Source organism: Solanum dulcamara, chromosome 10 (genome assembly GCF_947179165.1).
Source record: "Solanum dulcamara chromosome 10, daSolDulc1.2, whole genome shotgun sequence".
NCBI classification, from domain to species: Eukaryota; Viridiplantae; Streptophyta; class Magnoliopsida; order Solanales; family Solanaceae; genus Solanum; species Solanum dulcamara.
In genome coordinates, this window is record NC_077246.1 from 46,698,106 (window position 1) to 46,770,194 (window position 72,089).

Here is a 72,089-nt window from a genome sequence, read left to right on the forward strand (position 1 = left end):
CCTCTTTTATAATCCATCAAATAATTTCAAGAAATAAGTTAGTAAAAAGACTTTTACTCTTTTTTCAAACTTTTGCCAAATAAGTCTTAAAGTAGCCACCAATTTCAAAAGGGATCCTTTTTTTTGAAAAATTTGTCAACAAAATCAAATTCTATCAAATTTCCAAGTTTTGCTCCTAAAATTACTCAAAAGATGTTTCAAAAAGTCAAAAAGGTATACCAAAGGGACCCATCATAAATAATGTAGAAGAAACTAATTGATTATAAGTAGTAATCAATTATTGGTTACTATAACATGAATAATTGAGAACATCAATTGCATATACTATGAAAAAAAGGAAAATTGATTAAGGAATATCACATCTTACTGTAATTATTTTTTGAAATCAAGTAATCATAACTATGCCATAATTAAGCTACTTTTGCTAATTTAAACATACTACGGAATAAATTAAGATATTAAGAATATGCTAAAATTGTTTACATAATCGAAATTAAGCAAAATAACAAAGTACTAACCTTCTTGGTATAGTTCAAAGAAAAAATCAACATAAGGACTTTGAATAGACAATAATACTAAGCATGTAAGGCTCAAAATTCAAAAACAAATCATGAACAACCCATGAACTAATACATTTAAATGAATTAACAGGAATTAGAATTAAGAATAAGAAAGCAACATTAACATCAAATACATCACAGGTAATGCCATAAAACAGATCACACAAATACTCAATACATCAAATTTTCACACATAATGAATGAACCAAATCCATGAACCCAAAATTAGTAATTTTGGTAAAAATAGAGTTGAATAGATATGTGACAATATACGAATTTAGAAGGAAATTGATAGACAAACATCAACCAAAAATTTAGTAAAATCAACCAACAATAAAATTTACTAATCAATTAACAGAGAAACAAAATTTGAAGTGACAAATTTTGAGATTGAAATGAACATACCCGGACGGATCTTTAAAGATCCGTCTTTGACAAACAATCTCCAATCGATTTGGACTTGCATCATGACGGCGTTCTCCAACTTCGTCACTGGCCAGAGTTGCTGGTCATTTGACTGGAGCATCGATGCTCCTTCCGCCGTCGATATTGCTACCGCCGCTGCTGTCACAGGTTGTTGCCGTCGCTGCTGTCGAGCGGCTGGTTGCTGAGGAGCTGGTTCGTTGTTGCTGCTGGCTCGCTGGATTTGTTGTTGCAGGCGACGAGTTTTGTTGTTGAGGAGCCGTTGCGCGCGTTGTCGCAGCTGAAGGAGTAGCGCTGGACAGCAGGTTCGAGCGGTTGGCTGCTGGACAGCATCTCGCCGTGGCTGCTACGTCGGCGGATGCTGCTCGGAGGGGCTGCTGGTTGCAGCGTGAGGAAGAGAAGAAAGAGTGGAGCGGGAGAGATGATGGCGGCGGGTGTGTCTTCTCTTCTCTTTGGAGAAGATGAAGAGTAGAGAGAGGGAGTTAGGTTGAGAGTTTAGAGAGGGAGTCCGATCAAAATGTAATCTATGATTGAGATTATAATTTGATATAAAAATAGATTACATTAAATTTAATTAGGATATAATTATAAGTAGTCATACAAATAAAATGTCATATAATTAGTTGTCAAATACATGTTGAATAAGTAAAATCATAAATCTATAAAATTATAATATTATATATGTAAAGTAAATATGCATGTACATACAATATAAATATTTGTGTATATATACACATAAATGCCACTTATATATATTACATACTAAAAATAGATGTTTAATAGGTATGTTAACATAAACAAATTAAAATATATAATAAACTTAAATAATAACCATTTTATATACATATGTACATAAGACCTATTAAAATACGTATATATTAATATGAAGAAGTAAATTACAAAAAATAAACTTAGTAAATAACATATTTTATAAAGAAATACTATGTATATACTAAAAATAGATATGACATACATATTAACTAAAATTCACAATAAACTTAATTAAGTAATAACCTTATATGCATATGCATATAAGTCGTATTAAAATAGGTATGCAATATGCACAAATTAATATGAATAAGTAAATCAGTAAAATATACTTAATTAAGTAATATCTATACAAAGCAAACACACACACGTATAATATATACTAAATAATGCGGAAAAAAGAAAAAAAATATATTTGAATGTACAAAGCTTGTTATTTTCATAAACGATAAAAAAAATATTAATAATATTAACAAATAGAAAAAATATATATTATGAGCTATGAACGCCAAAATATATAATTTTTATTATTATTATTATTATTATTTTTGTAAAAATAAAATAATATATATATATATATATATATATAATTTTTAAAAAAATGCTTATCTATTAAGATAATAATTCAAAAAAAAGAAAAAAATAATTATAGGTCGGTCAAAATTGGGTGTCAACACCGCCTAGATTCAAAAGGATGTCTGGACGACCAAGGAAAAGAAGGGAAAAAACTCAAATGAGAAGCTAACATCAAACACAAATTGGTGTGGACGTTGTGGACAAGAAGATCATAACCGACGAACTTGCATTTTTGTATTTGAGGAGAAGTAACACAGTCTTCTTATGATACATTAATACTATTGATACTTTGAACTTCCAATATAGATTTATCTTGAATTTGAATAAATGTCATTTAATTATTTGAAATAAGAATGTATCTTAATTTTTGAATTATTGAGAAATTCAATAGATATTTGTTGTTTAGTTATTAATTGACTCTTTTTTAAAATTGTACTACTTGTTATCTGAAATTTTAGAAAATGATACATTAAATTTTAGAGAGAAATAAGCAGTATTAAATTATTTTATTGGTTATATTTCATAATATGTATCATATATTTAGTTGGTAATAATCAGAATATTCAGTTCTTTCAATTTTATGTATGTTTGTAAGAGTTATTTTTCTTGTGTCTCATTTGAATAAGTATCAATTTATAACTGATATTTGAACTGAACATAATTATTTTTGAAATGTATCAGATACATCAAAATAATGATACATTGCATACTGATGCATGGCTTTTCAACTGAGATTTGAGTTTGTCACAATGAATACTGATACATGACCTTTCACTGACACATGATCTTTCATTGCCACAAGACATGATACGTAAGAAATATTATGAACTGATGTTATATATCATTTGAATAAGTAACATTATTTAACTGATTTATGGATGGTATTGATTTATTTTGGACATGTATATGATACATTGAATTAATATATATTGAAAGTAATGTAGATACTTAAACTTAAAAATAGAGAGGAGTAAAGAAAGTGACCAACAAAAAAATATATTCAACAACAACTGATAAGTAGCCTTTCTACTAAGATGTGAGTTTGAAAGATACTCAAATGATACATAACCATTCAACTGATATATTTAAATGATACATCATAAAGATGTACCTTCCACAAGACATGATACGTAAGAAATAATATGTATCTAATATATTAAAAAATTATGTATCAACAACAAATCTGATATTCATTTGGACTTATTTGATATACTGCATCTCAAATTCAAAGAGTTTAAGATCTAAATTTTAAGTTTGATAAGTTACAGATACATAACCTATAACTAATCTATAAAAATGATACATCAGTGGTATGTCTCTGATACCAATTCTGATGTTATGTATCATTTGAATAAGTAATATTTTATATCTGATACATAGAAGATACAAATTTATTTTAGAAATATATCAGATACATTGAATTAAGATTCATTGAATGCATAAGAAGTTGCACAGCAAAATATTAACACAATAGTTGATCAAAACAATCTTACAAATATTATATAGCCAAAACAATGTTCACTATTTCTGTCAAAAATAAATGTCTACATTCTACTTCTACCAAGTTCAAAAAACTACTCGACATCCACTATTTCTCCTTGAACAGGAGAAATGAAATCTCTCTTGAGCTTTGGTGGATCGTTGTTTTTATTGATATAACCATCATTGGCCTTTCGAGGCATATCTTGAATGGAGGTATTGGGCATTTAGTCCAGTAGATGGAATATAAATTTCATCACTTAGATATTCAGCGAAAGCATCCATAGATACATTACAATCCTTGCAAAATCAGAAGTAAACCACTTTAAAACAACTAAAAGACAAAAACTTAATAAAATATGCATAATCTATAATACTCACAAGCTGTCTCTCCCTTGTTGCGCGATGCCTTCAACATATTCTACCCGAAATGGGTGTTGTGGTTTAAGAAAATTTTCGATTTATTTATCCTTGTATGAATCAAGTAATGACCAATCAATAAGCTCAGTCTTCTCGAGAAATCCACTATCTTGAAGGTATGTTGGTAGCATTACTACTATCTTTTGAATCTCTGGTGAAGTGTTTGTTCTTCTTGATCCAAAGGATGAATCATACACGCGTATCATCCTCTCTCACAGCACAATAACAGCTAGCACCCAATGAAAATCACTGTCACAGTTGACCGGGATATATACCTTATCTACCAAATGTCATGGCAAGCCGCAAGAATTGAGAAACCTCTGATTATGTTCTTGACAGACCTCTCGTGATGAGCTACAACCGAGGCGCGTATCATGTCTTCTTGGGTAGAAAATTTAGTAGAAATGTGGTAGTATCGTGTGTGTGCAGATTCAATGTAAACTTTAAAGATACAGCTTGTTGTTGTGTATCTATACTGATTGGCCAACTAAATCTTGGACTTCTTCCGAAGGTAGTAAAATATTACATCGATGTGTTGCACAATGTAAGAAAATATTAGATAAACAACATGATACATAGTTGGTAACACACAAGATACATCTGTAAAATATGTATCTGATACATTGAACTTATGAATCAGATACATTGAAAAAAATGAATATACATGTATCAGACAATAACTTGTGGCAGATCAACAAAAATTTATAAAAGATAGAAATATTATAACTTACCTCATCATTCCATCATATGTTTGGTTGCGACATGATATAGAACCAGTTCTTATCTTGTGGATATGTCACTATAAAGCCTATTTTTTCAAAATCGAATGAAGAGTACTTAGCTTTGTAGTGTTCCTTGTTTGGTTTCCTGAATGAGAACGTACACTAAATTAAGAGTAATTATATAATAAAAAATTTTAGTTAATAATTTATTAATATAATACTTACTTGTTTGCATGCAATTTTAATAGTCATTTATCTATCCATTGGGAGTATTCGGTGATTATCTCTGTTGGAGGCCTATAGCATATGCCAAAACCTTCAAAAGGGTACTTTTAATACCTTTCAGTAGGCATACTATCCTTGCCTTTTTCACTTGATCCAAATATTTTTAGGTACGGCAATTGTAAGATCTTTGAAGACATCCTACTACGTGGAAGAGGTGTCTTCGCATTATCCGGCAACACAACGTATTTGGATGGAAGAGTGGTAGGCAGTTGGCTATCAGGAAGTACACATTCAGCCTGGATTACTTCTTCATGACTAACAGCAGTCAATGGTGTGACCAGTAATAAAAGTCCATATACAAGAGCATCTACCACTTCTCTAGTTTCAGACGATATCAAAGTTGAAGTTGTGGAATCCTATTTTAGAAGAATGATAAAAATTATAAGTAATTTAGTATATTCTGATTTTTTTGTAACACTAACTAGTACAAAAGTTAATGAATCAGATACAAGAGTGAAAAGATTATCGATACCCAGGCTTGATTTTATCTTTATCAATTTGCTCAACCTGTTATTCCATTTTCTCAGTCTTATCAGAAGTGTCAGTTGCATCTTTATTTGGTTCTTCTAATGCATTATCCTAAAATAAATGTATAATTTCAATAATAAACTTATATATATATTAACTGTATCTCATAATATGTTCTGATACATTACCTTTAATGTATCAACAATAGCAGCCTCTTCAAACACTTTTGCAGCATCTGATTTCAAGGCATGTGGTGATACATCCTTCATTTGTTGTGGATTATTGTATGATTCTGCTTCCTATAATTATAATAATAACAATTACATCTGTAACTAACTATTAAAATGGAAAAATGTAGATCTGATACATGACTATTAAACATATTAAGTAGTTAATAAGTATAACAATTAAAAAAATAAACTTATGAATTTATACATGATTTATGTACCTGCATATCTTCTTGGCCATGAGATTGTTCATGTGATTCAGGGGCATCAGATTTAATTTGATCATTACTTTATCCTTCAATATAGTAGGTGGTTGAGGTTCTTCAATCACATGGAATTATTCAACAAAATCATCATTTTGAATTAGAGATAATGTGCCAGTCATGTCATGATCAGGGATCTATAATGTTATAAAAATCAAAAATTAAAATATACTAATGAATTTAAGTGTTTTAACAAAAAACACTATACCTTGGAGGGTGGGTGAACTATATTCACAATGAAATTCAAGAGATCGGTATGATTTTAATCGATTTTATTCTCGAGTCGCTAGAACTTTCGATCAACCTAAAAACAATAATTTCAAAAATCAGAATATATTAACTTGTTAAAAGTATATTGACTAACTTAAATCCTATACTAATAACTTACGTATGTTTTTAGGTATTTCTTTAGAGACTTATTTAATGCTTTGAATTCAACATGAACAATTTGGTCCGATTGACCGGAAGATTCAGCTCCTACCACTGACTTTGCCACTGGTTCTGTAGTAGTAGAAATAGGCTTTTTTGATGGCTTAGGTGGTATGACATCTTCGTCTTTGTTAGCCGTTTCTATTGGAATGGATTTTTTACCAAGGGCAATCTTTCTTCTTTTGGAAGGAGATGGAGAAGATATATCAGCAACACGGTCAGATCTTCTTAACAATTCTTTGGGTGGTTTAGTTGAAAAGTCCTTAAATTCGGAGAGTTCTTGAGGTTCCGTTAATTTGTCCTTGGCAGCTAATGTAGTAGCTTCAATAGGAGGTTCACTGCTAGGAATGTCAAGTGATTTCATACCATCTTGAGTTGAGACAATATTGGAGCATGTATACTGAAAAGAAATAGAGTAAAAAGCAGAAAAAATAAAAACAAATATCATTATGTATCATGAGTTCATGACAGGAGTCGTGTGTATCAGAATCAAGACTATTATCAGTATGTATCATGAGTTCATGAAAGAAGTCTAATGTATCAGAACCAAGATTATTGTCAATATGTATCATGAGTTCATGATAGAAATCTAATATATCAGATCTAATGTATCAGAACCAATATTATTGAGAGTATGTATCATGAGTTCATGATAGAGATATAATGTATCAGATTCAAGACTATTGAATGTATCATAAATGTTATGTATACTGAATCAGAGCAGAATTGAAAAATGAATAATCTTAAACTACAGTTAATAAGCAACAGATGATATATACATTTGATAAAAATATGAATAAGATTTTATGAAATATACCTCACTGAAAATGCTAGACATGAAGGTCTCAAATTTGGGCTTGACCGCAACAACAAAAATTCTGGGAACATGATTACCCACTCTTACGGCAATTTCAAAAGGGACCTGAGATGCACATTCGTAAAATCATGCATTGAGAGCGTATGGCTTGCCGCCCAAATGATACATTTGCTTGGCACTAGTAAATTCATGCCTCATATTTTTTATTAGTTTGGAAAATGCTATTTTACCCCATGAAAACTGCTCATATTTGTCATCCTCTACCATCCTAAATTCATCAAGTGAAATAGGTGAATCACCTAGTTGACAAAAGACAAAGGTGTGGACAAAGTATAGAATAACCATCTGAACAGTGTCTTCATTAGATTTCCATCCTTCCATCAGGAAATATTGGACCAAACGTCCTTTGTTTATATCATTTTGTGCACCAGGGAAATATCTAGAAAAAAATCTGCTTAGGGGTGCATCCAGATAACAAAATTCATTGATATTATCGGTACAGTGCAAATCGATAATAATAGAAAATTCTTTGATTGTGAAATGGAGTACGTTATCCTAAACGTGCCGAATGTGCAATTCATTTGTGTTTTTCTGCTCCACCTGAAGAAGTAAGAGGCATTTGATGATTTGAACTTGAAAGTTACACGGTGGCATATATAGATAGTGACCAAAGATGGTTTGCCTAAAGAACTGAATACTTTCTTCACCTATTGATGATTTGAAATCATCAATAAAATTAGCAGTATATTTAGTGGTATATGTAGTGCTGAATCTCAAAGAATAAGACGGAATCTTTTTTATCACATACTTCAGACCCTGCATTGACAGAATAAATGAATAAATACGACTTGTACCTGATACATTGTATATCTGATTTTCTGAAAATATAACATAACATGATACATTAAAATAGATGATACAAAGTGAATTTATGTATCAGGTGCTTGACCAATAAGTATACATATAGAGCTTGTGTATATTGATATAAGACACTTTGTTTTGCCTTTATGTATTAAGAACAACAGAAAAAACATAAATTAATGTATCATGAACAACGCAAAATCAGTAATACCTTATGTATTATGATTAGTACATGATGTATCATGACCATTATAAAAAGCAATATATTTTATGTATCAGGAACATAATAACAAAATCCATATTAGAACCTTATGTATCATCATACAAAGTGCATATCAACATTAATAGATACAAAATAATTTATCTGATACATTTAGCCCATATCAAAAAAAAAGACTAAATGTATCATTACGGACTTTAAGAATGATACATTGAAATGTATTCAAAAAATTGAGATTTAAAAAGAAAAATAACAATACAGAATAAAAGAACTCACACCTTTGGAAAATTAAGACGTGTTGTAACACCTTCAATTTTTTTCTCTGCTTCTTGGGGTGCTTGTTGCACTGGAGATTTGGACTTCAATTTCGCACGTAATTTATCCATAACTACGGAATCGTTATGATGTTTGGATCTAATCTCATTGTAACCTTCTCAAGATGAATCAGAGCCAGGAGAAACGAGTACTCCTTGATGTTGGTTTAACTGAGTAAGACCAATACTAAAAGATGGACCAAAATCCATATGTATCAAGCAATGTCGATGAAAACTAAGAAAGTTTTAAAAATAAAAGCAAAGAAAAAATTACAGTGAAAAAAAGATGAAATTGAAGTTGAATGAGAATGGAGAAATTGTATTACCTTTTTTAGAATTTCGAATTTGAAAAGAAGATGAACTGAAATTGAAAAAATAAAACCGCTTCCCTGATGGCTTGAAATTAGGCAAAAAATTAGGATAGTTGTGAAGGAGTAATGGAATGTATCAGATAGTTGGAGAGAGAATAAAAGAGTGATTTTTAATATTTTTATAAACGATAGAGAATAATAGTAAATATAGATATATAAGGTGCATAGATAAATATTTTTTCTTAATTTAATTAATGGTAATCACAAGTCTTTGTGGGACAATACTCAATCTTATCACTCGATAATTTTGTCTCAACTACCCCTTTTGACATGGCATCTTGAAATAGAAATTTATCAAATGATGGGTGCTTAGATGCTATTAATTTCTGTACTGTGAAGCATCTCACTTGAATATAAATTAGAATCATATTTCCTAAAGCGAGTTGTGCACATCTCATCAATTCTGAGTGGAAGATATATAGCACTTGTGGTGGCCAGGACATTGAAAGTGTTGTCCTAACTCTTATTCGCGAGTTGTGTGCATCTCATCAATCCTTTGAGTGGAATATATATAGTACTTGTGGTGGTCTCCTGAGCACTGACCCATATTCGGATAACAAGATTGCTATATCGATCAAAAGAAATGTGTACTCTCCTTTTGACAGGCTCCATCTGAGAATGTGATCACATTCTGTACGCATGTATAAGCCAAAAGAAAAAAAAATGAGGCAACATGTGACTGCTCTACAGCTATGACAAAGGTATCCAAATGGTACAACCCTTTACTAATTCTTGTAAGCATCAGAGTACCAACACCTTAGGTTTATTTACCATCCATTGATGGTGAAATACTACAAAAATCACCAGCTTGGCTACAGATCAATTATGAAACTAAGAATACTGAGGACAAAATAAAGATGGCGGGCAAAAAGAAAAAAGATGAATATTGTCATGCTGGCAACAAGAATTTTGATTTGACTTTGCTGAAATGATTTACGTCCTGAGATCCTCGGACATGGCACAAGGAATACAATGTGTAGTAAGGATGTCTGATGTTGCAGATTTTGCTGTCTCTGTCTGAAGGACTACTACCTGCACAAAACAAACTAGAATTAATATAGCATCTTGCCACAGATCTCTCAGAAACACCAGAGCAACAGAAAGTTCATACCTGCTGATATTCCAAATCAAACTTCAAAAACTCATCATTGCACTTCTCTACCATCCTGGCCAAGCTCTTCAAATTTTTTACAGGCTCACCGTTGAAAGCAAGAACCTAGAACATGACCGGAAAGCCACAACCCCATAGGCAAAGGACGATGGTATCAATGGAAGTCTTGTTTGACAGCCCAATTAAGAAACACTGATATCAAGATTTAGAGTTGCATCTGCCACCAACCTGAGTATTAACTATCTCCTCATATCCGATGTTAATGTCAGCAACAAGAACCTTAAAACATTTCAAAAAGCAAAAGAAGCAGAATATCAGATCCTACTTCAATACAACAATCCTGCAGCTTCTCAAGGATGATTTTTTAGATGAGGCATAACCTGGGAAACCACAACAATCTGTTCATCAGGTGATTGTCGAAACTCATGTAAGAGTTTGTCCAATAGCTTTACAGGAGCTTCGTACTCATAATCCTTTCCATACTGGTTATGCACATAGGAGGAGTTAGACAATAGAACTATCGCAATAAATGATGAGGCATTGTATGCACCCATGAATCACTATTAAGCACAACAGTGAAAAGAGTGACGCAAATGGCCATGTAGAGCATGTTGTTTTCTATACACTGGTACTCTGGCAGTAAAAAAGGTAGAATCTACGCATTCGCTAAAACACTAACTCAAAAACTGACAACAATAATATGATAAGAACCCTCATTGCATAGTGAAGAAGATTATATAAGAATACAACTCGTTATGTTTTCTCTTCTCAGCTAACTCATGCACGTGGGTGGTTTTTATATAGCCTTATGACTACCTATTGTACATCCTAGTCATAAATTATATCAAACTAATCTATTACAAATATATAAACATTAAGAATTCTACATCCTAATCATAAACAATGTTGCTCTCAATCACATAGGAATTAGGGATTTCTGAAAAATGTCATTCAACTTATGAGCTATAAGAAAATTTTCTTTTAAATAATAGTGGTGTCTGGACCAACTTGTGTGCAGACATGCACCTAAACAAGAGTCCACCTTGTATCTTCATCCTCCCATCCTTCCATCAGCATGAGGCATGCAATTACACCCACCAAATTAAGCAGATAGGAAGAAATCACCCAAATATATCTTGCCTCTGCTAAGATTTGGACCCTAGTACCCCAGGATGAGCTAGGAAATTTTTATGATAGTTAGAAGGTAATCTTGTTACTTGTACATAAACTTTGATAATACCACCAAGAATACTCATGACGCCATCAAGCCAATTCTAGAAGGTATGATAAACTTCAGTATACATGCATTAGTCCCCTAGAAGTGGCAATAAGCCACATAAACTCCAACATATACAACTACAAGCAAAGAAACTTGAAGGAAACTCAGTTCAATCACAAACATTGATCATGAAAATTAAATAGAGAAGAAAAGTCACTCAAACAAGGAATCATAAGAGAAGGGCAGTGGTATAGAGTTAATAAACAGAGTAACATGGATCTTAGAATGATGTGTGCAGATTTTCATGATGTGAGGGATATGACACATCAATATGCCAAAGCGATTTGTGTACCTCTGAACGAAGATATGGAACAGATACAGTTGTAAAAACAAACCCAGCTATAATATAATATGATGGAGGTCTCCCCTTGTTGTGAGCAGGAATAAGCCTCATCTGAGTTGCAAGTTTGATGATGAAATTTAATATCTCAGAATTACGACGAAGAACTTTAACTGCAGCGCCGTCACCGGAATATTTTTGGGATACAAGATAACTAAAACCTATACGCTCTCCATGCCGAAATGGAACTGAAAATACTCAAAGGAAGTCATATGAACTGTCAATAGAATATAAAATCTAAAGACAACATATTTAACTTGAATAGAGTGACAACACATAAAGCTAATAAAAACAGAGTATCAATAAATATATGTAATTATCATGCAACTCCGACTAACAAATATGTTCTTCCAAATGGGTTGAACCATTAGGAACCATAAAAAGATGCCGGAAATTCTACATGCAAATACCAGGTAAGATATTCACTGTCTTCCGAAAAACAAATGTGGAATGGAAACACAGTCCAAGAAGTACAAATACAAACCAGTTGACAAAGTTCTCCTGTAAATACCTTATCCAATATGAAGGTCTCTTTAATACTGCCATCAGGCTTAGTCAGGTCATCAACATGAATGTTTTTACCACTTAGAATAAATAACACAAGAATAACATCAGGAAAAAAAAAGGAAGAATTATGAGTGAGTTAACAGTAAATCCAACAACTGATAATCAAACTTATTGCATTAGTTGCAGAGCTTAGGTTGGAAAATTACAAGCAGATCATTTTTTAGTCAATAAAGTAAAAATTGTAAGCAGCTGCGAAGAAAGGGTGGTGAGATAAGTCAACTAAAAAAGCATGAAAGGAAGCAAGCACAGTTAGCATTTCAACCTGTTCCATCATTGGCAATATCAACCCCATCGAAGCTTAGGATTACATCAGATGGCATCAACATCATCGACTCTGGGGCAGTAGGGTCGATTCTTCTTATACGGACACCTTTCTGGTCAGGTTTCATTCCCATTGATAAACGCAGATCTGGATTTTCCATCTTCTGCCACTCAACCCCAAGAATGGGAAATCCTGAGGCAAAATGAAAATAATGATAATATGCCAAAAAGACATCACAAAAATACAACAGTCAAACGGGCATTAATCTTGTATAGTAGCCTGTCCATTTTTGTCAAAAGTAGTCATAAGTTCAAACTACATCATGAGAAAATAAGAGCTGATTCTCATGCATCAAGCATAAAGGTATTCTTTTGTATCACATTATTACATCGCTGGTGGCTAGTAACCTACTGTTGAATTTGCTTTTAGTTACTCCAGTAGTTTTTAGCAAAACAAGTTGTTTAGTTTAAGATAAATTTGAATTTTGAATTTTAGTTAAGTTGTTGAGATATTTTAGGTTATTTTGAATTTCAAATTATGCAGATTTTTATTTTAAGTTGTCTATTTAAAGCCCTATTATGCTTAATAAAAAAATTGAGAGACACTTTCAATCTTTTTTGCTGCCCCATCTTTTAAAAAAAACAATGCCCCATCTTTTAAAAAAACCAACAGTGGTATCAGAGCTTCATTGACCTTACGGGATCTGTGAGTTCTTTCAAAGAACTACCGTACTTTTTTAACCCGTAAGGGCTACCCTTTTAACCCATGAGAGCTACCCATTTTTAACCCATCAAGGCTATTTTCAATTCGTGCTTTTTTCAATGCACAGGCAATTTTTAACCTAAAAAATAGCAAGCAGCAATCTCTCATTGAATGCCCCAAAAAATTTCACTGGCGAAAACTATCAGATTTGGTCAGTAAAAATGAAATCATATCTTGAAGCTTATGATCTATGGAAAGTGGTGATGGAAGATATACCCTTACAACCTCTCCCTGCAAATCCTACTCTTGCTCAGATTAAATCTCACACGGATGAAAAAACAAAAAAATTCAAAGCCAAAACTATAATTCAAAATTCAGTTGCGGATTCGATTTTTTCTAAAATCATTTCTTGTGAGACAGCAAAAGAATCTTGGGAAAAACTAAAAAAAGAAACCAAGGAAGTGATCGAGTCATACAAATGCAAATTTTGAATTTGAAAAGGGATTTTGAATCTCTTAGAATGCAAGAGGATGAAACTATTGTTAAGTATTCTGACAAGATTTCTTTGATTGTTAATAAAATTAGGTTGCTTGGTGAGGATTTCAAAGATAACAGAATAGTAGAAAAAATTCTTGTGACAATTCCAGAGAGATTCGAGTCTAAAAATTCATTTCTGGAAGATCCTAAAGATCTCTCTACCATCTCTGTTGATGTTCTTCAAGCAAAAGAGCAAAGAAAAGCCTTTAGACAAGACAATGTTACTGACTCTTTAAGCACAAAACAGAAAAGAAAAAGGCAAGAATCCTCTTTGCAAATACTGCAAAAAAAAACACTCAGAAAATTTTTGTTGGTGGAGACCTGATGCAATATGTGGAAATTGCAAACAAGCGAGTCATGTTACAAAAGTGTGCAAGCTTAAAAACAATCTTCAAGTACAAGCAGTAGATGCAGAAATCGAAAAGCAACTTTTTAAAATTGCAATAACTAAAGCAAATGAGGAGTGTTGAATTTGCTTTTAGTTACTACAGTAGTTTTTAGCAAAATAAGTTGTTTAGTTTTAGGTAAATTTGAATTTTGAATTTTAATTAAGCTGTTGAGATATTTTAGGTTATTTTGAATTTCAAATTGTACAGATTTTCATTTTAAGTTGGCTATTTAAAGCCCTATTATGCTTAATTAAAAAATTGAGAGAATCTTTTTTGCTGCCCTATCTTTTTAAAAAACCAACACCTACGACACTCATTCTATCCCATATTTCTTATTTTAAATTGTTTCTTATAGTTGACATGCATGACTTAGCCATGTCTCGTTTATAGTTGAAATGCATGACTTAGCAATGTCTCGTTGTATCAACTTTTGATGACACCAAAAAGATAAGTCAGGAATTCGTTTTGAAAGCATCAAAGCTCTTTGACTTCTCTTTTATTTTTTAATAAGGTAGCATCATAACCTTGTTGAATATGCAGATCAGCAGATAATCCTCATTAATTGCATACTACGGAAAAATCAGTTCAACTTCAGAGTAACATCTGACCCCACCAAAATATAACTTCTTGCATTTATCTCCAGTACAAGACTTGTAAAAATCTACCGTACAAGAAGATCAACAATTCAGGAATTTTTGAGAAGTCTACAGTTGAATTGTGATCATAAATAAAACTTTAACCTTTGGGTTATACAAAGAATCCCTAGTGAATTATAAGTCTGTGTTGGAAGAGTTCCACATCATATGAAAAAGGGATGGGTGGTTTCCTTATATGGACTTGGCAATCCTCTCCTCATGAACTAGCTTTTAGGATTGAGTTAGGTCCAACATCCATTTATTTACCATGGCATCAAAGCAGGACTCTTTCCAGTTATTTTTTACTGATGCTGGCCCCCATATTAATTGCGCAAACACCAGGTATCAAGCCTTGGTTGTCAGGTGGAGTGTTAAGAGTCCCACATCAGATGAAAAGGGGATGGCTGATCTCCTTGTATGGACTTGGAAAATCCTCTCCCCATAAGCTAGCTTTTAGGGTTTAGTTAGGCCCAAGATCCATTTTTGAAGCAATCTTAAAATTTGTGTAGCTGAAACACACCCACACATATGCACCTTATTGAGTATGAAATTACTCGAAAATGCAAGGCGTGCAAACTAGTAAACCATAAAAACTTGTAGCTCCTAATATTTCTTCCGCCTCACCTTTAGATTTTTTTCTTTTTTAATCCAAAATAAAATTTGATTGGACACTTCTGTAGTTCTGTTACCTGTCAGCAAAAGTTTACATTTGCGTGTTTAAAATTTATACACTGATGTCTGAGGAACTTCAGCATACATAAGATAGTAAAAACATAATTCTAGAAAAGAGAAAGAAGTGTAGGAACTAAGCTCATCACAAATGTATCCTTGAGCATCTGCAAATGCTAGTATTCCACAAAAATATTAGCTATTTATCAGTGTCTTAGAAAGATAAAAATGGAAAAAGACCTTTCAGAAGATCAATTGAACACCCTACTGTGTTACTTTAACAGTAATCAACCCAAAGAAGAGGATATTTACCAATACAATATTGTCAGACATTTTACCGACACCATTTAACAGCTATGAGATAAACTTCAAAGAACTAACACAAAAATTACACTTTATTTGAGCTACATTAATTGCGCAATAAAGGAGTAGATGTTATTACAAGACGTACTCCAAAAAAAGGGAAGTTTCAGCTACTGACCTTCAATTGATAACCCCATTATATGTCAGAAGATTAATTACAAAACTAAAAAGAACTTGGAGAATTTTAATCTCTAAGCCAATAAAGTCAACAGAATAAATTCAGTTAGATCATAGCCTAGTCCTTGTACATAAGACAAATCTGTAAGTAACAGTGTTGATGGTATTTGAGATTCGATATAAATCAGATAGGAAGGTATAAAGGTTCAAATACCTCATGGTATTCCTTTACAAGCAGAACATACACCGTTGGACCCACATGCTTGGAAAATGAAGGGAGGTGAAAGTGAGTTATTTTCACTGAAATCCTTCACCAAATATTTGGAAAAAGTACATTTTTTCATAAAACTGGCTGCAATTATGTCATTCATACAGCTGATATTTTGAGGAAAAGAAAAGAAAATATATGTTAGCTGGTGTTTCATGTGCAAACGTTTGAATGTAAACATGGACTACTTGTGTCTACACTGCCAAGTTGCTAGTTGGTTGTGGTGAATGGTATTTAATTTATTTGGCCTGATGTGGCCAATGTCTGATTAGCTTCTATAATCAAGCATGTGAAAAAGTTGTATAGCATGGGATATAGCCCCTTCATCTATCGTGGTTCTCGGGAGGGAAAGGAACACATGAGTTTTTGTGGAATGTGCAAATTGGTTTTGTATGGATGAGAGCATGTCTTTTCTTTCTAGTTAGTTTTCGGTGGATCCACAAGGTTCCTATTAGTATAGATCATTTGTGATTTGTAAAGAACTATATCTTTCAGACCTTCAGTAGATTCTCTACTCTTTTTTCTTCGAATAAAGTAATGGATACATTGATATAATAAGAAAACTCCAGTATACAAGTTGTATACAAAAAATGGTAGCCATACATCAAAACATGTTAGTACTCTCTACGTTTGTTACTATCTATATGGTTTTTTTTTACTTTTTATAAGACAAAAAATTACTAATGAAAATAGCACTTTTATTATTGTGATTAATAAAAAGGCAAAGGTCCTGATATACCCCTCAACTTAGTCATTTAGAGCTGATATACCTCCGTTATTAAAGTGACTCATTTATACCCCTATCATTACACAAATGACTCACATATACCCCATACAAAAATGGCTCACATATATTCTTTTCATCTAAAGAAAGTGAAAAAATTGCTTTTTTGATTTTTAATTTTAAAAAAAAATTCATGTATGGTTTTTTTTTTGTTTTGAGAAAGTAAAAAAAAAATTATATCCATACATGAATTTTTTTATAGAAAAGTTTAGGGGTATATTTACTCTTTTTCACACATGAATAATTTTTTGACTTCTTTGATAATCATTATTTTAGTTTCTAATTTTTATTTTATTTTTTCTTTCATTCTTTAGTGTAAAAATAAGAGAACTAAAACAAATTAAGTGTGAACGAAAAAAAGTAAGAAAAAAAAATTAAAAACTATCTTTTGCAGCTATATTATAACTTAAAACTAATTTTTTTTTTTACTTCTATATTGTAATTTAGTTTTTTTTATCTATAAAAAAAATTTGGGCATGTATAATAAATTTCACAAGAAAAGTAGAGAGAAAAATATGTTTGACCATCAAAATGATAAATTCAAATTAGCCATTGAATTAAAAAAGTCAAAAAGATAAATTATGTGTGAGAGGGATCAAATATACCCTTATATGTTATTTTTTTAATAAAAAGCTTTAAAAATTAAATTTAAAATTAATTATTTCACTTCCGTCGGAGGAAAAGGGTATATGTGAGTCATTTGTGTAACAGTAGGGTTATATATGAGTCACTTTCATAACGAGGGTCATATCAACTATAAATGACAAAGTTGAAGGGTATATCAGGCCCTTTTCCCTTAATATAATTATAACTTTATCAGAAAAGATTGGGAATAAATCATTCTCCATCGAGCCCAGAGGTAGGCCAATGAAGTATTGGCCAATGGAGAGGTGATTAGACAAAATAAGGCGTATCTTCAGCTTATCGGGGAACATGACCTTAGATCAAAGGATGTGAAGGTCACACATAAGGGTAGACGGTTAGTAGGTAGTCTAGCGTTGTCTTAGTATTAACTTATTCTTGTAGTCTTTAGCTTGATGGTATTATAGAGCACCGTGTCTGTCGTAGTAATAGCATATTCATGTAGTCTTTGACTTTTGGTATATGTTGTTTACTACATTTAGGTGGTCGCACCATATTGTTCATGTTGCGGTTCCTTGAATATATGTTTTGCACTGCTTTCCTATTAGTTGTCATGTTTCCTTCACTGTCGTTTTTCTATTCCATTACCACTTTGATTTGCTTCCCTTTTTAAAAAAAAAAAAATTAAAGTCAGTGGGTCCAGGTCCCACTGACAATTTTATTAAATAAATGTTTGTACATGTGTTAAATTAACGATTAAAACAAAAGAAACAAATGTCAAAGTATCTTTCCAAATTGAAATGGCAGATTCAAATCTTCTTCTTCAATTTGGCTGCAGATTTTTCAAGCTCCAATGTGTCGATCTATTTCCTCCAATCAACGAAGGTTTGATTCTTGTATTCTCCCTTCAGCTTCTTGATGTTTTTCTTGTTTTTCCATTCATCTTCCTATTTACTCCTCCTTGTTTTGTTCCTCAAAGATCTCTTATGTGTGTTTCTTGGTGTCCAGATCTGGTGGTAGCGTTTGTTGAATTCGGTGGTCTCTATTCTAATTAGGACCTGCCCTATGTTTGCGCTTAAGGTCGGTATTTCTCTTCTTTCTCCAATTTAGCTTGTTATTTTGTGTCCACTTGTTGCTCATATGCTTGTTATTCTTGAGTTTGTTGCACCTTTTTTTGGTTCCCCGGATTTGTTATCTGAAAATCTTCGATTGTATCATATTTATGTCTGTCTTGAGTCGAGGGTTTTTGGGAAATAGTCTCTCTACTTGCAAGAGGTAGAGGTAAGGCTTGCGTACACTCTACCCCCTCCCCCTCCCAGACCCCACTTTGTGGAATTTCACTGGGTATGTCATTGTTGTTGTAATTGACTACACTCCAATGAAAGTAGTTGTCGTTGGTTACATGAATCATCATTTATATCCATTCCGTTCTATCGGATCCATTTTATACAATACTAATTTTTTAATCTTATGAAGGCAAAAGGAGTTCCCTAAGACTGGATATTTATAAACAAACAAGCATCTAAAAAGAACAAAAGACCCTCGACAAATACCAACTGTAATACAAACATAAGAACAACCAAAAAAATCTTAATCCTAACTAGTTGTCATACAAAGTCAGTTACTTGCAATGCTTGGTTGTTGTTTTTTTGATATGTATGTATGTATACGGAAAGAGACACACACATCAACACAAACTTGTCCTGGAAATCAAAAAATTGAAATCAACAACACACCCAGTGTAATCCCACGTGTAGGGTTCGGAAAGGAAGGGATGCACCACGAGGACTTCTCGAGGGTCACTCATCCTCGTACTACTCTCATCCAAACATGCTTAATTCGGAGTTCTGATGGGATCTGGTGTGTTAGTGATGGTATGATTGCATCCAATTTTTTGAAATAGAATTTTTTATTTTTTATTTTTGAAATAGAGTGATGAAAGAAGACAAAATGATACTAACATAAGTATTGTTCTACTTACAAGGATTCTAACACTTTTAAAATTACAACATGATATCTATGTAAACTTACACCTAAACCCAAAAAGAAGAACACAATTTGATTTAATTTTCAATGAAATGCAGGTTGTATCCTCAAAACATCTAGAATTCCTCTCCTTCCATATTGTCCACCAAATGCTTGCTAAGACAATTTTCCATCTGTCTATGTTGCCAACCTTCCCTTCATTCCAGCTTGCTAGCATTACCACAATGTTGTCTAGCATTGTCCACCTAACACCCTAAGATTTAGGAACATATCCCATAGTTGACTAATCATTTTGCAATGTAAAACAAATGGTTAATTGATGCAAGGCGAGTTTCATCAAACTCTTGCACACAAAGCAAGCTAAGGAGTTCGTAGACTTTTCATTGAGTCACTAATTTAGAGACTTGGAGGATGCTTGAAAGGCATGAAGCACAAGAACATGTTAAAGTGGAAGTACAATGAAGAAAAAGGCCCTTCTTACACAAGCCCTGTTAACTAAGAAGTCTCATGTCATTAAGGGTATTTTTGAAATAATTATCCTTAGCCTAGCTTAGTATAAATACTACACTAAGACATTTTATTAGGTAGATTATTTTGGAGATTATCGATGTTCACTTGAATAGTGATGCTCTTGAGAGAGTTGGAGCTTATGGCCATTGTTGCTTGATGTTATTCGATAGATTGCTTGCTTGCAAGAGGATTCCTCCTAAGGGTTCATCTTATAGTGTAGGTGCTTGATTTGGTCACATTAATTGGAGGTTTTATCTTTCTATAGCTATTGTTGACAATTAATTCTTATCTTTTGTCTTGCTTTCTATCCTTAATCTTTATTTCTTGTTCTTGGAGTTAGGATTTTGTTTTCCGCATTTCGATATTATATCATTAATTGTCACTTCCTCATATGTAACACCCCAAAATATTCTTAGATCAGTCCATAAGAGCCCAAGAGAAAGTGAGAAAAGTCCTCTGAACTGTGAACAATGAGTGGCCCCTATGGACCATAGATGGAGATACGGGTCGTAGGTGGGACTCATAATCCACCTCTAGACTAAGTGAAATTTTAGGTTTCTGATAACTCTTCTATGGATGGGTTCTACGGCCTGTAGAAGTTCCTACGGACCATAGGTGATGCCCATAGAAAAGTTTCAGAAACTTAGAAACATCCTAGTGTAAAGGACGAAGGGACCCTATGATCCATAGAGGTTCCTACAGACCGTAAAAGGCCCTGTAGACCAAGTCCTGAAGACTATCTCAGAACACTTCTACGAGCAGGGTCCACGATCTGTAAGAGGGTCTACGACCAGTAGAAGGGATCAGTAGATCCAAACCTTGCAATTCTAGTGAGCTCCTTAAGTGTGCCAAGTTTCTACGAGAGAGCTCTTACGGCCCGTAGAAACTTCTACAAGCGCCCTCTTTTAGTTCATCAAGTTTCGCCAAAAACATCATTCTTCCAAGTATGTAAGGCTACTCATAGCGTTGGACTGAGTTCGTCCTTGCGCCCTACATCTCAATTCCGTCAATGAAAAGTTTAAGTCTGAGTTTTAGTCCAAATTGTATTGAGTTTTGAATGAGTCAAAATTTCCTTTCGTGGAGTCACTTGTATATTTATTGACATTGTGAATATTCCTATGATTCGAATTCCTTAAGTTGTTGTTCATGCTTGCTTCCATGTGGACCCGAATTGAGTTACTACATTGCTTACTATTACGCATTGTTTTAGAACAAAGAGAGTATTTTCATGTTTCGAGTAAAAGAAGAGTTTTTGAGGGAACATGAGTGTCCCAAGTGCATTACATTACCTGAGTTCATGGAGTTTTACATTATTGATTTTATGCATGATTTTCAGAGTCTAAATGAGTTAGAGTACTATGCATAATTGATATTTTGAGAATGAGTCATAGGGAAAACGAGCAGTCCCAAATGCATGTTGTCTTAAAAAGAGAGAATAAAGAATTTGAGAAAGAGTTGAGTTAATCAAAGTAAAGTCCAATGAGACTAAATGAGATGCATTTTGAGTATCCTACTCACATTATTATATGAGCAGTATTGTATGATTTTGGGAATAGTATTGATCATTGATTTGGGTAAGACCTTAGATAACTCAAATCCCATAAACTACGTAGCCAGCGCATGATAGGGTCGTACCATTAGTTCGGGCGACTCCTCACTCCAACTTTCTTTTATGACAAAATAAACCAAGCCTAATAGTCTCTGATATGGACTTTGATATGGATTCATAAGTTGAGATTGCGTCCCTTATCCCGACAAGGTAATGGATGGCTCTGGCGATGTGAGCAGTACGGTGTATCATCACGAGGCTCATAGTGATGGTTTTCGGTTAGAAAAACTCCTGAAAAGAGAAAATATTAATTAATTTTGAGTTGCATTCATAACTTATAATTTGTAAAGCCTTGACACTTTATTATATTTGCATGCTTTACTTCAGTCGAGTTAATTTCATTGTTTCTTGCATGAGTATTCATCTTTCAGTTATTTATTAATCTAGTCGTTTTACATATCGTACATCCCATATAGTAACATCTTTCGACACTACATCATTTTATGATGCAGATATAGGTGTTAGAGATCCTCAACAGGTGTATCATTGAAGAGCATATTTCCCAACTTTTGGTGAGAGCTAGCTTTTGGAGGAACTCCTTTCTTTAGTTCATTTATTCAGTATTATTAATTCCTTGAGGTAGTTGTGGGCCTGTCCCAGTACCTATCTACGGTATTTTAAAGGCTTCATAGACGGAGTAGAGTGTTGATTCAATATTTTCAGAGATTGTGTTTTAAACTTTGCCTTTACACATTTAGAGTATTGTCAGGCTATTTTATGAGTTCATACTATAAGTACTTGAAATGCTCATTACGTTTATACTTTTGTATCAAGTTAAGTCTTCCGCTTTGTAGTGAGCTAATCCAAGGGTTTGTTTGGTACCATCAATGGTTTTTGAGCGTCAGCCACGCCCAGGGTTAGGGTGTAGACTCAGGGCATTACAAACTAAACCATTTCATTCCTGTTGAGTTATGAAGTTTTGATGATTAACATAGACAGATGAAACATGTCAGTCAGTGTGGTTCAAAGATACACCGTCAAGAGCAGCTAAGATCTAGTATACTTTCAAGTCTGGCGTATGAAATCAATACAGACAGAAGTGCAGAAATCTAAGAAAGGATAACTGCGATTCAAGGTGAATAAGTCAAACCTGAAGGAGTTCGAGTCCCACAACAACACTAATAAAGAGAGAAGTCTATTGGAAGGAGTCCAACTCAAAGTAGAACTCAAGAGCAACAGAGTTTGATTTTGATAGCAGAGTCTATTTTCAACAAGGAGTTTGTGTGAAATGAAACTCTGTGGCATAGTGCTTAAATAGAGAGGAAGAGTCTCTGAAGAGTTGAGCACTCACATAGCAAAAAGGCAATTGGCATATTGGCTTCGCGAAGGTGCTGCGGAACCTTGAAGTGACTCATTAAAGAACCTTGTCCTTTTACAAAGTTTATGTTCTAGGAAGTTTTTCTTTGAGTTTGTGATTTGATGTATTGATAGTTCAGTGAGTTATAAATTGAAGTAGAGCTATAATGTTCAAGTAGAGATTAACCTTCGAAAACGATCTCTTCTTTGAGGGCGTGTTATTTCTGGTTTTGGTGGTCCTGAAATATACTTTTACTTGAAAAATTGGAGGTCCAAGGGTGGACCAAGTTGTTTCTACAAGGTGATATTTAGCACAAACTTGCTAAGCTAGAAATGTATGAATTCTATGGAAGAGGGGTTGCTTAGGGCTCTATTTACTCTACCTTTGTGCGAGGGAAATCTATCTATTTGTTGGCTGAGGATATCGCTCGAATCTTGGATATCCCAAATGTGGGTTGAGATCACTATGTCAAAAATGAATGGCCGCCGTTGGATAACATGGCTTCGGCGCTTGCTATATCGCGGAAATTCACAGGCAATTCTGCACTGTCTCAGCATCGACGTATTCTGAAGAGGGAGATGTCCCCTTTGCATCAACTATACTTTGATGTTGTCCATAAAGTGTTGATGCCTAGGAAGGAACGGCGAATTGAGGCTAGCTTTTTTGATTTAACTCTAATGGAACTCCTAGACACTAAAGTCTAGATCAATCTATGTAGCCTGATTATCAAACATATGCAAAGAGTGCTGATTCAGGATAGATGTGGTCATGCTCTGCCTTATGGCTTGCCCAAATATTTGAGGATTATTCTGTCCCTGTGCAGGTTTAGACTCTCCAAACTACAAAAGATGTTTTAGGGATAGTGAACCATTTCACTCTTCCTATTTCTATGTGTTGTGCTGACACTCCTCTTCAAAGGCTGCAACTAGCTTTGGATGCTAAGACTATTGATTTCGATGCTGCTAGAGAGGCCTATGAGATTGAAAAGAATGGTTTTGAGACAAAGATTGCTGAATTGGAAGCCACTCTTGCAAGGGAAAGGGCGTAACATGTGAATATGATTTGTAGGTTGACAAAATTGATCCCTTTTGCTTCTGGTCCTTCTTAGTCCTCTCCCCCCCCCCGCCCTCGTGTTGTGTTGTCCTTGTCTTTTGTCTATGCTCAGTTGTTCTATGCATTGATGTTTTTACCTTAGTCAGGATCTATCTTGCAAGTTTTTAAGGCTTCTCTGTTTGTGTTGAATGAAATTATCCTCATTTTTTGCTTTACTCAGGCTAATGTTCATTTTAATACGTATTTATGCTTGTTCTAAGTCTGATTTTGTATCTAATCTTACTAATAGCCCAAGTGGCAATGAATTGGTTATAACTATATCTTTGGCAAAGTTCTTAACAGGCCTATCTTTTCGATGACGCCATAAGGGGGAAGAAAGGTTGTGAAATGTTTATAACCCACGAACTAACTTGTTTCATCTTAGCTAGCATTTGGCCCCAAGTAGTTTTTGGGAAAAACTTGAAAAATATTTGAGAACTTGTGTTTGTCCATACAATTTGCCATTACTTGGCAAATATTTTTGGCAAAATCCCCAAGTTCCCAAGTTCTAAACAAAAGTAGAACTTGGGAACTTGGTAAGGTTTAAAAATTTAAAAATAACCCAAACTTTTATATTTTATAAAAACACCAATCATTTATTAATTCCAATTAATTCCTCTTAAATAAAACTTATCTATAAAAATACTCACCGACCCTCTTAATTTTTGATCACTAAGTATATGTTAAATGAAAATTAATGTATTGTATATAATGTTATTTTGTTGTTGTTGATTGTTATCAATTATGTTACAAAAAAAAATTTAACGGGACATGTTCATTATAAAATGATAACACAAATTTATGGATATTTTTAATAATTTTTAGAACTTACAGGTACAAAATAATATTTTTTGAAATTTCACCAAAACTTAAAAAAACTTAGGGCCAAACGCATGGTGCAATTTCACCAAAATCCCCCCAAGAATAACTTGCCAAGAATATTTGAGAACTTAGAGCCAAACAGGGCCTTAGTGTTATGATGTTTAATTGTCTACAAATACAAACGAATGCACAAGCAAGAGTAGTCTATCATCATCAAAAAGGGGGAATTTGTTCAGTTATGAAGTTTTGATGATTAACATAAACAGATGAAACATGTCAGTCAACGTGGTTCAAAGATACACTGTCAAGAGTAGCTAAGATCTAGTATACTTTCAAGTCTAGCATATGAAATCAATACAGAAAAAAGTGCAGAAATCTAGGAAAGGATAACTGTGATTCAAGGTGAATAAGTCAAAAATGAAGGAGTTCGAATCCTACAACAACACTAAAAAAGAGAGAAGTCTGTTGGAAGGAGGAGTCCAACTCAAAGTAAAACTCAAGAGCAACAGAGTTTGTTTTGATAGTAGAGTCTGTTTTCAACAAGGAGTTTGTGTGAAATGAAACTTTGTGGGCGTAGTGCTTAAATAGAGGGGAAGAGTCTCTTAAGACTTAAGCACTCACATAGCAAAAAAGGCAATTGGCATATTGGCCTCACCAAGGTGTTGCTGAACCTTGAAGTGACTCATTGAAGAACCTAGTCCTTTTATAGAATTTATGTTCTAGGGAGTTTTTCTTTGAGTTTGTGATTTGATGTATTGATAGTTCAGTGAGTTATAAACTAAAGTAGAGACATAGTCTTCAAGTTGTAGGTAACTGAAAGACTTGGGAACACATACCTTAGGAGGTGTGTGATAACATAAGGTTTAATTTATTCTTCCTTAGGTTACATAGTTTGTAATCGTTTTGTGGTAAGGCTTGTTTCATTTACTAAAGTTGGGAGAAAATCTTGTTGGGGAACAGGTCGTGATTTTTACACCTTTTGAGTCGGGTGTTTCCATGTTAACTATTGTGTTCTTACTTTACTGCTTTTACCTCTTCAGTTGAAACACGTTAGGCAACTTCGCTCACTAAGGTAAACGTAAAGTTAAGTTATTCTAAGGTCGTGTAGAATATCACTTGCAAACCCCATTTGCTACAAAATTCTGTGAAGGAATACCCAATTCACATGGTCATATGCTTTTCCAATATTCAACTTGCACATCATGCCTGGTTTTTTCTGTTTCAATCTAGAGTCTAGGCATTCATTCGCAATCAAAATTGCATCTATTATTTGTCTACCTTTTATGAATGTCATTTCTTGAGTGTTCGGTAGTTTATGCATCACCTTCTTGAGTCTTTCTCTAACATTTTTTGAAATTAGCTTATAGAAACTCCCAATAAGGTTGATAGATCTGAAGTCTCCCAATTCTATAGCACCACTCTCTTTAGGTGTAAATACCACATAAGTAGCATGAAGCTCTTTTCAAACATCTCCATTGAATGAAAGTTCGAAACTGCAGGCATCACGTTTGCCTTGTTAACCTCCAGCATTGAAAGAAAAATCTCATAGTGTATCCATTTGGGCAAGAAGCTTTGTCCACAGCACAAAGTTTTAAATACTCCAGTACTTCCTTCTCCTTCGAATTATTTGTAAGTTACATTTGTTATCTTTAGAAATATGGGATAGTTGATCATAATACATGAAGATCTCTATTCCTCTGCATCAGAACATGGAGTATGATAAAAATGTATGATCTCCCTTTATATATTCTTTGGTTCTTCAATGAATTCACCTCCCACCACCAGCTTATCAATGTAGTTGTTTCTCTTGTGTGCATTGGCTATTCTTTGAAAGAACTTGTTCTTTTTTTTTGGAACTTGGTAACTAAAGAACTTGTTGTTCTTATCTCCCTGTTTAAGCCAAAGTTCCCTAGATATTTGTGTCCATGCTATTTCCTCCCTTCTTGTGTATTCTTCAAAATTCGTGACCATGTTTGCCTTTTTGGAAACTTCATTAGCAGTAAGTGGTCTTCTTTGTTGTGTGTCATCAAGCTTATTGATCTATTCACAATGTCATTCTTTTCCTTTTCCATATCACCATAGTTGTTTTGGTTCCATTCCTTCAATTTTCTATAAGAGCTTACAGCTGCCCAAACAAGTATGTAATTTGGCCTGCCTCCAATGTCCATACATGATCACTGCTCTTGTATTCTGTCACAAAAACCTTAGGTCTCAAATCAACAATTTTCGAACTTGAAGTATGATTTGTTATGTTCCTAATTACCACATTTTAGAAACACTAGGGAATAGTCAGAACAAACTCTTGTTAGTATCTCCTGTTTAGTGTTTCTTAACATGTCATCCAGATCCTCTGGAATCAGAAATCTATCAACATTTTATGTTATTTCCTTATTATCCCCCAAAACTATGTTAATTGCCCTTTTCCCATAATAGTTCCATCAGCCCCATATCATCAATGAACTCAAAATTTCTAACATTGCTCTGGTGCATCTATTGCAGCTACTCTTTTCCAAGGGATATCTAACTACATTAAAGTCTCCAGCCAGATACCACGGTAGATTGAACAGTCCACTCACAGACCCAACTTCCTCGCACACTTCTTACCTTCCCCTATTGCAGTTAGGAGCATAAAACCATCATATACCAATTGAGATACTGTGATTGACATTTAAGCTTACAAGACAATGAGTACATTCCAATTGCCACTATCTCACCCCCACCCCCTTGTTCCACTTGCCTCCAATTGAGCATATCAGACACACATTCCCCCATAGTTATTAAACCTTTTCTTTGTCTCCTGAAAGCACAAAATATCAACCTTCCATATGGATGAGGCTACTTATCGCACTTGTTAAAACCCCTCACATTCCAAGAAATTGCTTTCATTTTCATTAATCCATGATGGTTTATCCCTTTCCACTATTTCTAAGTTGCTTTCGAAGTTTATGCCAAACACCAACCCTTTTAATTCTTGCATGCCTTTCTTCTTTGTTGTAGATGTTGCTGCAATCTCTGCCCCATGTCTGATGGCTCTTGTCTTATTACTTGCCTGTTCCTGTCTTTTTTCTTGAAGAGAGGCATGACCTCTTTTTCAGCCACCGAAGCAAATCCCAAATTGTTTGCTCAATATAATTATGTGTTGATGGACCCAAAGAGTTGCGTCCATATCCCCCTCTATCGCATCCTCTATAGCTAGTGTGTTTAGTGGTTCAATTTCCTCCACCGAAAACAATGAAGTGGATATTCATGTTAGGAAGCTTCAAGGGATAACAAAGCATAGACAAAAACGTGAAAATTGAAGGATCAACATGCACTTTTTTCTGCTCAAGGAAATACAACAAGTTCAGTAGATTAGCAAGTATTGTTCATGTAGAAAGTTGACCACAGATCTTTCATTATTATCCCAGAAGTTACATTTAATGTTAGATGAAGAGGCATTGCAATTAACAAAAAACACTTTTGATTCAAATTAATAGCTACTGAGAACCATTTTAACAAAGAGATGAAAGAAAAAACCAACACTTTCAGATGTAAGATGTTAGGTTGTTTGTTTTGAGTTGGAAGAACGCCTTTGGGGTGAACATTTATGAAATGGCAGATAATCCATTCTTATTTGAGTGTCCAACAAAATTTATGATAGAACAAATTCTTCTGGGGGAATGGAGTTGGGAAAAAAGCTAAAATCCACTTGGAATAGTGAAATCTAGTCATTGGTTGTTGTACGAGTAATCAAGAAAGAGAGTAAACATGGGTAAGAACCATGGGTCCTCCTCTTCACCTATGGGCAGAAAAGATTTTTAAGGCAATTGGCGAACAGCGGTTGGATAGAAACAGAGGAAGAAATATCTCTCAAAAACCATCTCAAATGAGCAAGAACGAAGGTCAAAGGAGATGGAACATGTGTTTCCCAGAAGTAGAGATTGAAGACAGGGGTTTAATTTTTATTATACCCACATGGAGCGAGACACCAACCATGGCTATAGCTAGCGAAGGAAAGAAGATGAACCTTCTGAAGGATCATCAGGTAATAGAGATACACAAGGAAGCCAATAGTTGTGACAGTTGAGCTAATGAGACAGAGAGTCACATGGAACCAGAAAAACCTAACACTCAATTCAAATGAATATCTGGAGTTGGAATACTAGAAGGTGACCGGGAGCAGGGAGATTTAAAATCAAGTGTGCCAATTAATGAAGGGAAAATAAGAAGATAGCAGGCCCAAAGCCTTCATCTGAGGCCCAATTTCAATTACAAAACAACTTGAGCCCGCACTTGATAGGGTGGTGTGATTCAATTACATATGAAATAGAAGCTAACACTAGAGCATCCCAGAAAAACGAAAGGAACTCCAGAATACTAGATGCCCGCCAAACAGAAGAAGGAGAACAATTGTTCCAAGACTCTAAAGAGTTGGAGGGGCACGATGAAGCTGATGATTATGCAAACTCCATGACTATCATTAAGGGGGGGGGGGGGAGATGCTTCCACTCTTAGCTACGTATATCTTCTGCCTTGACTTCAGCATTGTAGGCTTTTTGAGACAATTTCCCGAGTATGATTCTAAGTCTACCTCATCCTATTTTACCACCTTCAATTATCATATGATGCACTTACAAATTGGTGCAAATTGAGTTCTAAATAGGACATGGAAAACCCGTCTGAAGTGACCTTTTAATTTATGCTCTATGTATGCTATTGCACACACTCTCGAAAATGACACATTTCTAATCTTATTCAATCATATATGACTGCACATTCAAGTTAACATTTGCATTTCGACAACATTCATCTTATAGTTGTAACCAATATGAATGACTACAATGAAATAAGACAGATGTGACCAACATGAATAATTACAACTTTTTTTGTTGATAAATACATGAATGACTACGAGTACCAGTAGACTTACCGGTATATGCTCCATTCTTCTCATAGTCTTTAATGAAGTGTGTGATTACAGGTGTTGGGATGACATAACCAATATTCTCCACATCTTCATGTTTAAGGGACTGAAATGCGATACCTACACAATTTCCTTTATCATTAAAAGCAGGCCCACCAGAATTTCCAGAATTTATAGCAGCATCAATCTGTAAACTAAGAACATTTGTCAGATACAAGAGCGATTGGATCATCAAATTGGGAAAGAACATTATAATAATTCATCAGTGAAAATTGAATACCTGGAGCCCCAAAAGTTCAGTAGACCCATGAACATAAGATAATATCTCTATGCGTGAAACAACACCACTTGTCACGGAGATTGTGTCACCACCAATTGGATAACCTACTACTGTCACAGCATCTTGCAGCGCTGGCAAATCCCCAAATTCCACAGGTGAGACCCCTTCCCAGAACTCATCACCATCCACAGTAAGCAAAGCTGCAGCACCACAAATTCCAAATTAGCAGTGTATTGAATACTATTAACAAAAATGATTCACTACCAGAAGCTTCTACATAAAACCTAGCACAGGATGCAGTATTAATTCACGTTGGTGGCAGTAATATCATTTGAGCGTAATCATTAGGCCCCATCTAAACAACCTACTCCCTCCGTCTCAACTTAAATGAAACTTCCTATTCTGAATGTCCCAAAATGTTTTAACACCATAACATTTTTATACAACTTCCAAAAATACAAAATCATTAAACTACTACTTGAAATTTTGAACTTTGACAAGTCTATCAAAATAATTTTTCAGCCATTACTGTAATTGTTTTCCACCATCACTAATTTACACCTTAACCCCATATAGAATCAAACACTATCATGCAAAAAGGGACAAAGGGAGAAGAATTAATGATTCAAATTATGGATTCCCAGGAGAAGTGTAATTTCCATTACACAATACTTAGATTCAAATGAAACCTCACCAATATCACATTCAGTTCCAATAGCGAGCACAGTTGCTACATACTTGGTATCTGACCCTCTCTTCTTCAACTTAACCTGCGTGTAATGCTCAACAGAGTGTGCATTCGTGAGAACCCTTCTTTCTTTGATAACGAACCCACTACTACTTGAACTATACTGTCGCTTCCGCTGCCACGGAAGGGAATAATTCGGTTCGGTGTGAACACAAAACACCTTGACTACAGCATCCATCACCGGCACCACCCTAGCAACAGAAGCATTTATACTAGTACCCTCAGAAGAAATAAGAGAAGCTACCCCATTGGGTTTATCAATTAAGCGTCGTGTAGGGGAGGTGACTTTTAGGGTTTTTCCATTTTCGGGGTTGGTGGGGTTAGAGTTCTCGGGTAGAGCGGGTATTTTGCGAGGCCTCCCACGGCGAGGACGGTGGGAAGCGGAAGAAGGAAGTGGGTCGATTAGCTCAACGTTGCTGACTGAGAAAACGACGTCGTCAATGTGGGGTGAAGTTGATGGGGCCGTGGATGTTGGGATGTCTGGTGTTGAAGGGGGATCTGATTTGGGGTTTCTTCCTCGTTTTCGTTTGTTTACACCAGCCATTGATGAATGGTTTGAGGTTTTCTGAAATGGAGAGCTGATTGTTAGTTAGGATGAAGTAGAAGGCCAGAGCGGGGGAAGGGAAATTTGTGCAGGGAGCTGATTTTATATTGCTGTGTAGCGCTGTTCAAGACCGTCCGGGTTATTGGATGGGTTGTTGAATTAGTCGGTGGATAATGGATTTAAATTTTATAATTAATGACTTATTGATATGGGAATGGATTACTCAATGTTTTTATTGGTAAATCGTTAATTCATTAAGAATTTATTATATTTTTAATATATTTTATCCCTAAACATATAAAATATGTATAATATTAATAATTTTTATTTGTAAACCTAAAATAAGGGTCAAGCCCATTTAATTAAACAGGCCTAACTAATTTAATTAAATAGGCAGGCCATTTAAACTTTTAAAGTAGAAGCCCTAACTCTTCTACAGAGTTCTACAAATTTGTGAGTTGTGACTACTTCCGTCTTTCGCCTCTTTAGACTTTAGGTTTAGCTGTTTCAACTCTTCTACAGAGCTTTAGGCCGCCGAACCTCCGCCTCTAGGTATACAATTTCCAACTCTTCTACAGAGCTTTAGGCCGCCGAACCTTCGCCTCTGGGTATACATCTGTAAGGCTGCTTTCGAAATTGCAGTGTTTTTCTTCTTGTTCTTTGTGTACTCAAAGCTGTGAGAAAAGGAGATGGATGTCCTGGATCGTGCTTTCGATCTGTTTACCCGCTTAATCCTACAAAATCAAGAGTACATAACGATTAAGGGGCCTCAATTTGTCTATGAGATTCTGAGACATTTTTGTACTTCTTTTCCTTATTAAAGTTTCTATGTAAATGTGCATTTCTTCAACGTTGTTGTTTGTAAATTGTTTAATTTCTCTATAACTAAATTTCTAAACTAGTTTGAAATTTGTTTCAGGTCAATAATTGTTGATTAATCCTAGGATAAAAAGATCCCCTTTTGGGTTATCCTTCTTTGACAAATTTTAGTAGTTAAATTGGTTTCTGAACTAAGAACTGTTTCTAAAATATTCATCTAGTTAGTGGGAGTGTTTCTCATTTTTTAATTTCTCATTTATGTCTATTGATTTTCCAATATGTTCTTTTGATGCATGTTTACTCTTGTTGTGAATTTTGTCTAAACTATGAATTTTTTTAAGGTTTCAAATTTTTGATTCACTGATTCTTTATGTTAATGTGCTAAATCCTCACTTTATGTCTAAATCGACTTCACATCTACTTTGATTATTTTTGATAATTTTGGTATGTGCTTCACTGATTTTGGCATTATTAAACTACTGGTATAAAATTGATTATCCATATTGTAGCTTATTTTTGGGTTGTTGATTGAAATACAGGGACGCAAAGTCTTAAACTCTTAATCTTCTAGCATGGCTGAACAAAGTGATAAGGTGATAGGTGAAAGTGAGGCTTCAAATGCAGTAAGTCATGCTGAGATAACTCTGTCAGCTAGTGCTAAAAGAAGGAGAAAAAGGTCTGTAGCTTGGGATCATTTTACAGAATTTGAAACTTCCGAAGGTACGAAAGCAAAATGTAGCCATTGTTATAAGTTGTACTATTTTAAGTCAAGAGATGATACGTCGACTCTTCTTAGTCATTTGTTGATATGTCCTAAACTTCCTACTCCTCTTATTGATAAAAAACAATCAACCATAGGCTTTAAATCTATTTTGGGGGTAGTCAAAGTGATGTAGCTATTGTCTCTTGGAAATTTGACCAAGAAGAGTGTAGGAAGGCTTTATGTTGTATGGTAATAGTTGATGAGCTTCCTTTTAGCTTTGTCAAAAAAGAAGGTTTTAAAGAATTTATGAAAATGGCTCAACCTCATTTTTGGATCCCTTCCCGTAGTACTGTAACTAGAAACTGTTTTAATCTGTTTAATGAAGAAAAATAAAAGTTGAGGAGGTATTTTATAGAAACAAAACAGAGAATTTGTATTATCACTGACACATGGACTTCTATACAAAGGATCAATTACATGTGTATCACTGCCCATTGGATCGATAGTGATTGGAACATGCACAAGAAAATACTTAATTTTTGTCCCATTATTAGCCATAAAGGTGAAGTTATGGCAAATGGTATTAATAGGTGCTTAGGTGAGTGGAGGATAAATAAGATCTTTACTGTCACAGTTGATAATGCAAGCTCAAATGATGTGACAGTGAAAGAATTGTCTAAGAAATTAACAAAAATGGGAACTAATTTGATGAACGGTAAATATATATTTTCTCATCGTTCTATTCATATTTCGAGTAAAAGTTGACTATGGAATCGTTTCCTCGAGCTCGAGTTCAGGTTCGCTGCCCAGAACCAGGTAATTTTCTCTTGATCTTTAATTTGGCTGATTTTTAAGTTTCGAGTCTTCTTTACTGTATGGCCAATTATAATTTCAGCTTTTTTCTCTATTTTATTCAGTCATAATTTTATTACAATAGTTTCACATAATTTCCATCTTAATTGATTAACTGCTTCAAAGATATTTTATTTAGCTGATATATCACATAATTATTGGTTTCGCTCCTCCATAATTGGTTTCTATTTAGTTAAATTATTGTCGATCATTTGTCTAGCTATCTCGTTTGTTCTTCTATTTTAGTTTGTGATCGTCAATAAGGGCTCAAATATTTCATCTTTGTTTCCCCTCCTATTCAATTGTTCGAGTCTCAATCTATAAGTTTTGATTGCAGTTTTGAAATCATTCATCATTGTGTTATCTAATTTGAAGCAGGAGTAGACATTTGAGAATTATTTAATTTAATATGATTTGTATTCATTTGTTGAATGCAGGAGAACTGGAGAAGAATGTGCTTCCACAAGAAAAGAAAGACGAGCAGAAAGCTGTTTGAGTTAATTTTGATCAGTAATGGAGTTGCAGTTGCAGTTGCTTTTATATGTTAGTGGTTTTATGGCTTAGGTTGTCTTCAATACATTTCTGATGAAAATTTCCAATAGATAATGTTCTTTTGCACCACTTCAGGAGCAAGAGTGCATTAATCTCAGTGTAGTGTTGACTGTCAAGTTGTGTAGTGTCAACTGTGAACTCTTCTTGAATCTTGACTGCCATGGACCCTGGTGGCTGATTTGTAGGCCTGTATATTGTGAATATATTGTGAAAGTGTGAAGTTTAAGTGGCTGTAGCCTGTAGCCTGTAGTCCTGTATATTGTTGTTAATCTGTTCACAACTTCACATATGACATATTGATTATCTGCTTACCTAAATTAAATTGTGTATGCCTGTTGTGAGGGGGAATTGAAGTAAGTGGCAGAAATTTTACATGTTACCATACCACCGACAACACAACAAAATGATGAAATGAAGAAGAATGAACGGGAGGCATCGGAGGAAGGACTGATGATACACCGCCCGATAACCGTTCGATAATTGCTAATCCGATACCAATCCAACCGATATCTTATAGGTTGGCTAGCAGATTAGTACTTTTAAAAATTGATAACCATTAAGTCAAACCGTTAAGCATAATAATTTATCCGATCCACCCGATAAGCACCCCTATTGCTGTGGCCTGTAAGAGAGCGGGCAAATGTTTTGATTAATGAAGCACGACACTTGTTCTCTGTCCGGAAACAAAAAAGGGTACTGCTAGTTGCAGCTTCTAAAATGAATTCGGATATGGAAACTTTAAAGATTTCAAAATAAAATTTGTATATTTAGAAATTATATAAAAAAATTTGTAAATTATAATAATTAATAATCTCAAAAATATATTTAAAAAATATATTAAAAAAATAATTATAAAAAATTTGATTGATTTTCGAAAATATAATTGTGGCGCATATACTAGAGTAGATAACTCACTTAGGATCATTTGGACATAATAAGTATTTACTTTTTTTGGAGAATTATCGTTTACTGTATTTGAAAATTGATGTTTATCCATAAAAATTTCAATTTGAAATTGAATTATAAATTTAAAAATAGCTTATAACTTGTTTTTCAATTTCTATCTTCATATATTTTTTTCATTAAATTTTTTAAGCTTTATTAATCAATCATTCAAAACTCAAAAAAATATAAACATTCATGGGCTAAAGCCCAAGTCAGCAGGCCATAAAGAAAATGAAAAACAAAAAACTAAAACGTAAAAGTTCACCCGTCCTTGTTATATATATTCTTATCTCTAGGGTTTCCTAAATTAGTCGTCCTTATTTTCTTTCTCTCCCTCGGAACACTTAAGAAAATGTCGCTTTTGTGGAATAAATAGCTCGTCCTTGTTCTCTTCTGGGTTGCCAACACACTTTCCTTCTCTTTGTTCATTGTTGTTGCTTCAACTGAATCTTCTCCCTTTTGCTTAATGAATGTTTTGCTTTCTTTTTAACCATCTCTATATTTTCTTTGATTTAGCTGTGTTCTTCGATGAATGGGACATTCATCATTTTTTTATTCTTTGCTAATGGCTTTCATTGATTGAGATTGTTTATCTTCACTAGGAAATCTAATACTTTCTCCTTTTTCATATTTGTGCATACATATTTATGACCATCTGATTCTACAGGTGTATCTGATATGGAGATAATGGAAAGCTCCAAGCCATCGACACCATCCAGTGATCGAACCAGCTTCTAGGTTCTCCAACTTTGATCTCACCCAATGATCCTCTCATTTTGTTGTGAGTTTTTTTTGGCTTATATAATGTAGGGTAGATAGTTGTTTCACTTTTTTTATTGCATTCATAATTGTAAATATCTCTGTGAATAAATTAGCTTTAGCCTTCTTAGTCCTTTCACCCTTTGCTTGGTGACAATCTTATATAACGACATTTAGATTTATTGTCGTTTATTAGCCTCCTTCCTGTTGCTTCCATCTCTTGAAAGTTAAAGAAACTATAACTATCTTTATCTATTGCTAGATTGGCTAAGTAATCTGCCCATTTATTTCTTTTTCTTATTATATGTTGAAATTGTACTTGTTTGATGGCTAGCAACACTATTATTTGCATCATCATGTATATTATGCTCCATTGACAATCTCATTTTTCGCTAGTACTTGCTTTAATAATAAAGAATATATCTGAATGATTACCTTCATATGTTGTATTTAATTGCAATGCTTGGTAGCTTCTAGGATTACTTTAACTTCTGCTTCTGTATTTGTAATGTCTTATATAGTAGCACTTTCGACAAACATTAAATCTCCACTTTCATTTTTTAAACAGAAAGCATATGCACTTGAATTTTCTCTTGATATATCATATGTATTGTACTTGAACCAACCTTTAAGAGGGAATCCCTATTCAATTTGATAATTTTGATTACAGTCCTTATATCCTCTATTTTCTTTAATATCTCTGGTTAGTTGTAAGAGAGGTTATGTTTAGGCTTTCTAACCTTTAGTAGAATTATCAAATTTCTTGTGATGGTGTGACTGATTCTTTGCCATGACATAATTTTTTCTTCATGCTTTCTATTGTTTCTTCGTCTCCACAGTTTTCATACATTGATGATGCTTGGCATAGCATTATAATATAATTTCATTTTTTGCCACACTTATGCTCTCCGCCATTTTATTATTACTTCTGTTATATTCAATCCTTGAATATTCATACCCTCAAAAGAAGAAAAATAAAATAAAATCATATTAACAGCTTTTGAGTGGAGAAATACATGGAACAGTGTCTCATGTGTAAGACATGGGCACTTTGAATTTTCATATCCTCCATAAGAAGAGTGCAATTTTGAAATGCAGCTCTTTCATTCATATATCATAATCTTATTAGGTTGTTCGTTATGTCTGATATATTGTCATGCTGACTTAATTGTGAATTTTCCACTAGCTTTTAGCATCCACCATGTTATGTCCTTTTCTTCTCCTTCCCTTAGAGGTCTAATCTTATCAAAGATGTGATTAGGTACTTCTAAAGTTATAATATCATTCACCGGTTGTACATTTAATTTTCCCTCAATCACTAAATCATGCACTTGTTGGTATCTATCATCTAATCATAGATGTTTTTCACCTATGGAGTAGATATTTCTCACTCTAATCCAATTATCATGCAACAAGTAAACTATTCCTCTTTTTTTTCAACATATGTGATACTTTATAAAAATTCTGATCTATAACATCTTTTTTCACACTTGAAATCCACAATAACCCGCCTTTTACATTATCACATTTTGATTGTCTTTCTTGTCGTACTTACTATAAATAAAGCCACTCCATACTAATGAATGTGTTCTAAAGTTCCACCATAATTTACAAAATAGAACTACATATATATCTTGCAGCAGTCTGAATCTTAGTCCTTGTTTTTTTTAAAAAAAAAACACAAGTTTTTCCACTTTGTTTGGTGTCTATTTCTGCCTCCAATGCAGCTTTTCTAGAAAAACTGGGCCATCATTCTTTAAATGGTATTGATGACATTCAAAAGAGGATTCATCACTGATAAACAATGTGTAAGAATACTTTATAGGATATGGCTAATTTAACTTGATCTTTCTTCATAGGACAATAGCTTTCCTTTTCATGCTTGCAACTTGATGCTAATTCTATAGATCATTTACTAATAATAAATCTTCTAATTTCATATAAAAAGTGGGAAACTCTAGATAGGTTAAAATAAACCCTTTCCTTAAAATTTTAGTGTCTACCTCTATTACTATCACCTCTCCTTGTGACACATTTTTATGTAAATAAATAACATTTTTGTCTTATTGATTTTCTGCCCTGACGTCTTTTTATACTTCTCTAATATTTCTATAACAAATTGCATTGTTCCATTCTCTGGTTTGCACAAAATAATCATATCAATTGCCAATGCCAGTGATTGATTTTTGGACTACCTTAAGGCATCCCAAATATTTTGAGCTCTATCTTCTGCATCAAAGCATTCAAAGCTTTAGACATAACTTTTTTATTAGAATAAATAGAGTTGATGATAATGGATCTCATTGCTTCAACCCCTTTGATGAAGGAAAGAATCCTTTAGGCTTTCCATTCAAAAATATAGAATATCAATTATTTTCAATCAAAAATATATACCATATCAATTATTCTTTTTTCAAAACTCATTCTTCTCAGTACCTTTGTGAGATACAATTATTTCACTCTATGATATGATTTTATCATATCCAACTTAATTATAAGGTTAGGTGTCTTAGCCCTCTTATTGATTTCATTGATGATCTTTTGCACCAACAACACATTTTCTACTGTACTTCTTCCCTAAACAAATTCAACATGCTTTATTAATGTGACTTGTGGTAGCAAGACATTGATTATCTCATGAATGACTTCTGAGAATATTTTATTAACAAAATTACTCAAGGATATGGGCCTCATATGTGAAAAGGTGTTTACCATTAAACTATATTAGAGATATCTATCACCACTATATTTCAAGTGTCTTGATAGAAAACACGTATCATTCCACTAGTCCTCCTACACTGTTTCTATTGAGTCCCATAACTGTTGCTTATATCTTTTCCCAGCTGGAAAATCTATGTAACTCTTTATTCTACTCATCGTTGATCAATTGTGGTATGTCTTCAATCATGTCAAAATCCCTGGCCTTCTCCTGTTTAGTGAATTGCCCTAAAAAAATTCTACGCTACATTTGAATTTCATTTTGCTGTTCTAGCCATTTTCCTTCCTTATTTTGAATTCTCAACACTCTAAGTATGCTTCTCCTTCTTTTAATGATGGTAGGAAAGAATTCTGTGTTTCTTTCTCCATCCTTTTAACTATTCAAATTCTGATTTTTGTTTCCAAAAATCTTCCTCTCTCTAAAGTTGCTTGTTTAAATTTGCTTGGGCCTTATGCAATTTTTCTCTATTATCTCCCAATGGATCCACTTTCAATTGTACCTCCGACACTTTCATATTCTCCTCCAATATTGAAATTTCTTGGAATATATATCCAAATATTTTTTTGCTCCATTGAGTAAGTGTATTTTTAACACTCTTAAGTTTATAATGAAACACATTAAAAGGGCTACCCTTAAAATCATCTTGTCAGTGTTGCCTAACCACCTTCTTAACTGACTTTCTTTAGCCAGAAGTTTAAAAATTTAAATGTTTTGACAATTTCCTTAGTGATTGTACTGAACTTCAGTAGTATAGGTGTATGATTTGACCCATTCCTTATTAAGCGTTCCACCTCTATTACTTGGAGTATATTTTGCATTAAATCATTTCAGAGTACCTTGTCCAACCTTTTAAAAATACACTCATTCATTTTACCGTTTCACCATGGATACTTGCTATCTTCAAATCCTTGATCCTCTAAGTTACATATAATATGATTGAAATCTTCAGCTTCTGCAGTTGTATCTAGTCACCCACCTAGATTCTCATCCTCATCAGTAATGCCATTAAAATCTCCCTCACCAACCATGGGAGATGTATAAATTCTACTACATTATCAGAGACTCCCATAACACCAATCTCTCTATTTTTGTGCACTTTGCATACACTAATGTGATCATTATCATGCTACCTTGCCCCTGATTCTCCAACTTTAATGTTATTTGTTGCTCCCCATCTACCACAACTTTTCATTTATATTAGCGACTACATGTTGTATACCAAGTTTTCTTCTATATTCTCAAAACTTTGACTATCTTAAAAAGGTTTCATTAATCCTACAAAATAGAATTGATGCCTCTTTTGCAATGTGATTCTGGTGAATGCTTTTTGAGTGTTCACCAATATGTTCCATATTAGAGCATTCATTGAGACTTATTAGAGACGGAGCTAGAATTAGAAGTTTGGGAGTTCTAAAAAAAGAGAAAAATATAGCAAGGCATGCTTTTTTTGTTATACCCCATATGTTTATACGTTAAATTATTCGTAAGCAAGTCAACTTAAATTAAAAGTGGTATTATATTCCGTATTTTTTTCACATCGGACTATTCGCTAGCTAATGGACATTCGAATTTTAAAACAGCTCGACTTGTTTGTAAATTTTTATCAGTGTAGAAATATTAGTTGAGATCAGGAATTAATTAACCATGGTAGGAATATTAGGTAGGAATTTAGGATTAATTAAGATGAATTAAGTAATTAGTGGGCTGAAAAGTGATCCTCACTACTACATGGACAATTTCGATTGGCCTATGTGTTAGTAAGGGAGAAGTAGGCTTATTGGGAAGCCACTTGGTCTCCTTATTGATTAAAAATCTGCAGCACACTTGTCTAATATTGAACAAAAATCTATAGCCAAATCATTATCTTCTCCAACTCTAGACAACTCTATTGAGAAAGAAGTGAGATGAGTAGAGAGAAAGAGAGGCTCGACCATGGATGACCATGGAGAAGCTCCAAGCTTGGTAAAATTCGGCCATGGCAACAACTCCAACTTAGTGATTAAAGGTTAGTTTTCTTCAAGTATTCTAACAAATTAGAAGGTCTACAGTGACGTGAAGCATCCATTGGAGCAACCAAAAATATTTATTCTTTCAATCCTCAAATTTCAGCACACTAAGGAGCTAAGTATCAAGGTAAGATTTGATCATTTTCTATATATTTTAGGATGAGTTTGGACATTTTGTGGGTGTATAAATATGAATTAGATGTATGAAATCATGTGTGTTGATGCTGAAATATTGGTGAAATATTGGGGGCTATTTAGTTTAGATGATGGTGAACTAATTTTGCTTAGTATTTTGATTGTTATTGTTATGGATTTTATGATGATAATGAAGGTATTTAGTGGTTAAAGTTGAAGATAAATTAGTTGTGGGTTGTTGTAAGGATTTTAGTGATAATAATATAGTTTTACTTGCATATGAATATGTGATATAATGGTCTTGTAGCTGCTGCTATGTCTTACGCAAATTTGATGAAAAGTTAGTATGAAATAAGGTGTAAAAATCATATGTGGTGTCCTTGGTGTGTCCACAAGTATTCGCAAGATTTCGAGCATCCTTATGTTGTTAATTAGGGGCTATTTTGATATGTTGTTGTTGTTCTTATTGGGATTGGAAGATTAATGATAGTTAAGATTACACGTTATGTTGTATGTTGGTTGAGTTGTTGTAGGAATGTTTTGATGAAAATGTTAAGATTATGGATCATGAAAGATAACCTGAAGATGTTGTAGTTGTATGTGGATTTGGATTGTTGTTGGATGTTATGAATGTGGGCTGCCTTAATCTAGAAATGATGTTATAATGAAGAGATTAATTTATATTAAATGGAATTGAAAGTAAAAAAACTCCATGATTAGTATTGGTATTAAAATAGACAGAATTGGAATTTCTTGAATTAGATTAGGTTGATTGTTGTTGTTGCTATTATTTTTATGGATCATGTGTAAAGAGTGAAGGGATTATATATGTTAATGTTAAATCTTTGTTTGGAACGTATTGGGGATGTTCTAATCTAAAAATGGTGGATTAATATCGATTAATGTTCTGGTTGTTATTGTGGCTAATTACATAACGAAAATGAAAGCATTCGATATGTCAAGTTGGAGTTGTAATTGATTTAAGGGTTGCTTGTAATATGTGGCTTCTTGTGTTGAATTGAAGGATTAAATGTAGTTATGATTACACATTGTATGATTAATTATTGGGCTGTTATAAATTATTTCAATAAGGTGTGGTGGCTGCAACCTATTAGGAATAATTTGATAGCATCGTAGTCGTTATGTTGATAATTAATAAAAGTCAAATATTATATGGGCTGTTCGGAGGTATTTTTGAGTCTTGTCTTGACTTGTCTTAACAGTGTATTTGAATGTGTGGTTGTTGATGTTGCTTGGTGATTGTATGGCTGGTTTGGAGGTACAGAAAGTGAGCAATATAGGGGAGGTGCAGTTTTCTAGAATTAACCTACCAATGATAAAGTACGTTTAATGCCTTTCCATAGCTTAACCATAGTGCTTAACATCTTAATATAGGTTGAGACACTATGGAAAAGCATATACATGTTGTGTGCGGATAAACGCTAAAGGTATGGAAAGCTAACCGTTCTTTCTTTTGGCATGATCCATAATTGATTTAAGGATACTTTTAATGTGCGACTACTTGTGTTGAATTGAAGGATTAAGTGTAGTTATGATTACGCATTGTATGGTTAATAGTTGGGCTGTTATAAATCATTTCGATAAGGTGTGGTGGCTACAACCTATTAGAAATAATCCGATAGCATCCTAGTCGTCATGTTGATAATTAATAAAAGTCAAATATTATATGGGCTGTTTGGAGGTATTCTTGAGTCTTGTCTTGGCTTGTCTTAATATGGCATTTGAATATGTAATTGTTGATATTGCTTGGTGATTGTATGGATGGTTTGGAGGTACGGAAAGTGAGCGATATATGGGAGGTACTGTCCAATTTACTTGAATTAACCTACCAATGATAAAGTACGTTTAATGCCTTTCCATAGCTTAACCGTAGTGCTTAACGTCTTAATATAGGTTGAGACACTATGTGGCATCATATACATGTTGTGTGCGGATAAATGCTAAAGGTATGTAAATCTAACCTTTCTTTCTTTTGGCATGATCCATACGAAATAAACGGACGACGAATGTATAAATTTCAAAGAAGCTCTTATTCTTAGATACACTAGGATGGCTAATGTTCTTGATTCCTTGAACTTATATCATTATGTCTTGTTACATGTGTATGATTCCATCCATTCTAATTTGGTATAATTCATATTTTGGTATAATTCATGATGCTTATTCACTTCTTAATGTTGGAACTCTTGAAATAATTGAGCTACCACCTTCAAGTCTTCTACTTGATTGGATAGTGATTGGTACAAAAAAGCTTCAATTTTTTTTAAAAAAGAGGCTCTATAATGACTAATATCTTTGATTTCATTAGTTATTTTATATTATATTGATACATGTCTATGATTTCTGAGGCTCTTTTTTTATATAGTTCATAATGATATTTAAAGAGTAATTAACATGACTATCGCTTGATACTCGAATGTTAGCTAGTCTACTTGTTCATCGAATCTCAAATGATGATTTAATTGCATGTGCTTACTCACTACTCTACTCGTGTATAATGTTGTTACAACTTTTATCGAGTCCCGGGCCGGGTATGTATTCATGCACAGTTTCACTACATTATTCACTGTCACGATCCAAATCCGGGTGTGATGGCACTCATCTCAATCTATCGAGATAAGTCAGCCTAATACCCAACGACAAGTAGATGCGGAAGAAAAAGAAAAGATTCAAAATTTAACTTAAGCGAAAACACATAAAAGAAGCTCAACATCCCCCCAAGATTGGTTGTCACGTATACAAGCCACTAATTTATTATCGAAGTACGAAAAGAAATATAGTCACAATTCTTTGTCTCTAGAATAGGACTAAAACATAAGAAAAGAGCAAGAGGTGTCCGCTAGATAGATGTAACAGCTACCTTGACACTCAGAATGATAGCCTCGGATTTAGTAGAAAATGCTAGAAGATCAAACAGGTCCGGTCTCACAACCTACACAAGTGTGAAAGCAAGGGGTGAGTATCAAACAACACGGTACTTAGCAAGTGGATAGCTAAAACTAAGCAAAGCTTAATAGATACAAGTACTCCTGTCCTCCCAACCGAACCTCCTTAACTACAACCTGCATAAAATCAGTCCAACTCTACACTTGTACAATAACAACAGTAATACAGTCCACAAATACTCATCAATAGTCTCGTCAATAAATCATACCAAGTCAAGTTCAGCACACAGAGCAATATGGGGGTAAACACAAAGTCACAAATATCAAAAAGGTGCAATGCAGTGCAATGAAATGATGCATGTCTATCCTATCGGTACACATCCGCTGAATCACAGTCCGGAACCCATGGGGGACATTTCTGTCCATGTAACCTGCCACGGAGCGTGTGGCCCGTCCCCTCAATATATATATATCCTGCCACGGAGCATGTGGCCCGATTCCTTTTATTTTATAATACTTGCCATGGAGCGTGTGACCCGACCCCTTTGTTTCATAATACCTGCCACGGAGCGTGTGGTCCGACCCCTTTTGTTTTGTATCATTTTCAGTCTCACATAATATGTCAGAACCAATGCAATCAATTCATGTTCATATAATTCACGATAATAAAATGACAACAATAATAATTTTTCCTATCTCACATCAACATAGTCATTTCACATGTCCAAAATAAACCCATAATCACAACATATCAATTCCACCAATACATGTCATTAGATCACCATTTTATACCCCTTATCTCTATTTTTAAGGCCAATCATTCAGTCAATAACCCAGTCCAATTCTCATTACTCCCCAATACACATAACACGGAAATACAAGCATCTACAAGCTTAAACTGAGGTTTAGAAATTCACTTGCCTTAATTAATCAAGCAGTCACTCCGGGACTTGAGCCTTCCCTTTTTGTTGGGCCTCCAATTCAACGTAATCTAGTCAAATGAATAATCACAATAAGATTTTCGAAACTAACAACACCCTTATTACCATATGTCTAGCCTAGACCCAAAAACTCACACAAATCTATAATCACGTTCTTAATCTTGATGCCACTTAAGATGTCAACTCCCATATTTTTTGAATTTCAAGCCTAGGGTTAGGTTCTAATTTGCCCAATATAATAAATCTAATGGAATTCATAAAATATAATATACCTAATATTTAATTATCTATCTCAATATATCAAAATTCGGAAACTAACTCATTCTATGTCATTGAATTCAAATATGAAATTTTCTTTTTGATTATGTTCACTCATGATAAAATAAACTCACATGTCAAATTTCAGCTAAAACGGATCGTTATTCGACCCCCAAATCAAGATTTTATGTGAAGAACCCTAGGGTCATATTTTCTTATTTTAGTATTATTTCTCCACCAATATACCCTAAAAATATGTTCATAATCGCATAAAAATTTAATGGAAAGGATGAGAATAATTACCTTGACGCTTTGGAATGAAAATTCCTATTTTTCTCTTCTCCTTTATTTTTCTTTTCCCCTTTCTTTTCTTTCTTCCTCCATATTTTTTTCAATTTCTGCGTTATTTTTTTTGTTTGTTTGTTTACGCCGCCGTCACCTGATGGCTTAATGCCATATATATATATATATATATATATATATATATATATATATATATATATATTATTATTATTATTCTTTTATTATTATTTATTTTCTTCTTTTTGTTTTCTAAATTAATCATGTACTAAAAGTGATAAACCCTACTAACCTATTTTATTAAATATAAGAAAAGTGATATAGGGTATTAAATAAATTCACACTTTAGCCTATCAATTAAATTAATTCTCTAAAATTATCCCTCAACTAATTAGCCAAAGTTACCGAATAGTCCAAATAACCCATTAAAATTTTTACGGGAAGGGTCTCATATGAAAGGAGGAAGACTCGTTCTCAAAATGATCTAACGGGTCATTACATTCACCGAGTCCCTCACTAGAGGGCCGGGTACGGTATATATATAGATGATGATATGATATGATGATATGATGAAATGATGATGGCGTCGAGCTCTATGATGGGCCGAATATGATATACATGTATATGATAGATTTACTGAGTCCATAATGGGCTGGATATGATATATGATATGATCATGCATGATTTTATTTCATAAGGTACAAGTACAGTGATTTCATGAGTATCAGTATTATACTTGTCTCCTGAATCTCTACTTCAGATGTGACCTCCTTTATTGTATTTTATGCTTTAAATACTTAGTACATATGTCATACTGACCCCTTCTTTTCGAGAGGATGCATTTCATGTTCGCAGGTACAGATACTCATTTTGGAGATCCGCCATCTTAGGATTTCCACTCAGCTATTTTGGATGCTTTATTATCCCGGAGCCTGGAATTTTGCTATAGATCCTTTTGATGTATATATTTATTTATCCAGAAATACGATGGTGCCCTGTCCCATCATATGTCACTATTGATATTATTAGAGGTGTGTAGACATATATATGGGCTGTATATAGATGTTATCCAGTTGTGCTAGTATGACTTATGTTTTGGGACATTCCCATTCGTAGTGGCAACCTTGTCGTCTTGCGTATATAGATATAGTGGGATGTTCCTACATGTAATGAAAACCTTTTTGGCTTACGTACTATATTATCTTTGATGTTATAACTCCTCAGGAGACAGGTTGCATTAATATATAAATATGAGACAGTTTTGAGATGACATTCTATTTCCTTAAGTCTCATATCATGTTTTGTTGCGAAATAATTATAAATAATAAGGATGTATACGAGTGTCCAGTTTGGGCACTAGTCACGGCCCACGGTATTGGGTCGTGACAGAAGTGGTATCAGAGTAGTTCATATTCGGAGTATTTACGGACCGTATCTAATAGAGTCTTTTTTATCGGTGTGTTATGCACCACATCTATAAATAGGAAGCTACGGGACATTTAGAATATTTTCTTTCTATCATATCTAAGATCGTGTGATAAAGCCGAGTCATAGAAAATAAAATTTCTCATACTAACCTTTGATTTCAGCAGAAGAATGACATCGACAGAAGGAAGTGACTGATGATATTGGAAGTTACAAAGCAAGTAGGTAAGCAAAGGTACGAAAGATATATCGGGTAAGGTATTGAAGTACGATTGAAATTTAAAGTTGAGAATTGAAAGGAAAAGTAGACAGAAAAGTGTAACAGGTGCAGTGCGAGTTGGACATAAGAGGTAAGTCCATTATTTTATACTGTTGTTGATATTGGGCACCCTGTGTTGCTGCGATATGATATATATATATATATATGTTGGCCCTGTGAGGCATTGTTGGTATTTCCTGTGTGCAGGTTTTGAGATAGTAAGAAATACAGAGGAAACTCTGCCCAAATTTTCCCAAAAAAAGAAAAGAAGAAGAGAGAATGAGATATAAGTTCATAATGTGTCTCGGAAGTTGATACCGATAGGATAAATTTATTATGTTGGATTAAAGTTTAAGAGATACCCTCCATGTTATTCGTAAGAGGCACCATTCTTACTTGAGAAATTTCATTTCAAAAAAGCCTATATGAGAAGCAAAGTTTAGAATTCATTTGAACGGACAAAGATACTTTCCAGCTGTATTTTTGCCTTAGAAGAAACTTATGTTGAAGGGAAAAAACATTCGGTAATTAAGTTTCACTTCTATTGAAAAGTACAAAGCACTCAACAATTAGTTTGTGAACTAGACAATTCATTCACGACTCAAGAATAAACTTAGAGGTAAACTATGTGAATCAAGCACTAAGAAGTCCTGTGGTGCTTATGGTCACTTTGAATTCTTGGTTATGTCTTTTGAACTAACGAATGCCCATACAACTTTTATGGATTTGATGAACAAGGTGTTCAAGCAATATTTGGATATGTTTGTAATTGTCTTCATTGATGATATTTTGATCTACTCTCAAATTGAGGAAGAGCATGCCAATCATTTGAGGATTGTGTTGCAAATTCTTAAGGACCTTTAGTTTTATGCAAAGTTTAGTAAATGTGAATTTTGGTTAAGGCCAATTTCTTTCCTTGGTCACATCATTTTCGGAGAAGAAATTATAGTTGATCCAAAGAAGATCAAGGTGGTTAAGAATTGGCCTAGACCGTTGACTCCTTTCGATAGATGAAGTTTCTTAGGCTTAGCCAATTATTTTATATGGTTTATGGAATGTTTCTCTTCCATTTCATCATCCTTGACTACTTTGACTCAAAAGAAGGTGAAGTTCCAATGGTTCGAGGCATGTGGGAAAAATTTCCAAGAGTTGAAGGATAGGCTTACCTCCGTTCCAGTGTTGACTTTACCGAAAGGTTCCAATGGGTTCATCATGTATTATGATGCTTCACGAGTTGGTCTTGGTTGTTTTGTAATTTAAAATGGTAAGGTGATAGCTTATGCTTCAAGGAAAATCAAGGCATATGAGAAGAATTATTAAATTCTTGTACTTGGAGTTGGCGGCAGTGGCATTTGTTTTGAAATTATGGAGACACTATCTCTATGGTGTCCATGTGGATATTTTCACCGATCACAAGAGTTTGCAATATATGTACACTCAAAGGGATTTGAACCTTTAACAAAGGAGATGGCTTAAGTTGTTGAAGGATTATGATATGAGTGTGTTATACCATCCGGGTAAGGCAAATATGGTTGCCAATGCTCTTATTAGATTGTCCATGAACAGTGTTGCTCATATCAGGGGTCAGAAGAAAGAGCTTGTTCGGGATGTGGATAGATTAGCCTGTTGGGTGTTCGATTAGTTGATTATGAAGATGGTGCTGTTATTGTGCAAAATGGTGCTGAATCATCTCTTATGGCAGATGTAAAGGCAAAACAAGATAGTGATTCCTCTTTGATTGAATTGAAGAAAGTTGTTGCCGAAAAAGCCATTGAGACTTTCTCCCAAGGGGTAGATGGTGTTTTGAGATATCAAGGCCGATTATGTTTTCCGAATGTTGGTGATTTGAAAGAGATTATATTATTTGAAGCTCATAGTTTGCGATATTCTATAGATCCCGATTCTTGAAAGATCTATCAAGATTTAAGGGAAGTGTATTGGTGGAATGGTGTCACGACCCAACCCCGTAGGCCGTGACTGGGGTCCGACTTGGACCCCCCGTATACATATCTATCAGCTGTGGTCAAGTGAAACTATGAACAACGTGGTACTATACATAAAAACCCCAATGGGTCATACATTTTTATATACATATAGCCTCTTTCATTTGCCTCTTGAGGAGTTACATTAATCATATCATAAAAAGGCACGCAAGCCGAAAAGGCTGCCATAACATATTAACATTTACAATCCATCATATAGATACAGCTGAACAAAACATACATATAACCCACATACATATATCTACAGACCTCTAAGAGTATCACAGTATCATATGGCAGGACAGGGCCCCCGCCGTACCCCTGAATCAACGGACATATACATTAATAGGAAAATGCCAATAGTTTAGGCTCTAGTACAATGGAGCACTTCCAAAATCGCTGAGTGGAAATCCTAAGCTAACGGATCCCCAAGCCACATGTCTGTACCTGCAGGCATGAAATGCAGCCCCCCAAAGAAAGGGGGTCAGTACGACATATGTACTGAGTATATAAAGCATAACATATCATACATAGGATCACATCTAAAGTAAAGGTTCAGGAAACAAGTATGATGCTCAAGAAATCACTGTACCTGTACTTTATGAAGTAAAATTATGCATGCTCATATCATATATCATATTTGGCCCATTATAGACTAGGTGAATCTGTCATATACCTGGACCACCCAACTTGGGGCTCGGCGCCATCACCACACGACCATATCATCATATCATATCGTCATATACATATATGCTGAGGAACGTATGGCCTGATCCCTATATATATGTAATAATGCCGAGGAACGTATGACTCGATCCTTATATAGAAAAACAATGCTGAGGTACGTACGGCCCGATCCACATATAGCAAAACAATGTTGAGGTACGTATGACCCAATCCATATATACATATATCATACACAGACCATTATGGGACTTAGTGAATAATACAGTGAAATTGAGCATGATAATATATCCGGCCCGGGACTGGTGAAAGAGGTTTTACAGTATACATGAGCAGAGTAGTGAGAAACCATACATAATTTAAATCATTATCTGAGACACAATGAAGTAACCATGTGAACTATCACTTGAAGATCAGGGTAAGAATTATTTGAGGTACCCTCTAGATGTTACGAGGAATCACATCAAATGGAGCCTCAGGAATCATAGACATGAAAAGGCTAAACAACTTATGGGATCATAGACATTTTTCATCGTAGAGTCTTTAGGGATAGGAGCTTATACATCCCATTATTATTCAACATATAGAAGACTCAAGGGTAGTAGCTCAACTACTTTAAGAGTTTTAACTTCAAGAAGTGAATAAGGATCATGAGTCTTGCTCGAAGCTTATGAATAGAATTACCCTAGATTTCATATACATATCATTCATACTTATATCTAAGACATGCCAAAGAAAAGAAGGGTAGCTTTACATAGCTTTGGTAGACAAACCGCAACCAAGCCTGCTTCGTTACTCCTTTAACCTAGTTAACATAAAGATAATATTATCATTAAGAACCTTCGACTTTCTAGCTTTTAAATCTATAACCAATTATCCTTACGAATCACTTCCTTGTTCATGCTTTTCGACTAGTATGTCGACTAGATGAGAATTTATCTTAAATTGGGCAGTATCTCCCCTATAACTCGCCCTATCCGAACTTCCAATCTAACCTCCAATTGGTACAGCCACAAAAACACAAAAATCAGCAACCATATACAATTAAACCACCTCAATACTATGCAATACAAGTTACAAACAGCCCAACCAAAATCACGACTTTAAAATACGGTTTTCAATCTTTATTTCATAAAATCTTAACCACACAGAACAGAGCATAATGTGGCTGAAACCAACAACACTTATACCCCTATTTCAACATATTTACAGACCTGCAACATATACAAACCACTTCTAAATACAACACCATAATAACAACGACACTAGTTAAACTTTAAGCCAATTAGAATACGTCAAAATAGCCCCTACACGACCTGCAACATCTTTTAGCAGTAATGTGCATATGTTCACGTATCCAACTCATATTTATACATATATAACATGCTTAAACTCTTACCAAAATCTGCAATAAAAGAATTAAGCCATACCTTAACAAACGAGCTTCCAAAACTTGCTGAAAGTTGATGAACTTGTCATTGGATCTCCTTTGTCACGACCTAACCTCGTAGGCCGTGATGGGTGGCCGAACTGGACACTCGCATGTAACCTTCCTCCTTTAGAACATTCATCCTCGAATGTTAACTTGACTCATAGAGTTTTATGAGGATTTTAGGAGTTCTCTATAACCGTTGTCTTCCAATCCTTTTAGGAGTTTAGACTACCTTTGGATATAGGGAACACGTACGGATATCTCTTCTCTACCTTTTTGTAACGTATCCAAAATATTATAACTATATTGTCCTTCTAATTACCACCCATACTGCAATTTACTTATTTCCCAAAGTTAGTTGTACTCCTAGTTTAGTCGGATCTTATCGTTACCGTGGATACAATCTCTCAAGATATACTACAACCTCATATCTCATTCTCTTTTTTATTTTAAAAAAATTTCGGCAGAGTTTCCTCTATATTCCTTACTATCCCAAACCTGCACTTAGGAAATACCAACAATGCCTCATAGGGCCAACATATATATATTCATATCACCACCATATAAGGCACCCAATATCAACAACAGTATAAAATAATAGACTTACCTCGTATGTCCAACTCGAACTGCACCCGTTACACTTTTCTGTCTACTTTTCCCTTCAATCTTCGACTTTATATTTCAATCATATCTTAATCTTCTTACCTTATCTAGCATGCCTCCTTCACACTACTTCTATCATGACCCAACCCCGTAGTCTATGACGGGTGCCCGAACTAGACACTCGCGTGTACCCTTGCTAACTATAAGGAAACCTATCTCCTATTTGAGTCATAGCGTGCCAACAGGCAAGACAAAATATATAAGCCAATGAGGCTATCATAACATATAGGCACAACTGTTCACACATACATAAACACAACCCATATACATATCTACAGACCTCTAAGAGTAAAAAGAAATAGAAACATAAGGGGCGGGACAGGGCCCCGCCATATTCTTGAATAAACAACTACATACATTATATGATCAGCACCAAAAGCTAGGCTTTAGAATAGTAATAAACTTCCAACATAGCTGAGTGGGAGTCCTAAGCTGGCAGATCTCCAAAGTAAGTACCTGTACCTGCGAGCATGAAATGCAACCCCCCCGAAGAAAGAGAGGTCAGTACGATATATGTACTGAGTATGTAAAACATAACACATCATAGCTGAGACCATAACTGAAACAAGGATGCATGGGACAAATGTAACAATTAACAAATTAATGTACTTGTACCTTAAGACAGGTAATCATATACATCATCATACACTGTGCCTGGCCCGCTAAGGAACTCGGTGTCATAATTATTCTATCATATTACCATATCATCATGTCATCATGTCATCATCTCTTTCCATCATGTATATTATTTCATTATATCATTGTATACGGCATCATATCATCGTATATGGCATAATCTTATATGTTATCATACTATATCCGGTCCACTATGGGGCTCGAGGTCATAAATGTATCCCTATATTTTCACATGCATGCCTACGTAAAGTATCTAGCCCTTTAGTGAGGGACTCGGTGAAGCGAGTAGTGTACGTCTATAGCACACCATTATCATATATATACATACCATACCCGGCTCTCTAGTGAGGGACTCAGTGCCATTATCACATAGTAAAATATACCTAGAAACGTTCGGCCTAATCCATAATTTAAAACAATGCTGAGAAATATACGACTCGATCCACATTTTCATCATATTATCATATATATATATATGTAGCCCGGGACTCAGTGAATAACTTCATCACATATGGCGTCATCGTATGCTTCACTTCATCATATATGACATTTCATCATCGTATACTTTATACATAAATATACATACCCGGCCTGGGACTCGGTGAAGGAGTAATAAAGCTACGTACAATAACATAACCAGCCCATCGGGGGACTCGGTGAAAGAAGGGTTACCGTATGTACGAGAAGAGTAGTGAGAAACCATATGCAACTAAATCATCTCCTGAGACTCAATGAAACAGTCAAGTGAACCGTCACTTGTAGACCAAGAAAGTAATTCTCTGAGGTACCCTTTAAATGTTATTAGGGATTTCATCAATTAGGGCCTCAGGAACCACAGGCGTGTACCAAGATTATGCCACACTGTTTATGCAATCAAAGACATACATTATGAAATTAGACACATAGATTATGCAATCAGAGATACAACTTATGCAATTAGAGACATTTACCCTCTCAGAGCCTTTCAGAATATGAGCTTATATCTCTACTTACTATTCAACCTATAAATGGCTTGGAAGTAGTTATCTATTTACTTTAGGACCCTTAGTATTCAGAAGTGACTACGAGTCATGAATTACATATAGAACCTATAAATGGAATTACCTCTAAACTCATATCAGACATCACCTCACTTACCTTAAGCGATTTCAAAGAGAGAAATAGGCAAGCCTTATATGTACTACTTATCATCCTATAAAAGACCTGAAAGGCGATGACTCCACTTATTGTAGGGGTTCTAACATCCAAAACTAAATGAAGGTCTTGACTCATACTCAGAGCTCTATGAATGGAATGACTCCCAAGTTTCGTATATAAATAACTTAAGGCTAAGACATGCCAAAAGAAAAGAAAGGGTAAGCTTCACATACCTTTTGTGGATTAACTGTAATCCAACTCACCTCGTTACCTCCTTGAACTAATAACATGAGAGTAATACTAAGGTTAATGATCTTTCACTTTCTGATTTCCAACTGTACAACCAAGTACCCATAAGAATTATTTCCTTATCCGATACCCTTGACTAGTTTGTTACTAGTCCCAAAGTTACCGAAAATCAGGCAACATCTCCCCTATAACTTCAACATCCCCGAGATTTCAACTTAGCCACCGTGTCAAAAACCATCCTAGAAACAACAATAATCAGCATATATACAAGTAAATCACTTCAACATTACACAATACAAGCTCCAAACAACTAGCTCCAAACTACGATACCAAAATATAGTTTTTAACTCTTTATGTCGCAAAATCTTTAATCATACCAAATGGAGGGTCGTGTGGCTGAAATAAGCAGAACCCACACCCTTTTAAGACACTTTAAATCCCTGTAACACTCAACCCAACCAGCTTCACCCACAGCACCACAACGACAATACCCTACGCGACTTCAATTTAGCTATGATGACTTCAATTTAGTTTATTTCAAACGTCAAGCATCCTTATACAATTTTTCCACTTCAAAACTTATTTAAGACATTTAATATACCTCATAACATCATAATAAACTCCAATTTGAAAGAGAAACCCTTACCTTTCCCAAAACTTGTCAAACTCGTCGAAACTTGCCTCGAAAGTTCCTTTAGCGCGCCTAAAACTTGGTGGCTATTTGATAATGTTTTGGGATGCTCCAAGCCATAAATTTTCATTATTAATACCTTAATAACATTGTGGTACACCCTAGATAATTAATTCATGGAACAAAATCGGAGAACTTACCTTTTTTTCTCCCCACAACCGAAGCTCCCTCTTCTCTCTAGCTCAAGTTTCTCTTCTCTTTTCTTCTAGACTTTTCTTGAATTTTTTTTGATAAAGATGAACCTTAAAGGATAAGAATGACTTAAAAAGTCATCAAACATATATAGAGGCTACTTTAGGGGTGACACGTGTCAACCCATAAGTGGTGACACATGTCAAGCCATCATTGGGCCAACACACCACCCCCTCCAACCTTGGGTTGCCATATGGCATGTGGGGACCACCCCTTGCTGTAGATGCTGCCATGTGGCACTCCCTCATGCTGTCACATGGAACTCTCTCATGGGCTGCCACATGCCACTTTCTTTTCCTCCTTGTGGGTTCGTAATCTCATCTTACTTTATGAACCTATGTAATCCTTGCTACGTAAGCTTAGTATGTACTCAAGTAGCTTAAGTATGTAAGATTTTCAAATTGGTAGCTTACTAAGTAAGTCGAGTCCTATGACTCATTACTTAGCCTCCAAGTCCTTCCGGATTCTCATAACCATATTTCCAATCTTCTCTTCTATGGGGTGTCATATTCTTCTTTACTTAGAATTATTTGATAGAGTTATAGCTTATTCGACTCACATAGTAACTTCTAAGAAGCTTAACAACCCTTCAAGAAACTGAAAAACCTCTCAAGGTATAAAAGTCTTTCAAGATACAAAAGTACGGGGTATAATATCCTTGCTTCTCCAACTATTAAGTTACGTCCTTAAACATCTTTATTTGATCGAAGAACACCTTAGATAATTAATTTATGGAGAAACATTAGAAGGCTTACCTTGGCCCTAGCTACTGCCATAACTACTATCTCTTGTTTCTCTAGTTTTCTCTCAAATTTTCCAAGTCAAAAGAGGAGAAATGAAACCCACAGAGCTAACCACCTTCCAATGGGTCGGGATTACCTTAGAAAATTAATTTAGGGGCCACAATTTTGGAGCTTCTTTACTACAACCATGGCAACACCCTAGCTCTCTCTCTTTCTCTCTATTTTCTTCTCAACTCTAAGTAAGAAGAAGATAGAAAATGAAAGCTTAGTCATAAAATGACCTATATATATCCTTCCTTAGAGAGTGACATATGGCATCCCCTAAGGGTGACATATGTCCAACCCTCATAGGTCCACCTCATCCATGCAACCACCCATATACTGCCACGTGGCATGGTGGGGCTCACCCAAGTAGGTGTGTCACGTACTTACTCCAAGTAAGTGCATCACTCACTTGCTCATTTTCGAAAGTTTGTAATCTCATCTCACTTTAAGAACCTATATAGTCCTTGCTACTTAAGCTCGACATGTGCTCTAGGAGCTTAATTATGTAAAACATCCAAGTTGGTAGCTTCCGCAAGTAGTTCGATTACCCCGACTCATTACTTGACCTCCAACTTCTTTCCAATCTTTCCGCACCTATTTTCACCCATCACAACTCACATAGAGTTAACTTATGCAAAATATGGGGTGTTGCATCATCCTTCCTTCCTTAGACTTATTCGATAACATCATGGGTAACACGGATCACATGGTAGCTCTAGAACTAAATAGATGTTCCCATGTATCAAAAGTACGGGGCATAACATCCTTTCCCTCTTTAGAACATTTATCCTTGAATGTTAACTAGTCTTATAAGGTCTTACGAGGACTTCAGGGATTCTCTATAACAGTTGTCCTCCATAGGCCTCTTATTCATCAATACATCTAATTTAGGAGTTTAGATTACCTGCACACATCGGGAACAAGTACAGACGTTCATTTTTCATCTCTTTTTCGACTTTTTAGGTCATCTCTTTTCTATTCTTATTTTGCCATAATACTTTCACGGAAGCCTCGTCCTTAGTTTGCAACCTTCTAATCTACCAATCCAAGAGGGTGATAGGTTGCTTTTCATTGGACTCCTCTGTTACGTGGATCTCATCCACTGGGAAGATTCTGGAAGGGTTGCTTATACATTTGTGTAACATTGCCACATGAAAAACTAGATGCATTGTTTTCAATCAGATGGTAGGTCTAACTCATAGGAAACTTTGCCTATGCTATGAATGATCTGATAAGGACCAATGTATCTCAGACCAGGTTTCCCTTTCTTATTGAATTTTATTATCCCCTTCATGGGTGACACTTGCAAGAACGCCTAATCCTCCACTTCAAACCTCAAAGGTCAATGCTGATTATCTGCTAATAATTTCTCCTGAATGAGCTTTACTTTACCAATAGCTTGTTGAATCATGTCTGGGCCTGTTAGTCTAATACACCGACCTTAAACCAACTAATAGGTGATCTGCACTTTTCTATCATACGAAGCTTCATGTGGTTCCATTTGGATATTAGAATGATAACTATTATAGGCAACTCGATAAGTAATAAGTGCTCACCCTAGCTATCTCCAAAGTCAATAATGCAGGCCTGTATCTCTTCTAGTGTATGAATAGTACGCTTTAGCCTGTTCATTAGTCTATAGGCAAAATGTCGTACCAAGATTCACCTATGTTCCCAATCCCTTCTGGAATGATCTCCAGAAGTTAGTTGTAAATTGAACTTTTCCGTCTGAGATAATAGATGTGGGGACCTCGTGAAGTCTTACTATCTCCTTAATATATAGCCTCGCATAGTTCTCAACTGAGTATGTAGTCTTGAACAGAAGGAAATGGGATGATTCTGTTAGTCTGTCTACCATGACCCATATGGAATCATACTTCCGTAGAGTGCAAGGTAAACCTATAATGAGGTCCATATTAATTTCTTTCCATTTCCAAGCTGGGATTTCCATCTCTTGTAATAGTTCACCAGACTTTTGATGCTCGATTTTAACATGTTGACAATTTGGGCACTGGGCTACGAACTCTGTTATGTCCTTCTTCCTGGTATCCCACCAAGATAAACATCTGAGGCCATAATACATCTTGGTTGACCCTAGATGAGTAGACTAACGGGCATAATGTGCCTTTCTCATCACCTATTGCCATAGCTCGGCAATCTCAGGTACACATATTCTGCCCCTATATCATAGCACTTCGTTAGGTGTGATCTCAAAAAAGGGTCTTTTCCCTCTAAAGAGATACATTTCTATACTGTGCCAGAATAGGGTCCTTATACTGACATTGCTTTACCTCTTCCGTGATAGAGGATTCAGTGACTCTTCAAACAAAATCTCTATTATCAGAATCAGCCAATTGGATTCCAAGGTTAGCTAACTGGCGCATTTCATGGATTATCTCTTTCCGTTCTGGTGGTTTACCTACCAAGATACCCACCTTTTAGGGACTAGCTAGTTCTGATCATCTTGCTTAAACCATTTTACAATTCTCTTAGCCCAACTTATAACAACCTCTAGACACACTATCTCGTGTCATTTCTTTATCTTTAATCCAGCCTCTTCTATTCCCCTTTCACTCAGACTTTGCTCTTAATCATCTGTCACACGTTATATTGTAATCTTCACACGAATATATGAAGGTGCTCAACTTAGCCCCAGAAATACCTTAGTGTCATCTTGTTTAACCTTCATGCTTTACTTTGCTTCCTCCCCTCTTATCTTGTAATCAGTATCAGGATAGGACTTTGGCCCAACCATGGCCATGTCTTGTTTTCCCTTAGTACTAAGTTTATCCCGGTAATTCAGCTTAACCCATATTTGCATCCCTTTGTAACGTATGCCAATATCCTAACTACATCACCATTATTGAGTCCTTACTCCTCTTACCATGTACTCACTCACTTAGTCTCATTCTTAACGTGCCAACATTCGTAGGTTGCATAACCCTTCTGACTTCTATTTATTTACTGCTGGCTTTCAGATCTTACTAACTTGCTTTAGCAAGGGATCTTATTTGAAGTTTAAGCATCCATATCAAATATATTGCAGTGTCAATAATTTTATCTTGCACTTATATTTCTTGTACCCGCTTCCCCCCCCCTTTAGGATGTACTTATACCATTACCCATTTATACCTTGCTCTATGTCCTTATTTCCAATCTTAAATTTATCCAATTCTTTTTCCAATCCACTTGGTACTGTACCATATCCATATCTTTCTTTATAATTTATAACTTGATTAATCACGTACAAAACCTTGACTAAATCATGATGCGTTGAGACCTTTTCCATATATAGTGCAAAATTCCACTTGATAATCTGTACTCGAGTAATGCGACCAATGTAACTACTCATCCAAGGTCACATTTCACTTATTCCCATCAATAGGTACTTAGTACTTGTATTCGTTCCAATCTCACTTAGGCAACACTTATATTTCGACGATAAGTGTCCAAGTTCTCTTGAAACAATATCTTTATCCCAACTTATACCATCTTTTTCTTTTGAGGAATGTATATTGTACCATCTGTTCCTCAAGCCTACTATCTTTGTCCCTTAAGGATTTCAGTATTTTCAAAGTGAAGTCATGTGTATGCAGTATCCCTTTATGTCTTATGCCTTTCTACCATTATTGCGTACCCAACATAGACCTCTAACTTTCTCAACTACATACCAAGTTTGCCTCAATCATGGCCTTACCTTATCACCATGTAGTCTTACTACACTGTTAAGTTCATAACTATATATTCCCCTTTCATTCTATACTCATATTCAATTAATTACATCTTTCTTGGGTGCTTCCGTTAGGATTCCCTTATCCTTTCTCCCGTCTATGTCTATATTTTATCTTGCACACGGGGAATCTTATGCTACCTCTGTATCATTCGGAATACATTACTTTTTCATAATCCTTTTTCTTATTTCCAAAATATATTCTGTTCACCCATCTTTATTCGTATCATACCAGTCATTTCCTAGCACCTATTCTACCTCATTGCCCATCTTTCTATAGCTTGGTCTTTCGTAGTTCCATCACTTCTAGCGTTCGTATCCTCAGCTACACATGTCATGTCTTATTGTTACATTGTTATCTCACTATCTTCCTATTTTCTCCTTTCAGTTACTCTTTCTTTCCTTGTGCTTTCTACCATTTCCATTATCATATAACCTTTGTTCGAAACTTTCCCTACAGAATTCGATAAGTCTTTCTTATTCGTTCCATAGCTCGCTTTTCCGTTCCATACTTACATTTATATTTTTGTCACACAGACCATGTCATATCTTTATCAGCGTTCTCACTAGGCTTTACTTATTTCCATAACGATCCTCACTATATTCACATTATATCCTGTTCGTATTCAACCCCATAGTATAATACTTCTTAACCTTTTTCATGATTCTCACTATGGGTTAATTACCCTTCTTAGTTAGTCTTATCCTTAGTATATCACAACTTGTCTTATTAACACTTCATATCCATCACAATTCCTTTTCCTCTTGTACTCTTGTCTTAACACATTGCTACTTCTTTTAAGTATAACTCATCACAGTTTATCTCTGTGTATCAATTCATTTGGTGCCTTAATATATCACTCTATCAGGATCTGCTAGTCTTCTCTAAATCATCTTTTAGTATCACAAGTCTACTAGTATCGACCTTCTCGTTACTAGTACTGTCAATTCAACAATTAACTTATTTTCTAAGGTCATTCATACTCGTAATTTAGTCACAGCTCATCATTACTATGGGCACGACCTTTCAAGATATATTATAATCATATATCTCATTCTCTTTTTATTTCTAGGAAAATTTGGGCATAGTTTCCTCTGTATTTCTTACTATCTCAAACCTGCATGCAGAAAATGCCAACAATACCTCACAGGGCCAACATATATATTGATATCATATCATATCACAGCTACACAAGGCTCCCAATATCAACAACAGTGTAAAAATGATGGACTTACCTCGTATGTCCAACTCGAACCGCACCTGCTACACTTTTCGGTCTACTTTTTTCTTTCAATTTTCAACTTTATATTGCAATTATATTTCAATATTCTCAGGCCTCTTTTGCATCGTTACTTACTCGTGTACTGTGTAGCATCCAATATCATCAATCACCTTCTTCTATCGGTATCGTTTTTCTGCTATAATCAAAGGTTAGTATAAGGAATCTCATTTCCTATAGCTCGTCTCTATCGCACGATCTTAGATATAAAAGAAAGGTAATATCCTAAATATTCTATAGCCTCCTATCTATAGATGTGGTGCACAATACACCGATAAATAATACTCTACTAGACACGGTCTGTACACACTCTAAGGATGAACTGCTCTGATACCACTTTTTTCATGATCCAACCCCATAGGTCGTGACTCGGGTCCGACTTGGACCCCCCCGTATACATATCTATCAGCTGTGGTCAAGTCGAACTATGAACAATATGGTACTATACATAAAAACCCCAATGGGTCATATATTTTTATATGCATATAGCCTCTTTCATTTGCCTCTTGAGGAGTTACATTAATCATATCATAAAAGGGCACGCAAGCCAAAAAGGCTGCCATAATATATTAACATTTATAATCCATCATATAGATACAGCTGAACAAAACATACATATAACCCACATACATATATCTACAGACCTCTAAGAGTATCACAATATCATATGGCAGGAAAGGGACCCCGCCGTACCCCTGAATCAACGGACATATACATCAATAGGAAAATGCCAATAGTTTAGGCTCTAGTACAATATAGCACTTCCAAAATCACTGAGTGGAAATCCTAAGCTAACGGATCCCCAAGCTACATGTCTGTACCTGCAGGCATGAAATGCAGCCCCCCGAAGAAAGGGGGTCAGTACGACATATGTACTGAGTATATAAAGCATAACATATCATACATAGGATCACATCTAAAGTAAAGGTTCAGGAAACAAGTATGATGCTCAAGAAATCACTGTACCTGTACTTTATAAAGTAAAATCATGCATGCTCATATCATATATCATATTTGGCCCATTATGGACTCGGTGAATCTGTCATATACCTAGCCCGCCCAACTTAGGGCTCGGCGCCATTACCACACCACCATATAATCATATCATATCGTCATATACATATATGCTGAGGAACGTATGGGCCAATCCCTATATATATGTAATAATACCGAGGAATGTATGACCCGATACTTATATAGCAAAACAATATCGAGGTATGTACGACCCAATCCATATATAGCAAAACAATGCCGAGGTACATACGAATCGATCCATATATACATATATCATACCCGACCCATTATGGGACTCTGTGAACAATGTAGTAAAACTGAGCACGATAATATATCCGGACCAGGACTCAGTGAAAGAGGTGTTACAGTATACACGAGCATAGTAGTGAGAAATCACACATAATTTAAATTATTATCTGAGACTCAATGAAGTAACCAAGTGAACTATCACTTGAAGATCAGGGTAAGAATTATCTGAGGTACCCTCTAGATGTTACTAGGGATCACTTCAAATGGAGCATCAGGAATCATAGACATGAAAAGGCTAAATAGCTTATGGGATCATAGACATTTGTCATAATAGAGTCTTTAGGGATATGAGCTTATACATCCCATTATTATTCAACATATAGAAGACTCGAGGGTAGTAGCTCAACTACTTTAAGAGTTTTAACTTCAAGAAGTGAATAAGGATCATGAGTCTTGCTCGAAGCTTATGAATAGAATTACCCTAGATTTTATATACATATCATTTGTACTTATATCTAAGACATGCCAAAGAAAAGAAGGGTAGCTTTACATAGCTTTGGTAGACCAACCGCAACCAAGCTGCTTCGTTACTCCTTTAACCTAGTTAACATGAAGATAATATTATCATTAAGAACCTTCGACTTTCCAGCTTCTAAATCTATAACCAATTATCCTTAGGAATCACTTCCTTGTTTACACTTCTCGACAAGTATGTCGACTAGTTGAGAAGTTATCGGAAATTGGGCAGCATCTCCCCCATAACTCGCCCTATCCGAACTTCTAATCTAACCTCCGATTGGTAAAGCCACACCAACACAAAAATCAGTAGCCATATACAATTAAACTACCTCAATACTACGCAATACAAGTTCCAAACAGCCCAACCAAAATCACAAATTTAAAATACAGTTTTTAATCTTTATTTCATAAAATCTTAACCACACGGAATGGAGCATAACGTGGCTACAACCAGCAGCACTTATACCCCTATTTCAACACATTTAAATCCATGCAACATATAAAAACCACTTCCAAATACAACACCACGATAACAACGACACTAGATAAAATTTAAGCCAACTAGAATACGTCAAAACAACCTCTACACGACCTGTAATATCCTTCAGAAGTAACATGCATATTTTCACATCTCCAACTCATATTTACACATACATAACATTCTTAAACCCTTACCAAAATGTGGGAGAAGGGAAACAAGCTATACGTTAACAAACGAGCTTCTGAAACTTGCCAAAAGTTGATGAACTTGTCGTTGGATCTCCTTGCTGCCCCAACTATTAAGTTACGCTGTTAAATATATTTATTTGATCAAATAACACCTTAGATAATTAATTTAAGGAGAAAAATTGGAAGGCTTACCTTGGCCCTAGCTGCCGCCGTAGTTACTCTCTCTTGTTTCTCTAGTTTTCTCTCAAATTTTCCAAGTCAAAAGAGGAGAAATGAAACCCACGTAGCTAACCACCTTCCAATGGGTTAGGATTACCTTGGAAAATTAATTTAGGGGCCACTGTTTTAGAGATCCTTTGTTGCAACCATGGAAGCGCCCTAGCTCTCTCTCTTTCTCTCTATTTTCTTCTCAACTCTAAGTAAAAAGAAGATAGAAAATGAAATCTTAGTCATAAAATGACCTATATATATCCTTCCTTAAAGGGTGACATATGGCATCCCCTAAGGGTGACACGTGTCCAGTCCTCATAGGTCCATCTCATCCATGCAGCCACCCATATGCTGCCATGTAGAATGGTAGGGCCCACCCAAGCAGGTGTGTCACCTACTTACTCCAAGCAGGTGCGTCACCTACTTCAAGTAGGTGCATCACTTACTTGCTCATTTTCGAAAGTTTGTAATCTCGTCTCACTTTAAGAACCTATGTAGTCCTTGCTACTTAAGCTCGACATATGCTCCAGGAGCTTAATTTTGCAAGACATCCAAATTGGTAGCTTACGCAAGTAGTTCGATTACCCCTACTCATTAATTGACCTCCAACTTCTTTCCAATCTTTCTGCACCTATTTCCACCCGTCACTACTCACATAGAGTCAGCTTATGCAAAATATGGGGTGTTACATCATCCTTCCTTCCTTAGACTTATTTGATAATGTCATGGGTAACACAGAACACAAGGTAGACTTAGAACTAAATAGATGTTCCCATGTATCAAAAGTTTGGGGCATAACAAATGGCATAAAAAGGGATGTTGCAAAATTCATGCTATGTGTCCTAATTATCAACAAGTGAAGGTTGAGTATCAAGAATTGGGAGGTTTGGCTCAATACTTCAAGATTTCTACTTGGAAGTGGGAGGTCTTGAATATGGACTTCATTAATGGTTTGCCTCGTACTCGTAGGCAACATGACTCTATTTGGGTGATTGTTGACCTAATGACTAAGTCGACTCATTTTTTTCTTATTAAGACTTCATATTCAAACAAGCATTATGCTAGATTGTATATCTGAGAGTTTGTTAAGATTTATGGTGTCCTATTTTCTATCATTTCGAATTGAGTTACTCAGTTAACATCTCAATTTTGGAGATCTTTCAAAAATGGTCTCGGCACCCAAGTGAAGCTTAGTATAACTTTTCACCCACAGACAGATGGTCAGGCCAAGAGTATCATTCAGACATTAGAGGATATGTTGAGAGTATACAATATTGATTTTAAAAGAAAATTGGGATGATCATTTTCCATTGAGAGAGTTTGCTTATAATAACAGTTATTATTCCAGCATTGAGATAGATCCTTTTAAGGCTTTGTATAGTAGGTGGTGTAGATCCCCTATTGGTTGGTTTGAGGTAGGAGAAGTTGCTTTTATAGGACCTGATTTGGTATTTGAGTCTATGGAGAAGGTTATACTCATCAGAGAAAGATTGAAAATGGCCACAACCGACAAAAGTACTATTTGGATGTGAGGAGAAAAGAACTTGAATTTGAGGTTATTTATTGGGTTTACTTGAAAATTTCACCCATGAAAGGGTATGATGCATTTTTGTAAGAAAGGGAAGCTAAGTCCCTGCTATGTTAGGTCATATCAAATTTTGAGGCAGATTGGTAAGGTGGCTTATGAGTTGGATTTGCCTTCTAATTTGGCATCGGTGCATCTGGTGTTCCATGTGTTATTATTGAGGAACTTTGTTAGTGATCCTATCACCATTGTGCCATTGGATATCATTGAGGTTAAAAATAGTCTCTCATATAAAGAGGTTCCAGTTGAGATCTTGGACCGACAAGTTAGAAAGTTGAGGAACAAGGAAATAACTTCAGTTAAGGTGTTATGGAGGAACCAAGAGGTTGAGGGTGCTACATGGAAACTGAAGCTGATATGATGTCCTGATATCCTCACATCTTTCCCTCTGAAACTAGTTGAGGTATTTAGTTTCTTCATGATCTAATCAGGACAAATTATTTTAGTTATTCTCATGGTTTTATATGCATTCATTATCATGAAATGTGTTTTAAAGTCATGTTTTAGTTTGAGATTGAAGATTTCATGTTTTATGCATTTTTGAGATGTGTTGCATTTAAGTTGGGCTGTTATGTTCCTTTCCTATTCCATCCATGTTAGCTTGAGTCCCATTCAAGGATGAATGTTCCCAAGGGGGAGATATTATAAAACTCTAGAAGTTGGACAGTCGGAAAACGAGGATTAAAAGATGAAATTCTTGAAAAACTTAGCTTTTGGCACCGGATAGTCTTCACGAGACCCACTACGAGCTGTGAATAGGACCAAGGGCCGTGAAAGGCTACCATGGTCTATGCCTAGTCAAATGGTTTCTAGAGATAAGGACCGCGAGAGGCCACCACGAGCCGTAGTATGGACCACAGTCCATAATAGACTCCGTGGTAAACCCCTCCTCCAAACCCTGCACCACGCCTATGGTTCACGGACCGTAGTGACCTCCATGGACCGTTAAGGTCTCCGTGGAGGAAGTCCTAAAACTTTCCCTACAAACCCCAAGATTTCCAAGTCCAAGCTTCTATTCTTTTCAATTTAGGGCTCATCAAGGTCAAGGTATGTGGGACTTCATCCATGGGTTCCATTCACCCATGAAATCCCAAAGATCTCCTCCTAATTTCTCTTACGATTTCTTCAATTAAAAGCCTTAATTTCATAATTTTCATTGGGTCTTGTCAATTATGATATGTATCTATGATATTAGCCTGATTATGCATAATTCATATCATATTACATGATTTCAAGTTGAATTTTAATGACCCATGCTATATGGTAGCTTCAAGTATAATTTACGAGTTATGATCATGATTTTTAAGCTATTTATATGAAAGCGTTATGAATGGGATTAAAGATGCTTTATTCAAAGAAGTTTATGAATAATGCTTTAATGATGTTTTATGAATGTTAATGAAAGAGTGACTTAAGATCCTTGAAAAAAGGTGACTTAAGACTCTAATGATGTTTTGTGAAAAGGGCCTAAACCCACATTACATGAATCACATGATAATGAGCTATTTCTATGAACAAGTTTATGAATTATGATTATGAAAAACTTATGATTATTACAAATATGATTTATGATTATGACATGGTATGTATTCCGTGGGATAATTTACTTAGCATCGAGTGGAATTTGAGGTGGGGGATCGACCTAAGCCCTAGTAGCAACCTCTAGTTTCTTAAACTACGTTGTCACCATAAGTTTGCCAAAATGGACTAGCTAGTGGATCCACATATAGCAAATGATAGTGATAATGATTGGATGGAGCCTACCTTGGCAATTAGCCTCCACCCTTCTCGATGTGGGGATCATTAAATTCTATGTAATAGCTCACATGGTCTTAATATTGGTTACGGTTATCTCCCATATATGTAAGTTCTTATGATGATTATGATGTTTTGATGCATTGACCAATGAGATAAATGTTTTAATGTTTTCATGACTCTATTCATGTTTTTAAAGATGTTGGTCTTGCATCCATGATTCATATTGCCTATGTCCTATGTTTATTGTCCATTCATCTTCTCACATACTTAGTGCATTCCATATACTAATGTATACTTTTTGCCTATATTATATCATAATGTACGGACCGGCGATCACGTTCATCCTCCTCCCGCTAGTGTCTAGAGTTAGCACTTATGTACTTTTAGTGAGTCCTCATATTCCAAGGTAAAGGAATTTTATTTCTTATGAGTTCATGAATTATTTTACCTTTTATATTGGGTTAGCTAGGAGATTATTTGACACCCCTATATAGTATTAAAGGTATGTTAGATAGTAAGGAGTCTATGTAGTCATTTTCTCATTTTGAGAACTATGTTTTATTTGAGACTATGCTTTCGTATTTTTGATCTTATTTATTTGCTTCATTTACCTTATGTATTCTCTTTAATATTATGCTAAGAGGCTTGGTTGGGGTCCTTTGGGATTCTAATTGCCATGTTACAACTAGGCCTTAGGTGTTGTCGTGACAGAGTGTCCAAGCCAATGTAGAAAAGGGAGACACCGCGCCAGATAATCAAGTACAGGATAAAGGAATACCAGTTACAGTCAAAGTACAAAAAGGGAGACGCCGCGTTGAATATCAATAATTGAGCACATCCTTGATGCCTCTAAAACTGTCAGTATAATAGGAGTACGTCCTCGACGCCCCATAGATATTAAAACCATTATCCAAATATCCAGGTGTACGACTCCTATGAAAACTAGTTTAAAAGTAGTAAAAGTATGAGAAAGCCTTCTCACAAACAATAGTGAAAATCTAATATAACTACCAGTATCATACCACAAAATGAGCGAATATGCTCAAACAATGAAAACATGCCATCACCAGTATCCAAACAAGACACTCATAATCCATATAGTAACATCAAGCTATACCATACTATCAAGTAAAGTAACTAACTTGGGATCCAATCGCTCTTCGAACACGTCCTCGGGAACAACCATAGATAATAGATATGATGGCAACATGAGCCTACCGCTAAACAAAGGTGAAGCAATCGAGAATGGTTCAATATTAGATAAGGAGAGAAAGTATCTCTAGGATCGATGCCTTACCCCAAAATATGCCATATCACCCCCTAACGAGCATAACTAAGCCAAATGTATGGCTACAATGAGCCACAAAGGTCTTCGGCACTAGCTCTAAGTTACACCAACCAACACGAGCCCTACCAAAAGCTACGCCTAGCTATAAGGGCACTAGGCACTTGCTAAAGAACCTAAGGCTCAAAACTATCCTAAGGCCATCACTATCAATCCAAAAAAGGATAATAACATTAAGTGAATACCACAAATGAGTGCCATAACCTAAACTAAGGGTTTCACGAGACCATTCTAGTCTAAGTTCCAATTGAGAATCAAGAAAATGGAATGAAAGGAGGAGAACTCTAATCTCGGCAAATACCAACCTAAGTCATATGTAATATATACTAAATGATATCTAATAAAACCCTGTCAAAAGGAAGACCGTAACCTACCTCGAAGCCAATCACGTGCTCTTTGAATCGTTCAATTTGAAGATATCTATATTCGAATCACCTCCAATCACCACCACGCTAACAAAATATCGACCACAACGTCAGTACAAATGTTTGACACCAAAATCACATTTTTTAGAGACGATCCAAAATCAGGTCTAAAATGAGATTATGGGACCCGCATCGAGAATATCAAATTTGACTTAGTGAAAAGATGCATTTAAGCTCAATGAACTTATGTTCCAAAATACAAAACAATTTGACACTCAAAAATACAGAAATCAGTCAATATAATTAAACTACCATTAATGGAGAATTCAAGAAAGAAGGTAGCACTTTGGGCATGAAATTACCTTAATAAGGCACTATCCAAAGTTCTCCAAACACTCCAAAACATAGCCAAGATCCCCATGAACACTCAGGACTTTGAATGACCCTAATCGGACTTGTAGAACTTGAGATATGGAACTTTGAAGTTTAGAGGAATTGATGAGAAACGGGTTTGATTGCATCACAAAAACGGCCAAGTGTGTCGCTTAAGAGACCACCTCTAAAAGGTGGGGCTCGATTTAGCGACACCCTATTGCTTAAGCTACACCCATCCACTACAGCATGTCGCTTTAAAGATACCTCATCACTTTAGCAATATTCACTTTAGCGACTAGGGGTCAGTTTAGCGACGACACCAAACTCAACTACAACAGTTGAATGCTAGAAATGGCCAAGTCTCCGATGGGGTGCTCAGAATTCATTTGGGACTCTGTGCATGCAAACAAACTATGCTACCCCACCAAATTCGACGTTTTGGATTCAGTAGTGCACTTAGAATTTGTATCCAAGGTCAGCTCGACAAAAAGTAGGTCCCATGCCCAAGTGCCATTTTAAGCCAAAATCCACAAGGAGGCTTAAAATGAGATCGAAAGCGTTAGAAACTGCACGAAAGGTCGTTCTATACCAAACTCAACATTTTAGAGCTAACTGCGCTGATGGAATTTCAGTCCAAGTATGTTTACCAAGAATGTTGACCAAAGTCAACCTTAGGCAAACTTTCGAAGGATAAAGCGTTTGATGGTCCTATACTCGCACCGAATGCCTCGATACTCATGCAGACCATGCTACTAGCCTAACTTGGCCATTTTAGAGCTGATGGCACTGTCATAATTCCGTTATAAGGTCATTTTCCTTTACTTTTGACTAAAGTCAATAATTCAAACTCCAAGAGCTCCAAAACAAAGAAATGGGTCTAAGACCCAAATGAATGACCAGGCGACCGAACTATCAATCCTAGCAATTCATAAGTGACTTAGGGTCGCTATAAGAAAAATATAAATTCTAAAAAGATCGGAAAATAGAGAAAATGGCCTAGAGGGTCATTATAACATCCTCTACTAAAAATGACCTTTGTCCATGAAAGTAGAAGGAAAGTTGTAACTTGAAGGCACAAAAAGACAAAGGTACCGAGCCCGCATGCTTCACCTGACCCTCGGAAACCCTCTCGGGTCAAACAATGCCATCACAAAACTCAGGCTGAGAGGAGAATCCTTAGATTCACTTAAACTCCAAAAACTCCTCCAATTCCTTCTTGGGCTCCAACTCTCGCTCGATTAGCCCGAACATGACCAAAAACACCAGATTTACCTGAGGAAGCCCAAACCATACCAAATCCACCTAAATGAGCAATACATGACCATGATAGATACAACTCAACTCAAAATTCCAGTTACTTGTCTTATGCTTTAAGTCCCATTTTTTCTAGACACCAAAGGCGTTCTACCAGTCGTTCGATACTCTTGAAAACCTTCAAATCCATCTAAAACTTGCTTATCGAACCACATCGCATACACTTTAAAAGATTCACCTACTACAGATGAAATTCAAGGGATGAAAACAACCAAAACAAAGAAAATAACTCGGGGCAAATGCCAAAATTCCAATCTCAACTTCAAAATCCAAGAACCCAAGCTAAAACTCACCTTCTGAAACTTAGCACTCCACTCCAAAGGACGATTATCCCGTGAATGACTAGGATGCACTGAGGCTTGTTCTACTGACTTACTCCTACCTAAGAGCTTCCGAAACACCAGAACTATGTGCCCATAAAGCACACTGTCATCTCAAATCTGAGCCAACTATCCAAGTCCAAGGAAAACCATAGCGGTAGAAGACGTACTAATATGGACAACTGATCGGTAATAGTACAAGAGCACTAACTCTGACTCACAAGCACCCCAATCTACATAATACGCCAAAAGCAAGCCTTTCATCCTGAATAAATTCAAAATCACAAACTCTATGATTTACTTCGACCCCATCCTATAGATGAACCTTCTAACCAACTTCCCTTCCTCCAGTTGAGGCTACATCTAGAGCCAATCAAGAATGCCATTGTCCTAACTCTAACTAAAAACCAAAGCCTCTAGATCTACCAACACATCCGAAGAGGACTAATAACAACAATAATAAGCCACAATGAAAGATCACACTTCCCAAATTCTCAACTAGCCATAGCCAAGCACCACACCTTCAAAAGAGACAACTTCAATAGGCTGAACGTATAGACCACCACTTTGCATCAATGAATAAGATTAATGTAAGGGAAAGAGATGGACCCCTAAGATTTCCACACAACATAGGGCTACGCTATATTTCTCATCCCAACTATCGTTAACCCAAACACTAAGACTACTACAAAGAACCATCCAAGTAGGTAATGGCACAAACCCCAACTTAACACCCTTTGGACAGAATCAAAACAATGACAAGTAACAAATATATTCATCTAAGCCAATGACACTAGAATGGTCGGAGAGAAATGCTAACTTAGGCAACACTAGTTATACATAAGGATACGAGAAACCATTACACCACTAGCTCAATGGGAGAATCAACAACTAAGGCGACCCTCAATACCAATTAGATCCCCTAGAATCACCACTCCTAGAACTAACAAAGCTGGTCTAGCCACCTATCTGACAAGGATCGGCACCACAACAAAATCAACAGTAAGAAAGACATAGAATCTCAACCTAGTCGATCCACTACTAAAAAGAATCAACTACAAAGCTAAAACACATACACACAAGTCCAAAAAAGCAACTATAAAAGTTAGGAGGTAAAGAATAAATCAAATAGGCATATATGGGTTTGAAAACTCCAAAACCACACAAAATGAGATATATAGAGCAAAATAAGGAAATCAAGCAAATACAATTGATACCTGGATCCTCGGCCTCAGGCTGACTTATAGTAGCATAGAATGGATCATGACCAACCTCAGTATGAACACTTAAATAATCACCAACCACACTCTGAGTACTAACTCTAACTAGAGTAGGCATAAAACCATGATACTGACTTGGCTGAGCAAACTACCCACATGTCCCATACCGAGGACATTCTCTAGATCAATGGCCAAACTCTTCACAGGTAAGGCAAGGCCTAAAAACTCTGGTTTAGGGAGTATGAAGAGTCTGAAATGTCTAAAATATCAACTATCACCTGGGGAACTCTCAGGACAGTGGTCAAATAAATGAGATTCATAACATCCCAAAGTTGAATATCCTATAATAACCTAACCATGGTAGGAAGAGAGAGAATCTGATCCACTCAATCTCTGGCCTGCATTAAGTCCGCCCTAATGGGGCTGGCTTCTATAGTTGTCCCTGCCCCCAACTGACTACACTAGGATCCATGACCTAGATGTCTAAAATATGGGCCTCGAGAT

General features: G+C 35.2%; 1 protein-coding gene and 1 pseudogene across 1 annotated transcript; both read right to left on the bottom strand.

Annotated features, from left to right (window-relative positions):
* Window positions 1-9,905: 9,905 nt before the first annotated feature.
* On the bottom strand, window positions 9,906-31,726 carry LOC129869983 (protease Do-like 9). The gene is made up of 9 exons (XM_055944530.1): window positions 31,002-31,726; window positions 30,308-30,507; window positions 30,034-30,214; window positions 12,763-12,954; window positions 11,886-12,121; window positions 10,695-10,796; window positions 10,543-10,593; window positions 10,315-10,419; window positions 9,906-10,235 (listed from the first exon to the last, which is right to left on the bottom strand). The coding sequence occupies exons 1-9, from the start codon at window positions 31,597-31,599 to the stop codon at window positions 10,137-10,139; spliced, it is 1,764 nt and encodes a 587-aa protein (XP_055800505.1). The 5' UTR covers window positions 31,600-31,726; the 3' UTR covers window positions 9,906-10,136.
* On the bottom strand, window positions 19,580-19,696 carry LOC129871800 (5S ribosomal RNA; annotated as a pseudogene).
* Window positions 31,727-72,089: the final 40,363 nt, after the last annotated feature.

Bases quoted from the DNA above. Each gene is read 5' to 3' on its own strand.
- LOC129869983 (XM_055944530.1), bottom strand. From the start codon at position 31,599: ATGGCTGGTGTAAACAAACGAAAACGAGGAAGAAACCCCAAATCAGAT. The intron at 10,594-10,694 runs GTTATGCCTCAT...AAATGTTTTAAG, and splicing joins AGATTGTTGTGGTTTCCCAG to GTTCTTGTTGCTGACATTAA. The intron at 10,236-10,314 runs GTATGAACTTTC...TGTTTTGTGCAG, and splicing joins TTGATTTGGAATATCAGCAG to GTAGTAGTCCTTCAGACAGA.